This window comes from Rutidosis leptorrhynchoides, chromosome 3 (assembly GCF_046630445.1).
Source record: "Rutidosis leptorrhynchoides isolate AG116_Rl617_1_P2 chromosome 3, CSIRO_AGI_Rlap_v1, whole genome shotgun sequence".
NCBI classification, from domain to species: Eukaryota; Viridiplantae; Streptophyta; class Magnoliopsida; order Asterales; family Asteraceae; genus Rutidosis; species Rutidosis leptorrhynchoides.
Window position 1 is genome coordinate 500,391,156 of NC_092335.1, and position 72,089 is coordinate 500,463,244.

The window sequence follows — 72,089 nt, forward strand, 5'->3', positions numbered from 1 at the left end:
GTTTTTGGCATACTTTAATTCAATGAGATTAAAAATAATGATAATAAAAGTTCTCGTCCCTCTCTCGGGTAAAGCAATTTCGGTTCAAAGACCTAGTCTTCAACTTACGACGAATTTTAAAAATCATATTTTTAACTTAATGAGATAAAGTAAATTTTTGCTTTTAAATTCACACAACTTAAATATAAAATTCAAAATTTATATTAAAAATTCACACCAAACTTAATTTAAAAATTTATAAATTCATACCAAACTTATATTAATTTTTCAAATATTTACAATTTTAAATATATTGTTTTTACAAAGTTTACAATATTAATTTAAGATTTAAATATTAATTTTAAAAACGTGGTAAAAATAAAATTAAAAATCTTTTTGGCTTTTTATCCAACTTTAGTCAATCAAATATTATCAAAAATATGCGCCCCTCTTTTCGGTAAAGTAATTTCGGTTCCAAGACCTAATTTAACTCATGACGAATTTTTGAAATATTTTGGGTTGATTGTTTAAAGATATTTATACCTTAAGAATAAACGTTAAATTTCGCAGTGATGTAATAAATTTTTGAATGATATCAATAATTTCGGTCGCCAAACCTAATTTTATTCAATACCAATTTAATACTTTTTAGCGAACAAATTAGCGTTTATTATCAAAAGGTTAAAAATAAAAATAAAAACTGTACAGACATACATGTGAAATAGATTTCTTAGTTATATGATCTATCCCATTCATAAGATAGTCGGTTTAATTGGTTTTCCATAGCTACATAGGCGTAACCTCGAGCATTCAGTGTCTTTTCTTCTAAACATATGAACGGTTCGTCTCTGCATAAAGTAACAAATTCGGTATTTGAATAGGTTTGATTATTTGAACATTTACCTCCATGTGACCATTTTCCGCATTTGTGACATCGTTCTAGGTGTCGTGCTCTTCTTTTCGCTGCGGATTTTGATTTTCCTTTACCAAATTGTAACTTATTATCTTCGCATCTGGATTCTTTTCTAACTCCGTCCATTCTTTCTCTGATTACTGATACTAATTCACTCGGTAGTATGTCATTATTACGTTTAGTGATCAAAGCGTGTAGCATTAGACCATGGTTTAGTTCACAGGCAGTCTTCATTTCGTAAAAACCTAAAAAAAATAAAAATTCAGAATGGGGGGAGAAGACTAGTTCTTTAGGGTCTGCTAGGGAAAGACCATTCGGGTTCCATTTTCGAGAACTACACGAAAACAGACAATCTAACTCTAATAGAAATACATATTATCCTTTAAAGACTTGATTCTCCCCACACTTAGTTAGCTGTGGTGTCGAAATTGTGATTAACTTCGTTGTCTACTTCCATCGGACCATGTATGTAATGTTTAACTCTGTGACCATTAACTTTAAATTCAATCCCATTTGAATTTATTAATTCTATCATTCCGTATGGGAAAACTCTTTTGACTATGAATGGTCCAGACCATCTTGATTTCAATTTTCCAGGAAATAGCTTGAATCGTGAATTGAAAAGAAGAACTCTGTCTCCTTCTTTAAATTCTTTTGAACTTCTGATTCTTTTATCATGCCATTTCTTCGTTCTTTCTTTATAGATTAACGAATTTTCGTATGCTTCATGTCTTAATTCTTCTAATTCGTTTAGTTGACTTAATCGTAGACGTCCAGCTTCATGTAAATCAAGATTACATGTTTTCAAAGCCCAAAATGCTTTGTGTTCAATTTCTACTGGAAGATGACATGCTTTTCCATAAACAAGTCTAAAAGGTGTGGTTCAAATTGGAGTTTTGTAGGCTGTTCTAAAAGCCCAGAGTGCATCCTCCAATTTAATGGACCATTCCTTCGGATTTGATCCTACGGTTTTCTCTAGAATACGTTTTAAAGCTCGGTTGGTATTTTCAACTTGTCCACTTGTTTGTGGATGATATGCGGTGGAGATTTTATGAGTTACTCCATATCTTTTAAAAACTTTCTCAAGTTGATTATTACAGAAATGAGTACCCCGATCACTTATTAAAGCTTTCGGTGTTCCAAACCTTGCAAAAAGACGTTTTAAAAAGTTGACTACAACTCGTGCATCGTTAGTTGGGAGAGCTTGTGCTTCCGTCCATTTAGATACATAATCAATGGCTACGAGTATATATAGATTATTATGAGATTTTGGAAATGGACCCATAAAGTCAATACCCCAAATGTCAAATACTTCACATACTTGGATGACATTTTGTGGCATTTCATCACGTTGACTTATTTTTCCGGCCCTTTGACATGCATCACAGGATTTGCAAAGAAGGTGTGCGTCTTTGTAAATTGTAGGCTAATAGAATCCAGCTTCATAAACTTTTCTTGCTGTTAGTTGAGGCCCATAATGCCCTCCTGTTGGTCCTGTGTGACAATGGTTTAAAATTTTACTAGCTTCATCTCCAAATACACATCGGCGTATTATTCCATCGGGACAACTTTTAAACAGATGTGGATCTTCCCAGAAATAGTGTTTTATATCACTGAAGAATTTCTTTCGTTTTTGGTACGATAATCCTTTTTCAAGGAATCCACAAACTAAGTAGTTTGCATAGTCTGCAAACCATGGGATTTCTTTATAATCTATCTTCAATAGATATTCATCAGGAAAGTTGTCTTGTATGGCCGATTCATTTAGAACTTCTAATTCGGGATTTTCAAGACGAGAAAGAAGATCAGCGGCGAGATTTTCTGCTCCTCTTTTATCTCTGATTTCAATATCAAACTCTTGTAAGAGTAAGATCCAACAGATTAATCTTGGTTTAGCATCTTGTTTTGAAAATAGGTATCTAAGAGCAGAATGGTCGGTATAGACCACCGTTTTTGCTAAAACGAGATATGATCGAAATTTGTCAAAAGCAAAGACAATAGCAAGGAGTTCTTTTTCAGTAGTTGTATAGTTTATTTGTGCTCCTTGTAATGTCTTACTAGCATAATATATAGGTTGAAATCGTTTTTCAATCCTTTGTCCTAAAACGGCTCCCATTGCAAAATCACTTGCATCGCACATTAGTTCAAATGGTAGATTCCAATTTGGTGTTATCATGATTGGTGCATTAGTGAGTTTTTCTTTAAGAATATTAAAAGATTTGATACACTCATCTGAAAAGATGAATGGCGCATCCTTTTCTAGGAGTTTATTCATAGGAGTGGCAATTTTAGAAAAATCTTTTATGAAACGTCGGTAAAAACCGGCATGCCCTAGAAAACTCCTAACTCCTCTAACATTTGTGGGATGTGGAAGTTTAGCAATTACATCTACTTTAGCTCTATCCACTTCAATCCCTTCTTTTGAAATTTTATGTCCAAGAACGATGCCTTCTTTAACCATGAAATGGCATTTCTCCCAATTAAGTACTAGATTTGATTGTTCGCATCTAATTAGCATTCGTTCCAGATTAACTAGACATGATTTAAATGTATCACCGAAGACTGAAAAGTCATCCATGAATACTTCCATGCATTCTTCTATCATGTCATGAAAAATCGCCATCATACACCTTTGAAAGGTTGCAGGGGCGTTACAAAGTCCAAATGGCATTCGTTTGTAAGCAAAAGTACCATAAGGGCACGTGAATGTGGTTTTCTCTTGGTCCTCGGGTGCTATTGGAATTTGAAAATATCCGGAAAATCCATCTAGAAAACAATAGTAACTATTTCCGGCTAATCTTTCCAACATTTGATCTATGAAAGGTAAGGGAAAGTGATCTTTTCTGGTGGCGTCATTTAATTTTCTATAATCAATACACACACGCCATCCTGTTACAGTTCTAGTAGGAATAAGCTCATTTTTCTCATTTGTAATGACAGTCATGCCACCCTTCTTAGGCACGCATTGAACTGGGCTTACCCATGGACTATCAGAGATTGGATAAATTAGACCGGCATCTAGCAGTTTAATAATCTCTTTCTTAACTACATCTTGCATATTAGGATTTAGTCTTCGTTGGCGTTGCACATACGTTTTATGACCTTCTTCCATAAGGATTTTATGTGTGCAATACGAAGGACTTATTCCTTTAATATCATGAATCTTCCATGCAATGGCTGGTTTATGAGCTTTCAACACAGAAATGAGTTGTGATTTCTCATTTTCAGTAAGAGAAGACGATATTATTACAGGTAATTCAGATTCACCATGTAAATAAGCGTATTCCAAATGGTTTGGAAGTGGCTTTAACTCTAATTTCGGAGGTTCTTCTATCGATGATTTATATCGATATCTGTCTTCTTCTTTTAGCATTTGAATTTCTTCTGTTGTTGGTTCATATCCATTAGCTATAAGTGTAGCTAACATTTCAGCTTCATCAATTGGTTCATTACCTTCTCCTAAAGAACATTCTCCTGTTCCTTGTAATTCTGGAAATTCTTCTAATAATTCTGCATGTGCATCTATAGTTTGAATATAATAACATGTATCATCTGCAGATTGTGGTTGTTGCATTGCTCTATCAACTGAAAAGGTAACACTCTCATCCTCTATACTTAGGGTCAATTTCTTACCGAACACGTCTATCATTGCTTTAGCCGTGTTTAAGAATGGTCTTCCTAATATGAGAGGAACTTGAGAATCTTCTTCCATGTCCAGAACAACAAAATCTACTGGAAATACTAAAGTACCAACTTTAACTAGCATGTTCTCCATTATCCCTCTAGAATATTTTATTGATCTATCGGCTAGTTGTATGCTTATTCTGGTTGGTTTCAATTCTTCAAGGTCTAGTTTAGCGTATAGTAAATACGGCATTAGATTTATACTAGCACCTAAGTCTGCCAATGCTTCTATTGAACTAAGACTACCCAGAAAACATGGAATTGTGAAACTTCCTGGATCAGATAGTTTTTCTGGTATCTTATTCAACAGCACTGCTGAACAATTAGCATTCATAGTAACAGCCGAGAGTTCTTCCATTTTCTTTCTATTTGAGATTAGATCTTTCAAGAATTTAGCATATCTAGGCATTCCTGAAATCACATCAATGAAAGGAAGATTTACATTTATCTGTTTAAACATATCCAAGAATTTGGATTGCTCGGCTTCAAGTTTCTCTTTCTTCATTTTACTCGGGTAAGGAAGTGGTGGTTGGTATGGTTTAACATAAGGTTTAGCCTTAACTGTGTTATCTTCATTAACCTTTTCAACTACCGGTTCTTTTTCCTTATCTTGATCAGGTTGTGGTTCTTGTGGAGTAGGAATAGCTTCATCAGAAGTTACAGGTATTTCAGGTGGTTTAAGTGTTGTACCACTTCTTGTGGTAATAGCTTTAGCTGTTTCATTCCGGGGGTTAGCATTTGTATCACTAGGTAGACTTCCTGTTTTTCTTTCACCTATTAACCTTGCTAGGTTACTCACTTCTTGTTCCAGATTTTGAATAGAAGCTTGTTGATTTCTAAATGCTTGAGCATTTTGTTCATTGGTTTGTTTCTGAGATGTGAAAAACTGCGTTTGAGTTTCAACTAGCTTTGTCATCATATCTTCTAAATTCGGCTTTTTATCATCGGTTTGTTGTGGTGGTTTGTTTTGAAAATTTGGTCTTTGCTGATTGTAATTATTATTATTAGATACTTGTTGATTGCTAGGACCTTGTTGGTTGTTGTATGGAATATTTCGGTTATAATTCTGGTTTTGATTGTAAATCGGTCTTGGCGGTTGATAATTATTCTGATAATTATTTCCAGGCCTTTGGTTTATGTATGAAATATTCTCTCTTTGTTCCATTGTTAATTCAATACTGAGACAATCTTTTGTCAAATGTAGTCCTCCACACTGCTCACAACTAATTCGTATTGAGTGAATATCTTTAGTCATCTTTTCCATTCGTCTCTCCACAGCATCTATCTTTGCGGAAATGGAATCTAAGTCATGGCTAGAATCGGCTCTAGCTGCTTTAGATGATCTAACGATGTCTTTTTCTTGGTGCCACTCATGTGAGTGGGAAGCAGTGTTATCAATAATTTTGTAAGCATCAGTTTCGGTTTTCTTCATAATAGAACCACCAGCTGCTATATCTATGTCTTTTCTTGTAGTGATGTCGCATCCTTGGTAGAATATTTGTACTATTTGACAGGTGTCTAAACCATGTTGCGGACATCCTCTTAACAACTTTCCATATCTTGTCCATGCCTCATATAGAGTTTCATTCGGTTTTTGTGTGAACGTAACAATTTCTGCTTGAAGTCTTACGGCTTTAGATGCAGGAAAGAATTGTTTAAGAAATTTGTCAACTAAAACATCCCATGTATCAATCGCCCCTTCAGGTAACGATTCTAACCAATCATTGGCTTCTCCCTTTAAAGCCCAGGGAAATAACATGAGATATATCTGTTCATCCTCCACTTCTCGGATTTTAAATAGTGTGCAGATCCTATTAAAGGTACGTAGATGTTCATTTGGATCTTCCTTCGGCGCACCACTAAATTGGCATTGATTAGTCACCATGTGTAGAATTTGTCCTTTGATTTCATAATCTGGCGCATTAATGTCTGGATGAGTAATTGCGTGACCTTGGCCAGTGCGTTTAGCTCTCATTCGGTCTTCCATACTTAAAGGTTCCAGATTTTCCATAATAGAATTTGTTGAATCGGAATCACTAGAGGATTCTGATTTAATGACTCGTTCCTCAACAATCTCTGTTTGAATGATTGGTGGTTCCGGAGGAAAGTTTAATGGTTCAGGATCTACGAACCGTTCCTGAATATTCTCCGGATTCTCAATTGTGAGGTTGGGTTCAAAAAATGGATTATCGGAAATTTGAACTGAAGTACTTGGTTGACTGGATGACGATTCTAAAGAAAAATCAACGGCGGTTATATTTGCTAAATGTCTTGATCTAGTTACAGGTGGTGAACGTACAAAAGGTGGTGAACGTCTTGCTCGGTGCATTCACTGAATATCCTATTAGTTTTTAAAAGGAAAGAAAAATTATAATAAGTTATCCAACCAATAGACTTTTCTGATTTTGCCCACGTTTCGAATAGCCAAAAGATGCAGCAGAGGGGCAGGATTCGTTTGGTCTCAATATAATTGAGGACTGTTTGGCTCCAATAACCCGGTCCACGTACAAATTCAACTATTACTACGAACCAGAAAATTTTGATGTCTATTAATTTAACCACTTAAAATAAATTTTTCGTAATTTTAAGAAATTTAGATAAGAAGTAGAATAAAAATCTATGTCCTAAAACTAGAATAGCGAGAAATAAGAAAGAAAAAGAGTTCGTCGGAAAAAGGTTGAAAAAGAAAAATGGTTGAAAAATAAAAGGTGACGGAAAAATAAAAGAAACTTATAAAAACTTAAAAATACTTGACTAACCTAACCTTATTACTACAACTAACTTAAAATTATAATCGCAAATTGAGATTACTAATTGGAATGATAATTGATACATAGGTAAAAGTCGTCTAAAAATATTAAAGCTTACAAGAAAAACTAAATCCCAAATGGAATTAACTTAAAAAGAAACTAAAACTTAAAAAGGCGTCGCAAAATTCTAAAGTACCTAAATCTTAGTCTAAAGAAAAAGCACTTAAGGAATTCTACGGCAAAGCCTAAAAATCTAGAAGTAAAAATAACTATGGCAAAATCTAAGTTTAAAACTAAATATGAGCTAAAAATACAAATATTACGCTAAAACAATTAAAAAGGGACAAAATATAAAAATATACAAAAAGTTGTAAAAAGTACAATTTTTATAAAAATATTATTTTTATATTATTTATTTATTAAAACTACTAATTTTATAATTTAATTAAACTAATTAAACTAAATAATACAAATTAATTAAAACTTAAATTAACTACTAAATTAATTAATTATTTAACCCTAATACAATTTAATTAATAATAATTAATAATACTCCGTAATAAATGCAGGATTAGGGCTTCTGTCGTGTGTCAGGTCCCCTCCGCGAGTCGCGGTATTTAAAGCATCAAACCCCGCGAGTCGCGGGGTTCAGAAATTCAGATGACAGCTTACTTTAAATTCGACGCGTTTTTCTTTATTTATATTTTTTTTTTAATTTTCTGTTTTAATAAAAGTATTTATATAATAAAAACTTATATCTAAATAGAAATATTTTATAATTTTATAAATAAAAATCTTAAAACTAGAATTATATATATATATATATATATATATTTTTATGTTTTTAAATAAAAACAAAATACTTAAATAAAACTTATGTTTTTATAAAATAAAAACAAAGAAACTTTATAAAACTTAAATATTTATCAAACTCCTAAAAATATTTATATTTTTGTTTTTCTTTTTATATTTCGAATATTTAAAACGTTTTTTTACAAAAACAAATTTTAATAAAAGTAAACTAAAAATCTTTTTTATTTTTTTTTATTTTATATATTAGCGTTGCGCTTCCGGCGTTTAGAAAGTTCCCCGGCAGCGACGCCAAAAATACTTGATGTCAAAGCTAAGGGGTATAAAATACTATTAAATTTTTGCAGGAAATACTATTAAATACGATACAATTTTACACAAGATATTTATTTATTTATAGAATGGATATACTTAAACCTTGCTACAACACTTATAGGCAGTGTACCTAATCGTACAGTAGTGTAGTTTTTAGTAAGTCCGGTTCGTTCCACAGGGAATCTTTTTTAAACAAAGCTCAACGCTATATTAGTTTACTTTTATAAAAATACAAACATATATATAAGTAATATTATTATTATAAAGAGGGGTTTTTACCGTTTAATGATCGGTTTGTCGATTTTAAAACTTTAGTCGCAGTTAAAACCAAATGTAAAATAATAAATAAATACAAGACTTAATTTTAAGCGTAAAATAAATAACGATAATGAAATTGCGAATAATAAAAGTGCGATAAAATAAACTTGCGATAATTAAAAAGTGCGATAATTAGAAGTGCAATTAAATATAAAATAAAGGAAATTAAATATGAAATAAAAGAATTATGCTTATTTAAACTTCCGTAATCATGATGTTTGACGTGTTGATTTTAGTTTTATGCCTATGGGTTAATTGTCCTTTGTCCTGGATTATTTAATATGTCCGTCTGGTTTTTGTCCATAACAGTCCATCAGTCATAAATATAAAGTGCGAGTGTCCTCGTCAAATTATTCTTATACCCGAAGTTAAATATTCCAACTAATTGGGGATTTAAACTGTAACAAGATTTTAATACTTTGTTTAATAATTACACCAGGTTGTCGACTGAGTGTAACCCAAAGTTTTAATATTTTGTTATCAATTATACCAAGTGTCCTTTGTACATAATTTCACCCCTGTTTTAATTATTCTAGTGGCTATTAATCCATTCCCGTGTCCGGTTAAATGAACGATTATTCGTACATATAAATACCCCGCTCATCGTGTCCGATTGAGTGTATATGGTAATTTATAGGGACGCCCAATTGTAAATCTTTATATTAACATTAACAAACTATCATTTAGTTAAACAAATATAAAGCCCATTAATAGCTCATAGTCTAATTTCCACAAGTGTCGTTCTTTTGTCCAAACCCCAATTATGGTACAAAGCCCAATTACCCAATTTTAGTAATTAGCCCAACATCATGATTACTTCGTTTTAAATAAGCATAATAATAACTTAGCTACGAGACATTAATGTAAAAAGGTTGAACATAACTTACAATGATTAAAAATAGCGTAGCGTTACACGGACAGAATTTCGACTTACACCCTTACAACATTCGCTAACATACCCTTATTATTAGAATTATAATTAAAATTAAAATATAAATTATAAATATATATATATATATATATTTTACGTATGAGGAGAAGAAGAAAAAGATGATTTTTGCGATCAGAATTCTGTTGCTTTTATAGGGATTTTTGAAACTTGGGGCTCCGCGACTCGCGGCCTTTTTGGCCTTCAAACTCCGCGAGTCGCGGAGTTTGCAATTTCAGTTCACTCTGGTTTGGAGTCTTTCTTGCCGACGGTTTTTATTATTTATTATAATATATAAATAATTATAAGAATTATTTAAATATTATATTATATTTATGTGCATAGTTGACTTGTAATTTTTAGTCCGTTGCGTCGAGCGTTGAGAGTTGACTCTGGTCCCGGTTCCGGATTTTCGAACGTCCTTGCGTACAATTTTATATTTTGTACTTTGCGTTTTGAATCTTGTACTCTTGTAATTTCGAGACGTTTCTTATCAATAATTGGAACCTCTTTGATTGTCTTTTGTACTTTTGAGCTTTTTGGTCGTTTGCGTCTTCAATTCGTCGAATCTGTCTTTTGTCTTCACCTTTTATTATTTAAACGAATATCACTTGTAAATAGAACAATTGCAACTAAAAGCTTGTCTTTCTTGAGGAATAATGCTATGAAATATATGTTCGTTTTTAGCATTATCAATAATCGTATTCGATGTTTAAAAAAATTCAAATTACATTGATTTTGGTAAAAGGTCTTATATTAATTCACCTTAACCATTCAACTAATAAATTTCAATGTCAATAATCCAACATTGTTTCTAAAATCCAAGATATTTCATTCACACCATCATGTGTAAGAAACCAACAGGCTTGTGGATGTTTGAACACGAATTCCATGTTTGAACAAATTTTAAATCTCTATCTCCGTGAATATATAATTTGTCAATTACGAAGTTACTTCATTCGTCTCCAAATTTCATGTTATATCAAATAGGCACCATTTAAAATGGTACCGTAATGTCGGTCCATGGAGTAACCGACACCAAACATATAACATGAGTGTAAGACCATTTTTAACCCTGCCTGTGACGTCACAGGCAGATTGTTCAGTTTTTGGCCAAAAAGTGCAATCTGCCTCTGACGTGGCAGTGTCACCCTCTGACACCAAAATAACCCTGACGCCCCTCCAGTGTCAAATAAGTCCCACCAGTTTTATTTTTTCTTTTTCTTTTTTATTTTATTATGCATACAAATTATATTACATATAATTAAAAAACATATAAAAATTAACCATTACATAAAAATTAACCATTACATAAAAATTAACCATTACATAAATTTAACCATTCATGGTGCGGAATGCGGACGGAAGGTTCTAAATATGCTCAACTAGATCATCGGTTAGTTGGTCGTGCACCGTCCTATCTCTTATTTCTCAGATGATAACGTCTTGATCCCGTCCTCTATTCGGTATCCGTTCCGGACGATTCTCCATATCTTCGGTAATGAACTCTTCCTCCCAATCACTTAACGCAAATCCTTGATCCTCCAAAATCATATTATGTAATATGATACAACAGTCCATAACTCTCCGCATCTTGTTTACCGACATAGTGCGTGCTGCTAATCTTAAAATATGAAATCGACCTTGAAGAACCCCAAATGCCCTCTCTACATCCTTTCGGGCACTAGCTTGAAACCTAGTAAACTTAATCCTTGGATCATCTGTCGGACTCGCAAAACCTTTGACTAGAGTAGCCCAGTCAGGATATATACCGTCAGCTAAGTAATAGCCTTTTGTGTACTGATTACCGTTTACCTCAAATGGTGCTAGTGGAGATGTTCCCTTTTTAAGTTTATCAAAAACATAGGATTGATTCAAAACATTTATATCATTGTTGGAACCCGCCATTCCAAAAAATGCATGTCAAATCCACAAGTCATACGAAGCAACTGCTTCAAGCATAATGGTAGGTTTCTTGTGGTCACCCCTAGTGTATTGTCCCTTCAAAGCAACGGGACAATTCTTCCACTCCCAATGCATACAATCAATACTCCCGAGCATACCCTTAAAACCATGTTTCTCTTCATGCTTACTATATAAACGTTGAACATCGTATGCATTGGGAGATCTCATGTAATGTTCTTTGTATGATGTAATAATACATTTACAAAAGTTATCTAAACAAAGTATTGATGTTTGCTCACTCATTTTTAAATATTCATCAAACATATCGGCGGCAGTTCCATACGCCAATTGGCGTAGAGCCGAAATCATTTTTTGCAATATTGTAAAAGTCGGCCGACCGATAGCATCAAAACGTTCCCTAAAAAATCTAAAATGCTCGGCAGTATCATGAGAATCGAAATTAGAAATACCTTGCGATATTCGGAGAAATAGTTCAATCCGCATACGAAAACGCCTTTTAAATTTAAATGGCGGAAACACGGGTGTGTCACTAAAATAATCCTTCCATAAGTTTTCTGCAGCTTCTTCACGATTTCTTGGAATATAAATTCGTGATCTTGGAACACGATCGGATTCGACTTCGTCATCATCATCTTCTAAATGTTGAATTGGTGCAATAATACGCTCGTCTTCCGAATCGGAATCGAAACTAAGTAAATACGATGCCATGAAAGAAAAATAATTGATGATGAGAGAAAATTGTATGATTTAATTGATAGAATTCAAAGACAAATAAAGAGAAATTGTGTGTTAAAAGTGTAGAATGGATGAGTTTATATAGATAAAAATAAATAGAATTTAAAAAAAAATGAAAAAAAATCAAATATAGCCGTTACCCAACGGCTTAAATTTCCAGCCATTCAGAAGCCGCCACGTCCTCCTGACGCTGCCTCACCCACGCGTGAAAAACTTCACTGACGCCCCTCCCGCGTCAGCCGTAACGCCCCACTCACCCACTGAAAGCGCGTCTGACGGGACCTCTCTGACGCCGCTTTAAAAATGGTCTAACCGTCACATATTACCTTATTATACTAATAGACCAACAAATTTTGGCCGTCCGCTCAAACCCAAACGACGCCAAAAAATATTACATATTCACCCCCTCAAAACCTATCCAACATACAACTATTTCCCCAAAATAGGGATAAGAATGGTAACACTACTATTTTTTTAAACGACACCAAAAAATATTACATATTCACCCCCTCAAAACCTATCCAACATACAACTCTTTCCCCAAAATAGGGATAAGAATGGTAACACTACTATTTTTTTTTTTTTTAAAAAATTAAACAAACTCCCCCCAAATTTTTAACCAGTCGTATCTTTTCGTTCGCCACGACTTAAATTTTTTCGACTATCCAACATACAACTCTTTCCCCAAAATAGGGATAAGAATGGTAACACTACTATTTTTAAAAAAAAAAAATTAAACAAACTCCCCCCAAATTTTTAACTAGCCGTATCCCAAACGACGCCAAAAAATATTACATATTCACCCCCTCAAAACCTATCCAACATACAACTATTTCCCCAAAATAGGGATAAGAATGGTAACACTACTATTTTTTTAAACGACACCAAAAAATATTACATATTCACCCCCTCAAAACCTATCCAACATACAACTCTTTCCCCAAAATAGGGATAAGAATGGTAACACTACTATTTTTTTTTTTTTTTAAAAATTAAACAAACTCCCCCCAAATTTTTAACCAGTCGTATCTTTTCGTTCGCCACGACTTAAATTTTTTCGACTATCCAACATACAACTCTTTCCCCAAAATAGGGATAAGAATGGTAACGCTACTATTTTTATAAAAAAAAAAATTAAACAAACTCCCCCCAAATTTTTAACTAGCCGTATCTTTTCGTTCGCCACGACTTAAATTTTTTCGACGTCACCATTCAACTCGAAATAATTCTACAAACACAATGCAACTAACTATACGCGAAACTGACGCTTTTTAAAAAATGCTAAATACTTCGGGCTAAAATTTTAACGAGCCGTATCTTCCCGCGCGGCTCGAGTTAAACTTTTTCAGCGCCACCGTTCAACTCGAAATAATTTTACGAACACAATGCAACTAATTATACGCGAAACGGACGCTTTTTAAAAAAACGCTAAATATTTCAGGATAACATTCATGCATATGTACACATATAATAAACAACTAAAAATAACTATATCATATCGATGGTTCCGTCCCTTTTTTACACGATTTTCTCGGCGTTAAAAATGCGCAGGCCATTAGGTATACTATGTTCTAACCACGTGTATCCAAACACATCCGCATCAACGCGTTTGTGATTCTTTAAATAAATAACGCTACATTAAACATGAGTATCCAACCCGAAAGGCCCCGCAGCAACGCGCGGGCCGAATTTTTTTCTAGTTACTTCCAATTAATGACATATTTCCTAAAATAAGAATTAGTTAAAATGAGTATCATTTTATACATCATAACACGTCGATTGAGTTCATGGTGTCATACACCATTCTATTGAAACAAGACGTCGATTGAATTCATGTCAATCATGGCATAAAATTGAAACAAGATAGAATAGAAAATTGCGTACTCGTATATCAATTGTTCCAGCATTTGTATCTTAAGGAATCCACACAAACTTATCCCCACCCCACTGATTTTTGAACCAAACCATATGCTATGCCAAATGATCACCTATGAGGCCATCACCCATTAATCTGTCCTTTTGTTATATTCTTTGGGCAAGTGATAGTAATCAATAGCATATATTTGTTATCTTTCAATATAACCGAACTATTACAATCATCTCCCCTTGACTATTGAATTCTCCTCATCTATTTGTATTATATTCTTTGTTGACGGCGTTTTTTATTGAAAAATTTTTATACGAGTTTTCGTTTTTTCGTCAAAAAAAAAAAAAAAAAAAAAAAAAAAATCTACCTTTGACTATTGGGCCACCTCTGAATCATAATATAGGATTTTGGCAAATTATCACATTTGTCTCTTATGCAAAAAGTATATAAGTGTAGGTTTCCATCCCATTCAATCAACGTACTAGGGATATCTCTTGACTTCGACTAAAATCTCATATCTTCAACATAAAAGAAGTTTCATGATTATTTTCACCAATGTTGCCCATATCTTTTCAACGTGAAACATTTATCTAACACGAAATACTTTACTGCTTTATTAGAAAAACGGATTGTAATTTGATAATCCTGGGTAAACCCCGGCCCTTTTATACATTATTAAACACTTTCGCAATAAAATATTTCGATTCTATACATTGTCGTATCTTTGCATGAAATCTTTTAATTGTACAAGACATAGACAACAACTCCAATATAAGATAATTAATATTTGAAGTTAAGAACAAAGAATTTTGTATTTATGAATTATCTATTGTTTCATCATCTAGAGATTGAAACAAAGAGAATGAAAAGTTATACCTTTGGGTGAAAAAGTTTTCATGATGGTCACACATTTTGACTAAAAGATAGCTACATTACACACCATTTCATGAAAAGTGACACATTTTCATGAAAAGTGATACCATTTCATGAAGAGTTGTGTCTTTTGATCAATAAGACACCAACTGATAAACATAACCCTTTCAATTAATTAACTATAGTTATCTTAAACAAGCGTGCACTCTACACTTTCATAACTTGTAATAAAGTTTAACTAGAAATCCACTTGTCTCCACTAAATCATCATCACACAAAATGACCGATGACACTAGAACTACCAACATTTATCATATTATTTAGGTTTTCTGGTATATAAGTGCGATTGAGTCGAGTTACTCGTGAACTACTCAAGCCCGATTCGATAATTACTTGATTCGAGCCCTTAAAAAATATTTTGAATATTATTTACTAAACGAACCTTTTAATTCGTTAATATATACACACTTATAAGTTTGTTTTCACCACCACCACCACCACGACGACGACGACGACGACGACAACAACTGTTATATATATTTGTCAAAGTCGAGTCGAGTGAGCTCAATTTAAGCTTAATATATTAAGCTAGATACGAGTCGAACTCAAGCTCAAACTCTTAAAATTTTAAAAAAGCCAAAATCAACCAATGTGATCTCAAAATCACTTGGTCTAGCTTGTCGTGTAATTGTCGAGTGGGTTGCAATCTTTGCTCCCTAGTTTGCTTGTTCTGTTGTAAATTTCGTGTTTGCTCGGTTGTTTCTTGGCCGAGTCGTTGTTTGGTTGCGTTCGTTCATTAATAAAATTGCTTGCTTTTCGAAAAAATAATAATAATGCTTATTTAGAACAAAAAAAAGAAGTTAAAAGTTGAAATACTTATTTAATTCTCTGAAACATATAGGTAACAGTTTGAATGACAACAAGTGTGTCCAATTAATAGAGTTCATGAGGAGGTACACAAGTAGTTGTAGAGAATCTTATTGAAGTTCTTGGCTTGTTCAATCTGGGGTATATGTGATGCATTTTTCATCACCTCCAATGATGCATTATTTCCTAACATCCTAAATCAAAAACGACAGATACCAATCTTCAGAATCAACACATACAAAGCATAAGTGATAAATCGGACCGACATAGTTTTCATACAATATATTTTCACTTACTAATATATTTATAAACATGACAAGTGTATCATCATTATCTCAATCGGATCATAACCAGTGGTTTAATTAGATCATCGACTTTTCGTAACTATATCATAGTAAGTAACGAAACAAAATACACGCTTAAACGAGGTCGTTTTCCAAAGGAAAACACCCTCAACATAGAATACAAATAAACGGGAGTAAACGCGGGAGCTCGCACCTAGAAATCAACTCACTAAACGAGAACTATCTATAAGCAAGTCTCCCCTAACAACCCGATAAACCTAAAACAAAATAACCAAAAAAAAAATATGTTATCCCCTAACAACTCACACGCTTATGCTCATACATTGAAGAGATGAACATGTTAAATCGGCCTAAAATGTAGTTATGTAAACAGAAATCATGATATAAAGGAAGAGAAGGAAATAGAGGCATACTCTTTAAGTTCTTTAGCCATATCCAATAAAAATATGTTATCCTGATCACCCCATATGATTAACACTTCCTACATATATTTGACAAAAAGAAGAAAGAATTCAATTCAAATTCAAATTGCTAGCTAGAAGAACGTATTGATCAATCCATTCTTCCTCACGCACATACTCCGACTACATGGTTCAAATTTTTGCCTAAAAAGCTTAATGTTTTTCTATGGCGTTTTAAATTGGATTCGCTTCCTCTTCGTTGGAATCTATCTGCGAAAGGTTTAGAGATTAACTCGATCGTTTGCCCGGTTTGTAATAATGGTATTGAGATGAGTGCACACTTGTTTTTTGATTGCTCTTTGGTCTCGGATATCTGGAATCACATTCGGGTTTGGTCTAGGTGTAACATGCCTCGCTTTACTTCTTGAAACGATGTGGCTAATTGGATCGATGCATTACAGGTTTCGAACACAAAAAGAGATCGGATCGTGGCGATAGTGGCTACCCTTTTATGGATTATATGGCGCTTCAGGAACGGAGTAGTGTTTAACGAACCTTTTTTTTTTAATTGTAATAGTCTTTTTGATGTTACTAGGCTATTTTCGTTTCGTTGGTTAAAATCTAGAGGCCATTTGATTTTCGATTGGAACACATGGCTCTCTACACCGTTGTAATACTTTTGTTTTTTCTCCTTTAGCACCTTGCTAGGGAGTTTTTTATAATATAAATTTTTTAGTCTGTTAAAAAAAAAAAAAGAAAGTAACTTAAAGTGACTCTTTCTCTCTCTCTCTCTATCTATATATATATAAATGGGCAGAATCAATGGGGAAGTAACCAATCGGGGGGAAGCGGGGGCAAGCAAAAAAAAAAAATTCGTTATTTTTGAAAAAAAAAATTTCCGGCATCAAGATCACACGAAAGTATGAACATTTAGAAAAGACACTTCGTGATGAATGTTATTATTTAGGCGGGAAAACGAACGACAAAAATAACATTCAAGATAATATTGAAGAATGTGAACGTTTTTTTTTCTTCTTCATGTTTTGTGAAGTAAAATTTAGCCCGGTTTAGGGTTTAGGGTTTGGTGTTTTGGGTTTATGAACCCTAAACTCTAAACCGTTCGTGTTAAAAACTCAATCTAAATCCTAAATCTAAACCCTAAATCTAAACCCTAATATCTAAACCCTATAAACCCTAATATCTAAAACCTCAACATACGCTTGAAAAACACGATAATTGTTATATATTACTTCTTCGAGCGTTTTCCCGCCAAAATAAAAACATTTATCACAAAATGTCTTTATTAAATGTTCATATTTTCATCCAATCTATAATGTTCGTGAACAAAGTTTTTTCAATTTTGCTTCCCCCTGCTTCCCCTCGATTTGTTACTTCCCCCTTGATCCTACCACTATATATATATATATATAGTGGTAGGATCAAGAGGAAAGTAACCAATCGGGGGAAGCAAAATTTATTTTATTTTTTTCGTTTTTTGAAAAAACTTTATTCACGAACATTATAGATTGGATGAAAATATGAACATTTAATAAAGACACTTTGTGATAAATGTTTTTATTTTGGCGGGAAAACGCTCGAAGAAAAATAATATATAACAATTATCCTGTTTTTTGAGCGTATGTTGAGGTTTTAGATATTAGGGTTTAGATATTAAGGTTTATAGGGTTTAGATATTAGGGTTTAGAAATTTAGGGTTTAGATTTAGGGTTTAGATTTAGGATTTAGATTGAGTTTTTAACACAAACGGTTTAGAGTTTAGGGTTTTGGGCTTTGGGTTTAGGGTTTGTGTTTTGAGTTTATGGAATAAACCCAAAACACCAAACCCTAAACCGGGCTAAATTTTACTTCACAAAACATGAAGAAGAAAAAAAACGTTTACATTCTTCACGAACAATATTATCTTGAATGTTATTTTTGTCGATCGTTTTCCCGCCTACATAATAACATTCATCACGAAGTGTCTTTTCTAAATGTTCATATTTTCGTGTGATCTTGATGCCGGAAAAAAACTCCAAAAAAACGAAAAAAAAAAAAAAAATTGCTTCCCCCGCTTCCCCCCGATTGGTTTTATATATATATATATATATATATATATATATATATATATATATATATATATATATATATATTTGTTACATCGAAGTTTTAGGCTGCAATTCATTTTTGTGTGCATAATAATTGGCACAATGAGAAAATAACCTGTTGAAGAGGGGAAATTTTTGGCTTGTCATGTTGGCCAAGTGCCAGCCCTTTTAGCAACTCCAATTTCTCTTTCCTGTTTTCAGCGTATAATTTCTGCAACCAAAATTACACAGTTATTCATGTTAGTTTCAAAGGAGAATTTACATATATAATTGGGAATTTAATTTACATAATTATTATATATACAAACGTAACAAAATTATATTATATATAACTATTAGAGTAAATTACTTTTAGCGTTAACCTTTAAAATTTAATCATCTCCGTGTTTTATATACCTTTTTATTGTTGTCTTTGAACATTTGATAAACCATTATTAACTCTACTAGAGTAAGGAACTTTAATAAATATAACCAGTCTACTCTTAATATATATACTTTCGTTTTCCGAGTTCATTTTTCCTAAGCATTTAATAATGAAATCAACCTTTTATTTCTTTTTATTTAAAAGAACATGATGTCGGATTAGTTTGTCTATATGAGGAATATTCATTTGAGTCCATAAATTAAGTTGAGATTCAAGGTACCAATGAGAGCGCGACATATGTCGCGAAAATCACATGTGATTGAAAAAAAAATTCAAAAAATTTTTTTCAAAAAAAAATTTTTAAAATTTTTTTTTTTTGAAATTTTGTTTTCGAAATTTTTTAAAATTTTTTTTTTACAATCACATGTGATTTACCTGCACAATCACATGTAATTAAATTGTACAATCACATGTGATTGGATTTGCCATGCATAATCACATGTGATTGGGTTTACAATCACATGTGATTTACATGCATAATCACATATGATTTAAAAAAAATCGAAAAAAAAAATTTTGAAAAAAAATTTCGAAAAAAAAAATTTCAAAAAAAAAATTTTCGAATTTTTTTTATCAATCACATGTGATTTTCGCGTCACATGTTGCGTTCTCATTGGTCCATTTGTTTTCAAGCAAATTTATGGATGCAAGTGATTACAACTCTTGTCTTCTAAGTATATATACTATATTAGCTAGGCATATAAGTAGGCCAACATTATTTTTAGTAAATGTCTCGGTACTTTACTCTATAAATTTATTGCGATTGCGAACACATATATAATGCCATAATGGTGACATGCTATACTTGCTGTTCCAAATGAGAAGATTGCATAATACATCGCAAATATAACTATGGTTACGACAAATATATTTTTCTAATACAGGATTTTTTTTATTTTTTATTTTTATTTTTTTTTATTTTTTTTTACATTTTATTATAGTAAATAGTAAATTATATAAATGGTCATGTAATTTACATCTATACAAATTTACAAAAATGGTGTCTAAATTGTTTTCACATACATTTGTCTCATAGATAGTGCATCCTCCTCCTAACTCACCAAGTTCTGTGTGTGTGTGTGTGAATTTGTTGTAAAAAAGGTTTATGAACAATTTCTGTTAATATGTGCAAATCACACTGGCATTCATGAAATTTACTTCACTCTATTCTTGCATCCTTTCCATCGTAAGATCAAAACTCAAAATGATTTATGAGGTTAAAAACCATAGAATATAATAAGTGACCTTAATAATAATATATTTATTAGTTCTTAACTCATAAGTTTGTGTGTTGAACGTAAACCATTTAACAATTTCGTTTCGTGTGGTCTTTCATTTAGATATACATTGTATTATGGACTACCCCATATTTAATCTTCACCATATGTAGTAGTATTATCAAGTATAAAGTATTAACTATTTTATCTTCACCATATGTAGTGCTGTTGACAAACTGTTAAACTATCTAATTACTCTGCATTATTGCTGAAATTATAAGTAACTGATAATTGAATTTGAAAAATGAAGATTCGTGACTGAGAATAAAAAACCATAATAGTTACCCCGTATAAAATAGTAGTCCATATGTTCCAATTCTATGGTCTCCAAAATTTCATGATCATATCAAACTATATTTTCTATTTACTTTATTATTTTATACTTTATTTTTAAACCTTTTTTTGTTTTGTTTTACATGCACTTTTTAAGGGTATAAATAAACTTTATATCCTTATTTTTATCCATTTTTGAAGCTGGACAATAAATGAAACATACGAAAAAAATGAATAATTGACGACCAATACGGACAAATGGAGTAACTTTTTACTGATACTCTAGATTTGAAATAAGCGCCATTTACTAAATTTAAGATAAGCATAAAAAATGTCAATTTGACTTTATATTCAGGATATAATAATTGTAGTTTTGACTGAACTGATTTAAGTAATAGAGAGTAAATGATTTAGAGTAATAAAAGAATATAAATTAGGTAATTTAATAATATTTAGTAGTTATATTTTACAAGTAAACAATTATTTAGAATAGATAGATATAAACTATTATTTGGAGTATAATTTTTTATATAGTAAGATGTAAATTTTTATATAGTAAGATGTAAATTAGGTACCCCTACTTTGTAATATTATGAAGTATCTTACGTAAATGTTTTACAAAAGTAGAAACCTATAGGCTATATGGCTACGTAGAAACTTTTTATCAGAAATGCTGTACCATAAGTAAATTACATTAGACTATGATGTTTTAGGTAATATAATAGTTACATTTTATAACCAGTTTCATTTTATATTACTTCTTTTGAGACCGACGTTGATATACAACTATATTCAAATGTGTAGTAGTGCCATTGATAACGATTGAGAAAGACAAAAAATACTTTAAAATTGAACAGAAAACAAACTTACGTCAATAAAATCGTTGAGAACAAAATCCGGAACGTAAACACGACTGATATTGACTGCTGCCAAACGCATCAACGTCCGTAACTGCCCGGCCGTTACGGGCAGCATCAACTCTTCAATTTTTTCAACATTTGCTCTTTTTAGCAACTCTTCATTATCAGACGGTCTCATGTTCAATCCCGAACTCGCGATCACTACTTTTTCGACCCGCTCTGGCCACATCTCCGCCAATCTGTACGCCACGAAACCGCCGTAACTTGTTCCGACTACCGTGTACTTATTCACTCCTAGCTTCTCCATTAGTTTCGCAATTGCATTTGCTTGAAATATCTCTGATCGTTCTGATGATTTCGTTGTTGATTCGCCGAAGAATACTAGATCGGGGATGTATAAGTCGAAATGAGGCGCCAAAAATGATACCTATCAATATTTTAACAATTTTGTCACAAAAATCGTACAGTTTAATCTAATTAATCAAATAAGAACGATCATGAGATAAACATAAACAACACGATTATAATAAAATCATTAAAAATAATACAGTAATAATAATAATAATAATAATAATAATAATAATAATAATAATAATAATAATAATAATAATAATAAGCGATTTAGTGAACAGATAATAAATCGAACTGCGGTCGTATCAATTTTGTACGGAACAGTGAGGGGAAAATAGAAAAGTAGTAGTAAGAATTTCAATTTGTTGCTAACAAGTACTGACCTGCTGACGCCACTGCCAAACGCCGTGAGGACCGAATCCGTGAATTAAAAGAAGCGGCGGTTTACGGTGATCAGAATTTGCCGACGGAGAATTGGCGGGAGATGAGGAGGGTTTAGGTCCCCAAAAGTGGATGGTAGTGTAGGAATCGACATCGATGAATTGAGAGGAGAGGCCGGAGGAGGTGACGGAACGGCGGAGGAAGGAGCCGTACAAGTAGATGAAGCTAAAGCAAGAAGTTACCATTGTTGCAGTAAGATGAATATTTACACTCTGGTCGAGTGCATTATATAGGAAGAAAGTAAAGGGGGGGGGGGGGGGGGGGGGGGGGGGGAGGGGGGGAATGATGAGCAAATTTTTTAAGAGCTTAATGAGAGTTTAAGGTTCTGTTTGGATTAAATTAGCGGAAGCTGAAATTTATAGTAGAGTTGAAGTTGGATCTTGAGATTTTAAGTTGAAGTTTATTACTTATAAGCTACTTTCAAGAACTTATTTTTTTCTAGAACTTGATTTTTTATAAGTTTTATTTTTTGTTGTATGTGACACGAAACTTATTATTAGGGGTTTATTAAAATCATAAATACAATTTCTCATAAGTTTTCATAAGCTTGTCAGTCATCATAAGCTTGTTAGTCAGACACACCCTAAATTTATTTGTTTTCATATTCAAGTGATTATGAAAAAAATAAGTTATGGAATATTAAGTTATTTGAAGTAGCTTAAGAATATAAACTATGGATTTATGAAAACATAATAGGAGCTTATAGAAAGTTCATAAATCATTATACATCATTTTTTTTCTTCTTCCTTATATGTTATTTTACATACATAAGTTCCATCTAGTTATTATAGAGTTGACATCGTAACGGATATGGATCGGGTGATATCATATTTGCATCCATATTCATTTACTATTCATTCATATCCGTTTAATTTTTTTTCAATCTATCAATATCCATATCCAATGGATTAAGCATGTTAATAGATATACATTGGATATTCAACAGAATATTATTCTAACGACGATTTGAAAAATTAAATATAGACTATAACAAATGTAAATGTATAATTTTTATGTTATCTGTGATGACCCAGAAATTTCTGACCAAATTTAAACTTAATCTTTGTATGATTAACATTTCCGACACGATAAGCAAAGTCTGTAAAACTGAATCTCAAAGTTTTTGAACTACTTTCATATATTCAAATACCTTTCGGTTATTCTTGACGATTCGCGAACAATTATATGTATATAGATACATATATATATACTATAACTTGAAAACGTAACAATGTATTAATTGTTTGATACCGTACATTAAACTTATTGGTTTAAATATTTATTTAAATATATATGAAAAGTTGAAATATTAATTGTATGAATAACTTGCGACGTATACTTAAAACGTGTTTATGAATGTTGAAAATATATATTAACTTGGTCATAAAACGATTTGTTATTATATATATTAACAAATAGCGAGACAATGATTTATAGAAGTAAATGACCAAAACACTCGAAAGTTTAAGATACACTTAGAATGATATAGTTTATTGATAATTTAAGACTATATTTTGACAAAGGTACGAGTCACAAAACGTAAATTGCGAGTTTTCTAAGCGTACGAAAATGCGTTCGAGAAACTGGAACCGGGACATAAGTCGAGTGACAACGTACGAGTCATCGGAACGAAAATTACAAGTCAACTATGCACATGAATTTAATATAATATATAATTAATTATTTAAATTATATATATTATATATATTATATTTAATTATGTCGACAAACATGAAAATAAAAAATATGTGAGCTGGATCTGACGGCCATGCGATCGCATGAGAAATAGGCATAAAACCCATGCGATCGCATGGGCATCAGATTTCAAAAAGTTGCCTATAAAAGTCCAGTTTCTGCTCGAATTCTTTTACACATATATTACTCTGTAAGTATTTAATTATTATAATTATAATAATAATAATAATAATAATTATTATTATTATTATTATTATTATTATTATTATTATTATTATTATTATTATTATTAATCTTAATATTTTTAGTAATATTATACATAAAATATTACGACGAGGACATGAGCGTGTGACTTTCAAAACAAGCTTCAAACGGGATAGAACTAAGGAAATTATGGGTTATAGCTATGGAGGTTATGGGTAATGTTCATGGGTATTGTTCGCAAGTCAAACCTAGTATTTATCATCTCTGTTGCGTCTACGTACTTTCCTGCAATATTGAATCTCAATATTGATACGTGAGCATTCATATCTTATCTTTTATATATTAATAGTGTATACATGTCTAGTGCTCGAGTATATATTTATACATGCTTGTATGCTAAATTTCGTCGTTAAACAGTTTATAATGAATCACGAATTAAATACATATATTACTGGTAAAAGGTATATGATATACATGTTTTCGGAAAGCTGGTGAAAAATCAATAACTTTTCATTTAGAAATCGCGTAATTTCGATGAACGAATCAAAAGATATGGTCAACTGAATTATAATTGACGTTAATTGGAATTGCTTTTAAATCTGCAATTAATATTTAAACAACCTGTTTATGAGATTGATAAAATACTACTAGCCAAGTAAATGAATCCTTATATAAGGCACGTCTCGTTTTGTTGAACAATTGTCAAAATTGACTTTTTGAAATTACTTTTGATAACTTTTGTATGTCGATCTCGAGCATTAGGATTGTGATACACTATATTCCAACCTAGTTTATTAGACATGTATTGACCAACATATGTTCTCTAGGTTGAGATCTACGGTTAATCTTGCATTCCGAGTTACGGTCACTTTTTGATGAATGACCTTATGTGCTGCTAAGGTGAGTTTTATTGCTCCCCTTTTAATTGCTTTTGCAATCTATATTTTTGGGCTGAGAATACATGCACTTTATTTTAAACACAATGGATACAAGTACATACTAAATTCTACACTGAGTTTGAACCGAAAATCCCTTAGCTTTGGTAACTAGTAACTGCCGGTTATAAGAACTGGTGGGCGCGAGTAGTAGTATATGGATCCATAGGGCTTGATATCCCCGTCTGAGCTAGAGCGCTAGCCTTTTAACGGACGTATGCTATTTGAGAAGCGTACACGTTGGTTTGCGTGTATTATTAAGATGATTATACAAAGGGTATAAAATATATATACGTTAAGTTTAGTTACCAGGGTGCTCAATTTCGTAGAATATTTTGATAAACGTTTCTGGATGAAACAACTGAAAAATTGTGATTCACTTTTATATACAGATTATGCGAAACACTAAAACTATGAACTCACCAACCTTTGTGTTGACACTTTTAAGCATGTTTATTCTCAGGTTTCTAGAAGTCTTCCGCTGTTTGCTTATATGTGATTAAAACTATGTGCATGGAGTCATACATGCTTTATTCAAGAAAACTTTGCATTTACAAAATCATCACCGTGTATCTTATTTTAACTTCATTGTCAACGGATGTATTATGGTAAACTATTATTTATGGTGATTGTCTATATGTAGAAATCAGCAAACGTTGAAAACTTTAGAAATTGATATTCATTTATTTTGTACCTTTTGAAAAGAATGCAATGTTTACAAAACGTATCATATAGAGGTCAAATACCTCGCAATGAAATCAATGAATGACGTGTTCGTCCATATGGATTTGGTGCGATCGTCACAGTTGGTATCAGAGCGTTGGTTCTAGTGAACCAGGTCTCGCATAAGTGTGTCTAACTGATAGTTGTTAGGATGCATTAGTAAGTCTGGACTTCGACTGTGTCTGCATGTCAAAAGTTTTGCTTATCATTTCTTGTCAGAAATTACCTGTCTATCATCTTAAGTCTAAACGCGTCTTATTGCATTGATTGCATAGATAGTGTATAGACAAAATTCATATCTTGGCATATCTATTACAGTAAACTTTGACTACCATCTTCCGAAAATTTCTCCGTAATTTACGGGATTTTGGTATTATATATACATATGTAAATTATGTATTGAAGAGTACCAATCTAAATTCTATAATCTATTTCATATCAAAAATCATCCCTCTAATTATACAAGATGGATCACGTATCTAGTTCAAATTCCTTAAATTCCGACAGCTATTACGATATGGATATTCACCTGAACTCTGAAGAAAGTGTAACAGGAATGAATCAACCAATCAGCCATCACCTATTCTGGATGAATTGGGGATGGGTTCGTAGCCTACTTAATCATTGGAGACAAGAAGAAGGTGATCCCTTCCATCCACCACATTCACCTCTTGGCGAAGAACCTGAAGCACTTACCGGCGAACCTATTCGTAATACTATTTTCTCTCTCATTTCCAAAGTATCTCATCATGATTATATAATATCCCATATTATAAATCTTATTTATCCGATCGTCCAAACCATCGATCATCCCGGTATAATAGAAGAAGTCAACGAGCTTCGTGCTTGGGTAGTGGCTTTGGAGAATATGGTGCAAGGGTTACGAACACCAGCAGCAGCACCCGCAGCATAACCGGTACCACCATCAGCAACACCAACAGTACCATCACCACCACCAACAACAACATCCGCATTCTATACCTCAACATCACAATCTGTACTTCGAACATCAATGTCATACGCACCATAGATACCAAGGAATACCAACAACAACAAACGATGAAGTATTGATTCATAACTTCATCGAAGAAATATTTTGCAGAGAATATGTAATTTCTAAAAGTTTTAGAGATTATATATTCTAGTCCTAGTCGAAAACCAGATGAGATTAATATTATGTTAACTCATTTAAATCATGATTACATCTAAAGAAAATATATATGTAGGTGTATTTTCATAAAGAATGTAATTAAGAAAACTCTTTTGTACAAACTGTTAATGGTGAGAATATTTTAACGGGTAGGTAATACTCGGGAAATATATAAGTTCACAATTAATATGTTATACTGTACATTCTTCAACTTTGATTCAAAAATTATTAACTATGCTCACAGCGATATACAATCGTTTCCATACAAATTCAATTACATATTCTGATTTTGAAAAATCAGAATCCAAGCCATGATTTAACAGAAAACATCACTCTTAGATTCTTACATCTTTCAACTGCTATACTTTGACTTCAAAACTGTGCTAGAACATCACTTCTATTCATAAATCCAGAAGAAAAAAAAAATTGTATCGTTCAAAATTCTAGAACATCATATGTATCTTGACAATTACAATCTTCATGCAAACCCTTCAAACTTTTGAAAACACCTCGGACTGATAACCAACGATTCAGTTGTGATAACTTTGAATGCTGATGAAGCAGCAAAAACTGTAAACGACCTTAACAGCCAAAAATTTGATGATAAAGGATAGTGTGCTGGCAAAGCTCAGAAAAAGTGAAAGTTTGGAACTGGAAAACGGATTGAGCAAAGTATGAAAGAGGCTGTGGATAAATCACAAGTACGAAACCTGACTTCAAAGAATCCAAATGATTCAGTATCTGCTGAAGACATTAACGAATACCTTGCTTCCTAATCTAAACCCTTGCGGACAATATTCTTCATCATCCTCTGATATTAGAAATTCTAAGATATCATCGTATCTTTCATTATAAATATCCTCCATATTTCTGGAGGTAATTCCATAATCATTCTTATCGGAAATCAATTTTCTCCTTGCGATATCTGTGTAACATCATAAAAAAAAACTATTTTAGTTTCTAAATTCTGAAACCTTCGAGTTTAAAATATGAATATTTTTGAAGAGGTGTTGGGAACTGAAGCATGAGTTAGTATAATATAATGACACTTGATCAACGTGATTATATTACAGTAAGTCATGCTGAGTTTCTAATGGAACGTGATAAAAGTTCACAGATCATACCCTCATTATAAACCATGTTACATAACTCTTTCATTTTATTTAACCTCTAAACTATCAAGAAAATATTTTCTGTCTTTTTCGAGGTATTCTGGTAATTTGACAAGTCAGATTGTGCTATTACCGTTTCTTTTTAGAACATTAATTATGTTCATTCCGAAATTCATACCTACGAATTCTGGACCATTATTCGCTTGATTTAAAGTCGGGAAGATAAAACAAAAGCATGAAGCTTCAAAATATCAATGGGAGTATATATAAATCACAGTAAATTGGAGAGAGTATTAACTGTGGATGTCAATGATTATGGAAAGACAGAAGCAGAGACATCAAAATATAAGGGAAGATATAAAACCCAACAACCACCCAGAAATTACAAACCGTGTATATCAATGCGTATAGCAATATAAAGACACGGGAGAATAAAAAACACTATAACCCCAAGGTAATGGTAGAAGAAAATAACTTCCTCCGGTGGTAGATGAAAAAGAAGAATGACAGATATGAAAGTTAGGAGTATATCAAGAATCAGAACTGGATGAAGCATTTTTCACAATCTTTTGAAAATAGGAAATGAGGAAGAAGATGTAAGAGTGATGAAAATAATGAAACGGAAGAGGTCAATTTATAGCGAAATATCAAACATAGCAATCGATGCAGATTACGCATTTAATTAAAGAAGATCTTAATCTCCTTAATTTCCAAAGAATCAATTCTTATTTAGATTATGAAGATTTTCTATTCCTTAAATTACGGAAATCAATCGTTAATATGTCAAGAGTTAAGACGAATCTCTATTGTTCATTTCACTCTTTTACGATAACATCTCTCATACGCTTCGAATAATCAGATTGTTTTATCCATATTATTCAACGGTGATAAAACTCTATTTATCAACACATATACGTCATGAAAACATTTTTATTGTTAGTCATGACGACCTCACTCAAATTTCGGGACGAAATTTCTTTAACGGGTAGGTACTGTGATGACCCAGAAATTTCTGACCAAATTTAAACTTAATCTTTGTATGATTAACATTTCCGACACGATAAGCAAAGTCTGTAAAACTGAATCTCAAAGTTTTTGAACTACTTTCATATATTCAAATACCTTTCGGTTATTCTTGACGATTCGCGAACAATTATATGTATATAGATACATATATATATACTATAACTTGAAAACGTAACAATGTATTAATTGTTTGATACCGTACATTAAACTTATTGGTTTAAATATTTATTTAAATATATATGAAAAGTTGGAATATTAATTGTATGAATAACTTGCGACGTATACTTAAAACGTGTTTATGAATGTTGAAAATATATATTAACTTGGTCATAAAACGATTTGTTATTATATATATTAACAAATAGCGAGACAATGATTTATAGAAGTAAATGACCAAAACACTCGAAAGTTTAAGATACACTTAGAATGATATAGTTTATTGATAATTTAAGACTATATTTTGACAAAGGTACGAGTCACAAAACGTAAATTGCGAGTTTTCTAAGCGTACGAAAATGCGTTCGAGAAACCGGAACCGGGACATAAGTCGAGTGACAACGTACGAGTCATCGGAACGAAAATTACAAGTCAACTATGCACATGAATTTAATATAATATATAATTAATTATTTAAATTATATATATTATATTTAATTATGTCGACAAACAAGAAAATAAAAAATATGTGAGCTGGATCTGACGGCCATGCGATCGCATGAGAAATAGGCATAAAACCCATGCGATCGCATGGGCATCAGATTTCAAAAAGTTGCCTATAAAAGTCCAGTTTCTGCTCGAATTCTTTTACACATATATTACTCTGTAAGTATTTAATTATTATAATTATAATTATTATTATTATTATTATTATTATTATTATTATTATTATTATTATTATTATTATTATATTATTAAGATTATTATTATTATTAATCTTAATATTTTTAGTAATATTATACATAAAATATTACGACAAGGACATGAGCGTGTGACTTTCAAAACAAGCTTCAAACGAGATAGAACTAAGGAAATTATGGGTTATAGCTATGGAGGTTATGGGTAATGTTCATGGGTATTGTTCGCAAGTCAAACCTAGTATTTATCATCTCTGTTGCGTCTACGTACTTTCCTGCAATATTGAATCTCAATATTGATACGTGAGCATTCATATCTTATCTTTTATATATTAATAGTGTATACATGTATAGTGCTCGAGTATATATTTATACATGCTTGTATGCTAAATTTCGTCGTTAAACAGTTTATAATGAATCACGAATTAAATACATATATTACTGGTAAAAGGTATATGATATACATGTTTTCGGAAAGCTGGTGAAAAATCAATAACTTTTCATTTAGAAATCGCGTAATTTCGATGAATGAATCAAAAGATATGGTCAACTGAATTATAATTGACGTTAATTGGAATTGCTTTTAAATCTGCAATTAATATTTAAACAACCTGTTTATGAGATTGATAAAATACTACTAGCCAAGTAAATGAATCCTTATATAAGGCACGTCTCGTTTTGTTGAACAATTGTCAAAATTGACTTTTTGAAATTACTTTTGATAACTTTTGTATGTTGATCTCGAGCATTAGGATTGTGATACACTATATTCCAACCTAGTTTATTAGACATGTATTGACCAACATATGTTCTCTAGGTTGAGATCTACGGTTAATCTTGCATTTCGAGTTACGGTCACTTTTTGATGAATGACCTTATGTGCTGCTAAGGTGAGTTTCATTGCTCCCCTTTTAATTGCTTTTGCAATCTATATTTTTGGGCTGAGAATACATGCACTTTATTTTAAACACAATGGATACAAGTACATACTAAATTCTACACTGAGTTTGAACCGAAAAACCCTTAGCTTTGGTAACTAGTAACTGCCGGTTATAAGAACTGGTGGGCGCGAGTAGTAGTATATGGATCCATAGGGCTTGATATCCCCGTCTGAGCTAGAGCGCTAGCCTTTTAACGGACGTATGCTATTTGAGAAGCGTACACGTTGGTTTGCGTGTATTATTAAGATGATTATACAAAGGGTATAAAATATATATACGTTAAGTTTAGTTACCAGGGTGCTTAATTTCGTAGAATATTTTGATAAACGTTTCTGGATGAAACAACTGAAAAATTGTGATTCACTTTTATATACAGATTATGCGAAACACTAAAACTATGAACTCACCAACTTTTATGTTGACACTTTTAAGCATGTTTATTCTCAGGTTTCTAGAAGTCTTCCGCTGTTTGCTTATATGTGATACAAACTATGTGCATGGAGTCATACATGCTTTATTCAAGAAAACTTTGCATTTACAAAATCATCACCGTGTATCTTATTTTGACTTTATTGTCAACGGATGTATTATGGTAAACTATTATTTATGGTGATTGTCTATATGTAGAAATCAGCAAACGTTGAAAACTTTAGAAATTGATATTCATTTATTTTGTACCTTTTGAAAAGAATGCAATGTTTACAAAACGTATCATATAGAGGTCAAATACCTCGCAATGAAATCAATGAATGACGTGTTCGTCCATATGGATTTGGTGCGATCGTCACAGTTGGTATCAGAGCGTTGGTTCTAGTGAACCAGGTCTTGCATAAGTGTGTCTAACTGATAGTTGTTAGGATGCATTAGTAAGTCTGGACTTCGACTGTGTCTGCATGTCAAAAGTTTTGCTTATCATTTCTTGTCAGAAATTACCTGTCTATCATCTTAAGTCTAAACGCATCTTATTGCATTGATTGCATAGATAGTGTATAGACAAAATTCATATCTTGGCATATCTATTACAGTAAACTTTGACTACCATCTTCCGAAAATTTCTCCGTAATTTACGGGATTTTGGTATTATATATACATATGTAAATTATGTATTGAAGAGTACCAATCTAAATTCTATAATCTATTTCATATCAAAAATCATCCCTCTAATTATACAAGATGGATCACGTATCTAGTTCAAATTCCTTAAATTCTGACAGCTATTCCGATATGGATATTCACCTGAACTCTGAAGAAAGTGTAACAGGAATGGATCAACCAATCAGCCATCACCTATTCTGGATGAATTGGGGATGGGTTCGTAGCCTACTTAATCATTGGAGACAAGAAGAAGGTGATCCCTTCCATCCACCACATTCACCTCTTGGCGAAGAACCTGAAGCACTTACCGGCGAACCTATTCGTAATACTATTTTCTCTCTCATTTCCAGAGTATCTCATCATGATTATATACTATCCCATATTATAAATCTTATTTATCCGATCATCCAAACCATCGATCATCCCGGTATAATAGAAGAAGTCAACGAGCTTCGTGCTCGGGTAGTGGCTTTGGAGAATATGGTGCAAGGGTTACGAACACCAGCAGCAGCACCCGCAGCATAACCGGTACCACCATCAGCAACACCAACAGTACCATCACCACCACCAACAACAACATCCGCATTCTACACCTCAACATCACAATCTGTACTTCGAACATCAATGTCATACGCACCATAGATACCAAGGAATACCAACAACAACAAACGATGAAGTATTGATTCATAACTTCATCGAAGAAATATTTTGCAGAGAATATGTAATTTCTAAAAGTTTTAGAGATTATATATTCTAGTCCTAGTCGAAAACCAGATGAGATTAATATTATGTTAACTCATTTAAATCTTGATTACATCTAAAGAAAATATATATGTAGGTGTATTTTCATAAAGAATGTAATTAAGAAAACTCTTTTGTACAAACTGTTAATGGTGAGAATATTTTAACGGGTAGGTAATACTCGGGAAATATATAAGTTCACAATTAATATGTTATACTGTACATTCTTCAACTTTGATTCAAAAATTATTAACTATGCTCACAGCGATATACAATCGTTTCCATACAAATTCAATTACATATTCTGATTTTGAAAAATCAGAATCCAAGCCATGATTTAACAGAAAACATCACTCTTAGATTCTTACATCTTTCAAGTGCTATACTTTGACTTCAAAACTGTGCTAGAACATCACTTCTATTCATAAATCCAGAAGAAAAAAAAAATTGTATCGTTCAAAATTCTAGAACATCATATGTATCTTGACAATTACAATCTTCATGCAAACCCTTCAAACTTTTGAAAACACCTCGGACTGATAACCAACGATTCGGTTGTGATAACTTTGAATGCTGATGAAGCAGCAAAAACTGTAAACGACCTTAACAGCCAAAAGTTTGATGATAAAGGATAGTGTGCTGGCAAAGCTCAGAAAAAGAGAAAGTTTGGAACTGGAAAACGGATTGAGCAAAGTATGAAAGAGGCTGTGGATAAATCACAAGTACGAAACCTGACTTCAAAGAATCCAAATGATTCAGTATCTGCTGAAGACATTAACGAATACCTTGCTTCCTAATCTAAACCCTTGCGGACAATATTCTTTATCATCCTCTGATATTAGAAATTCTAAGATATCATCGTATCTTTCATTATAAATATCCTCCATATTTCTGGAGGTAATTCCATAATCATTCTTATCGGAAATCAATTTTCTCCTTGCGATATCTGTGTAACATCATAAAAAAAAACTATTTTAGTTTCTAAATTCTGAAACCTTCGAGTTTAAAATATGAATATTTTTGAAGAGGTGTTGGGAACTGAAGCATGAGTTAGTATAATATAATGACACTTGATCAACGTGATTATATTACAGTAAGTCATGCTGAGTTTCTAATGGAACGTGATAAAAGTTCACAGATCATACCCTCATTATAAACCATGTTACATAACTCTTTCATTTTATTTAACCTCTAAACTATCAAGAAAATATTTTCTGTCTTTTTCGAGGTATTCTGGTAATTTGACAAGTCAGATTGTGCTATTACCGTTTCTTTTTAGAACATTAATTATGTTCATTCCGAAATTCATACCTACGAATTCTGGACCATTATTCGCTTGATTTAAAGTCGGGAAGATAAAACAAAAGCATGAAGCTTCAAAATATCAATGGGAGTATATATAAATCACAGTAAATTGGAGAGAGTATTAACTGTGGATGTCAATGATTATGGAAAGACAGAAGCAGAGACATCAAAATATAAGGGAAGATATAAAACCCAACAACCACCCAGAAATTACAAACCGTGTATATCAATGCGTATAGCAATATAAAGACACAGGAGAATAAAAAACACTATAACCCCAAGGTAATGGTAGAAGAAAATAACTTCCTCCGGTGGTAGATGAAAAAGAAGAATGACAGATATGAAAGTTAGGAGTATATCAAGAATCAGAACTGGATGAAGCATTTTTCACAATCTTTTGAAAATAGGAAATGAGGAAGAAGATGTAAGAGTGATGAAAATAATGAAACGGAAGAGGTCAATTTATAGCGAAATATCAAACATAGCAATCGATGCAGATTACGCATTTAATTAAAGAAGATCTTAATCTCCTTAATTTCCAAAGAATCAATTCTTATTTAGATTATGAAGATTTTCTATTCCTTAAATTACGGAAATCAATCGTTAATATGTCAAGAGTTAAGACGAATCTCTATTGTTCATTTCACTCTTTTACGATAACATCTCTCATACGCTTCGAATAATCGGATTGTTTTATCCATATTATTCAACGGTGATAAAACTCTATTTATCAACACATATACGTCATGAAAACATTTTTATTGTTAGTCATGACGACCTCACTCAAATTTCGGGACGAAATTTCTTTAACGGGTAGGTACTGTGATGACCCAGAAATTTCTGACCAAATTTAAACTTAATCTTTGTATGATTAACATTTCCGACACGATAAGCAAAGTCTGTAAAACTGAATCTCAAAGTTTTTGAACTACTTTCATATATTCAAATACCTTTCGGTTATTCTTGACGATTCGCGAACAATTATATGTATATAGATACATATATATATACTATAACTTGAAAACGTAACAATGTATTAATTGTTTGATACCGTACATTAAACTTATTGGTTTAAATATTTATTTAAATATATATGAAAAGTTGGAATATTAATTGTATGAATAACTTGCGACGTATACTTAAAACGTGTTTATGAATGTTGAAAATATATATTAACTTGGTCATAAAACGATTTGTTATTATATATATTAACAAATAGCGAGACAATGATTTATAGAAGTAAATGACCAAAACACTCGAAAGTTTAAGATACACTTAGAATGATATAGTTTATTGATAATTTAAGACTATATTTTGACAAAGGTACGAGTCACAAAACGTAAATTGCGAGTTTTCTAAGTGTACGAAAATGCGTTCGAGAAATCGGAACCGGGACATAAGTCGAGTGACAACGTACGAGTCATCGGAACGAAAATTACAAGTCAACTATGCACATGAATTTAATATAATATATAATTAATTATTTAAATTATATATATTATATATATTATATTTAATTATGTCGACAAACAAGAAAATAAAAAATATGTGAGCTGTATCTGACGGCCATGCGATCGCATGAGAAATAGGCATAAAACCCATGCGATCGCATGGGCATCAGATTTCAAAAAGTTGCCTATAAAAGTCCAGTTTCTGCTCGAATTCTTTTACACATATATTACTCTGTAAGTATTTAATTATTATAATTATAATTATAATTATTATTATTATTATTATTATTATTATTATTATTATTATTATTATTATTATTATTATTATTATTATTATTATTATTATTATTATTATTATTATTATTATATTATTAAGATTATTATTATTATTAATCTTAATATTTTTAGTAATATTATACATAAAATATTACGACGAGGACATGAGCGTGTGACTTTCAAAACAAGCTTCAAACGAGATAGAACTAAGGAAATTATGGGTTATAGCTATGGAGGTTATGGGTAATGTTCATGGGTATTGTTCGCAAGTCAAACCTAGTATTTATCATCTCTGTTGCGTCTACGTACTTTCCTGTAATATTGAATCTCAATATTGATACGTGAGCATTCATATCTTATCTTTTATATATTAATAGTGTATACATGTCTAGTGCTCGAGTATATATCTATACATGCTTGTATGCTAAATTTCGTCGTTAAACAGTTTATAATGAATCACGAATTAAATACATATATTACTGGTAAAAGGTATATGATATACATGTTTTCGGAAAGCTGGTGAAAAATCAATAACTTTTCATTTAGAAATCGCGTAATTTCGATGAACGAATCAAAAGATATGGTCAACTGAATTATAATTGACGTTAATTGGAATTGCTTTTAAATATGCAATTAATATTTAAACAACCTGTTTATGAGATTGATAAAATACTACTAGCCAAGTAAATGAATTCTTATATAAGGCACGTCTCGTTTTGTTGAACAATTGTCAAAATTGACTTTTTGAAATTACTTTTGATAACTTTTGTATGTCGATCTCGAGCATTAGGATTGTGATACACTATATTCCAACCTAGTTTATTAGACATGTATTGACCAACATATGTTCTCTAGGTTGAGATCTACGGTTAATCTTGCATTTCGAGTTACGGTCACTTTTTGATGAATGACCTTATGTGCTGCTAAGGTGAGTTTCATTGCTCCCCTTTTAATTGCTTTTGCAATCTATATTTTTGGGCTGAGAATACGTGCACTTTATTTTAAACACAATGGATACAAGTACATACTAAATTCTACACTGAGTTTGAACCGAAAATCCCTTAGCTTTGGTAACTAGTAACTGCCGGTTATAAGAACTGGTGGGCGCGAGTAGTAGTATATGGATCCATAGGGCTTGATATCCCCGTCTGAGCTAGAGCGCTAGCCTTTTAACGGACGTATGCTATTTGAGAAGCGTACACGTTGGTTTGCGTGTATTATTAAGATGATTATACAAAGGGTATAAAATATATATACGTTAAGTTTAGTTACCAGGGTGCTCAATTTCGTAGAATATTTTGATAAACGTTTCTGGATGAAACAACTGAAAAATTGTGATTCACTTTTATATACAGATTATGCGAAACACTAAAACTATGAACTCACCAACCTTTGTGTTGACACTTTTAAGCATGTTTATTCTCAGGTTTCTAGAAGTCTTCCGCTGTTTGCTTATATGTGATACAAACTATGTGCATGGAGTCATACATGCTTTATTCAAGAAAACTTTGCATTTACAAAATCATCACCGTGTATCTTATTTTGACTTCATTGTCAACGGATGTATTATGGTAAACTATTATTTATGGTGATTGTCTATATGTAGAAATCAGCAAACGTTGAAAACTTTAGAAATTGATATTCATTTATTTTGTACCTTTTGAAAAGAATGCAATGTTTACAAAACGTATCATATAGAGGTCAAATACCTCGCAATGAAATCAATGAATGACGTGTTCGTTCATATGGATTTGGAGCGATCGTCACATTATCAGTTTATTAAACATGTTTTGATTGTGATTTGTCGCCGAATGTGAATTTAATTGAGCAAAATACGTTATAATATAAATAAATATATGTTTAAACCAATTTAAAAGTGTAACGTGTAATATTATCAACAACAATTTAATAATTGTAACGTTTATAACTCTTATTTTTGTTAATAACTTTATTTTTTTTAGGTTAGATGTATATGTATATGTAGATGTATATGCATATATTTTAGTACGTATATATGTATGTATATATATGTATTTCAGATGATAATTAATATAACAATGAATAATAAATTGTCATCCATATCCGATCTATAAAATATTTAGATCGTACATATTCATATCAATTATTCGTCCATATTTTTTTTTGAAAAGCCAGCAAAGAATTTTATTAAAATAAAGAATTTACATTCGATTGCCTCAAAGGCTGAGATAAGCAAACACGACAATTCACAAAGAACTATACACTTTAAATATATGCTTCAGAACACGAAAATTAATTCGAAAAATAAATCAAACAGGAAAATACTCATGGATTCTACAATTATCATAGATAATTAATATTCATTATAAATGATGCGCATCGAATGAGTATTAATGGTTGAAACATTCATTGCCATTCTGAGTTTATCAAACACTTGCAATACATAAACTCTAGTTTTTAGCTTAAGTAATAAGCTCCAACTAAAAACTAGTTTCATTCAAACACATCTATAGATTCTATTAAATTACTATTTGGATGATTTCATAAAAAACCCATTTCCCTTCCTTAAAAAAATCAAAAAAAAAGGAAAAAAAATTAGGCCATGTAGATGATGTTATCAAGAATAATACTACGTAGATAATAATAAATTAAATAATTTAAAAGAGAAAAAAATACATAAAAAGAAACGAAGTAGGTTAAATCTTTATAGGAGATACACTTTAGCAGCCTTTTATTGAGACACACAAATTATTTGCAGACTTACCGTAATCACGTTTGCCCTCACTTTTGAAACCACCGCCCAAATTAATCTGCTTATCCTTCTCTTCTTTTTCTTCATCAATAAATATGCTTATTCTTGCTTCGTCAACAGCTTCATCTACAAGTTAAAATCTTTTAACTTTCTTTCTATCACAACTTGATTTTTAGTGTTAGGGTTTGAATTCCATCTTCTACATAGACAATAACAGGATTTCCTCATGCTTTTTCAGTTTTATGAAGTTTTGGACAGATTCTAAATCGATTTCCATTTAAAATCAGGTTTGATGTAGCTTTCGAATACTATTTTTTTTTGTATTATTAGTTTTTGTGCTTTGTTAGTTTGATTTGGTACTTTTAGATTTTTATTTGTTAGGTATAGATTTTTATTTAGTATGTTTACTTGGTGTTTGTTGCAGATTATGATGGTAGTTTTGTTGGTAAAATTCAAAGATGGAAGATGAATGAAAACCCCAATAAAGATATGTATGTTCAATTTAATCTATTCAAAACATTGTATTGTTAATTCAACAAATAAGGTATGTATTTCTTGCACACAAGGTGCTCGATGAAATGACATGAAAAAAATTTACCACTTCAGTTCTTACTAATTTTTTGTACCTGAATATTCACTCATATGTATGTATGAATGTTCTTTAATTATCAAAGAAGTTTTATGTCATTTTGGTAGTGTGAGTTCTGGAGCTTCTAAAGGCAAAGTATATACATGCTTCTCAATGAGGTAACTCCGTGTACTCGAAATTTAATCACGATTTTTGGTGTTCTTATACGTTTAAATCAGAGCTGCAGTTCTTTCAATCGGTTATTCGTGATTGTTGGATTCAAGTGTAGAACCGTTTAATGAATTTTCGGTTAGACATGCTCTTTTTTATCTCTATAATTAAAATGTTCAACTTTTTTTTCTTTGATACTTTTAGGTGTTTGGTTAAATTTTTAAGATATATAATTTGGGTTGGTTCTTATGTGGTGGATTTTCATTAATTGAATATAAAGAACTCAACAAAGAAGATAAGCATAATAATATATGAACAGGGTTTCGAAAGATAGGGTGATACCAGCTGTATTAGAGGGTGATACCAGTATTAGAGAAGATAGGGTGATAATTTAAATAGAAACTAATTACAAAAATTGAATAAGTATTATTGATTCAGTGATCAAATGCTCAAGTGTAAAAGCAGGTCATTCATCAAGAACGTTTTTTTGCTATGTAGGTCAATATGATCTCTTACCTCTTTTTTTCCGGTAACATCTTTAGGATAATATCAATATCAATATCTATATATAAGAAATAAGAAAGGAAAGGGTTTTGTAGCTCCAATTAAGAATCAGTAAGACTTCTTGCTATTGTTGTTGATGATTTTATTTTAATATTGGTGTAGGATCAAGATTGGATCATAGAAATCAGATAAAGAAGCAAGTCTATGTAAGGTATGTAAATGTATCAAATGTATTATTTGTCATAAGTTATTAATTCCTGCTCATATTTTTCTAAATAATTCTCATATATTGTTGATGTGTATTTGCTGTTGCTACTTCAATTTCTTTAGTAAGTAGGGATTTAAGATTTAAATGAATTGATGATCAATACTTCCATTTTTTAAAATTATGAATTTACCCATTTGAGTTGATACAACCTAAATTAAAGCATTCTTAATTATATGATTACAAATTGCTACCCATACTCGAACCCCGAAACATGTTACATTTGTGTACATAACAGTTTTCAATTACACTTTATAATGAATGATATAATGGTATGATGATCTTCTGCAAGGTGACAAAATGGGCACGTCTTTACCATATTATTAGTGGCAATCACGTGTTATGTATTTATCGTAGGTGACGAAATAAGCGGGTTTAGGTAAACGGGTCATAATGGGTGCAATTGTATTGTCTTATTTGTTATAACTAGCGTTCGAACCCTCGCTTCGCGCCGGGAGTTCGGTTTTCAATGTATTTTATTGCGTTTAGTTTGTAAAATTATTTCGTGGCGAATGATGATGTCGTTGAAACGCAACTCGAGTTGAACTAAAAGGTATAACCCGTGGAAAATTTAAATGTTATTTTAAATTAACAATATATGTGCATCTCCTCGTTTCGCTATGAAATTGTCGATTTTTAAAAATATAACGCAAAATAAACGTGTATGAAAAGTACCTCAAATATTTAGCGTTTTTTAAAAAGCGTCCGTTTTGCGTATAGCTAGTGACATTGTGTTGCTAAAATTATTTCGAGTTTAACGATGGTGTCAGAAAAATTTGACTCGATGCAAGCGAGAAGATATGACACGTTGAATATCTGGGTGGAGTTTATTTAAGTTTTTTTATTCGGAAAAATTTGACTCGATGCAAGCGAGAAGATATGGCTCGTTGAATATTTTGGTGGAGTTTATTTAAGATTTTTTATGAAAATGATAATTTGACACTTTACCTCCCTGTATGGTATGGGGGGTCGATTTGATTTTTTGAGAAAAGTGTTGGGCGCTTTGTTGTGCAAATTAAAAAAAAATTGAAAAAGCCAAAGTGCCCTTACTATTCATTTACAATATCTCTTTTAGAATATAGATATAATATAATATAATATAATATAATATAATATAATAATCTGGACTGACATGATGTGTTTAATGTAGGTTCACACAACGAAATTAGTAGGTTTAACATGGTGTGACATTAATGGCTCATTAACCCGGCATGCTTCGTTGAGTCATGCAATGCTAGAGTTGGCGTGGGTTGATTTTCTTTATGTTTTCTTGCCTATGTATTGATGTGTTGTTGATGAACCCAATTGGGCATATAGTGCCCACTAGAAATATGTTATGATGGTGTTATTAATTATTATCAACCCCTATATACTCGGTGACTTTTATGGTCGTTTTGGTCACCCCACTTTATTAAACCACATCAACCCCCAACTTTCAAAATCACCCCTCAACTAAGTTTGGATGTGCAACTTTTACAGGGGTGAAAAACGTAAATTCATTTTTTAAATTTGAATCAAAAACCAACATCCACCATAAAATTCAACGGGCCGTATCGATATGCTCGCCGCGTTTTAATTTCTATCTGTACCACCAACAAACTTGAAATAATTTTACGAACAAAACGTGACTAACTACATTCGAAACGGATACTTTTTTAAAAACGCCAAACGCATCGACATCTAAATCAGGTCTTTACACATGGGTCATTTTCGCCTCTGTACATACATATTGCTACGTTAAATATGAATATGGAGACCGAAAGCTCCGCCGCATCGCACGGGCCAATCGGGACTAGTTATACCTAAAATCTAAGTAGATATTAACATTTAAATAATTTATATTACTCCTTAAGATAGTTCTTTTTATACAAAATTCTTATATATTTCATTTAAACATATCCGTGAATTTACGAGTCTTTTCGTGAGTTGGAAAGGAAGAGAAAAGAAATTAATTTTACAACTTACATAACAGACAAATAACTTATTATTTTTGCCTTGGTGCACATAACTGATAACTTGAAATCTTGAATCGAAAATAACCAATCAATAACTAGCTATAACTTAACTAAATTTAACTAAAGTTCAAACAACATAACCTAACATCAAGTCATTATAATTTAACAACCAGACAATAATTTAAAAAGAACACACTAGAAATAATTGAAAGTCAAAAGTTCTATGGACAATAATGTAATACTCTTCATTGTCAGAATTACAAAGCTGGTTAGCAACAATCTACAGTATATATATATATATATATATATATATATATATATTCCAGGGATCAAATGAGAATTAATTTTGCATTGAGAACCTTGAGAACTAAAAAGGGAAGAAAAAAAAAGAAATTCGAGAAAAAAAAAAAAAAAGGAAGGGCGAACATTTTTTGTATTAGAACAAAAAAGTTTGAATTAGAACAAAAAAAAAAGGGCGAGCAATTTTTGAGCTATTAGAACAATTCTACAATTTTAGATGCATTTGCTTTGTTTCTACAATTTTTGTAGAACGACATGTTCTACACTCGTTTCTACATCGATTTTCTTCAAATTAAGTTTAGGGTTTAGATTTTAGATTTTAGGGTTTAGGGTTTATAATTTAGGGTTTAGATTTTAGGGTTTAGAATTTAGGGTTTAGATTTTAGGGTTTAGAATTTAGGGTTTAGATTTAGGGTTTAGATTGAGTTTTTTACACGAACGATTTAGAGTTTAGGGTTTAAGGTTTAGGGTTGAGGGTTTACGGAGTAAACCCGAAAACCCTAAACCCTAAACTCTAAAATCGGGCTAAATTTTTTAAAAAAAAGTTGATTTTGATGTAGAACATGTGTAATTCGAACAAATTTGGAGAAATTCGAACATGTTCTACATTTTTCTGTTCTACAAATTCGGTTCTACAATTTCCGTTCTACATTTTCAGCAGCTCCCATTTTTGCTCGAATTTCACCATTTTTGTTCCCTCGCCATTTTTTTTGCTCGAATTTCACCAAAATTGCTCGAATTTCTTGATTTTTGCTCCTGCCAATTTTTTTTGCTCGAATTTCACCAAAATTGCTCAAATTTCACTAAAATTGCTCAAATTTCACCAAAAATTGCTCAAATTTTACCAAAATTGTTCTAATTGGAGTTCTCAGGTTCTCACACATGCTGAGTTCTCACTGGATCCTCTCCCTATATATATATATATATATATATATATATATATATATATATATATATATATATATATATATAGGGGCATGATCAATGGGGAAGTAACCAATCGGGGGGAAGCAAAAAAAAAAAATTCTCGTTTTTTTTGGAATTTTTTTTCGACATCAAGATCACACGAAAATATGAACATTTAGAAGAGACACTTCGTGATGAATTTATTATTTAGGCGGGAAAACGATCGACAAAAATAACATTCAAGATAATATTGTTCGTGAAGAATATGAACGTTTTTTTTCCATGTTTTGTGAAGTAAAATTTAGCCCGATTTAGAGTTTAGGGTTTAGGGTTTAGGGTAACCCAAAACACCAAACCCTAAACCCTAAACCCTAAACTCTAAACCGTTCGTGTTAAAAACTCAATCTAAATCCTAAATCTAAACCCTAAACCCTAAATTTCTAAACCCTAATATCTAAACCCTATAAACCCTAATATCTAAACTCTAATAGCTAAAACCTCAACATACGCTTGAAAAACACGATAATTGTTATATATTACTTCTTCGAGAGTTTTCCCGCCAAAATAAAAATATTTATCACAAAGTGTCTCTACTAAATGTTCATATTTTCATCTCATCTATAATGTTCGTGAACAAAATTTTTTCAAAAAACGAAAAAAAAAAGTTTTTGCTTCCTCCGCTTCCCCCCGATTGGTTACTTCCCTCTTGATCCTACCGCTATATATATATATATATATATATATATATATATATATATATATATATAGTTGTACGTCAATACGTGGGATGGGTTGTATATATATAGGAAAAAAATAGTAGGTAAATTTGGTGAAGGTTATGTTGGGTAAACTCATATCCTTAAAAAAAACACGGTATATTCTAAACCTCCCAAATCATCCCATCTATCTATCTATTTATCTATCTATTTTTAAAGCGTGTGATGATAATCTTACGTGTCAACTCTTGATTAATTCCTGTCACGTGTAACTCCACCTTTATTCATATCACGTGTCACTTTATCAATTATTTTCATATATCAATCAAATTATTAGATTTCTTAATTCAATTGATATACGAATTTCATTACCTAAACTATTATATATATATATATATATATATATATATTATATTACCATATAATATTATATATTATATTATCATTATTATTATAAAATTGTTTTAAATAAGAATAAATAATATTGTTTGAAACGATATATTGATTTAATATAAATATTTATGATATTTATTTATATAATGGTCATATATTGAAAACCATTTACAATGTTTGTTATTATAATAAAAATAATAAAATATATATTTTTTTATTAAAGTTATAAAAGTTACGTTAATATAATATTTGTATAATGTATATAAATGCATGGGCTCATGTTGTCAATTAAAGTTAAAATGGTTATTTGAAATATATATATATATATATATATATATATATATATATATATATATATATATATATATATATATATATATATATATATATATATATATATATATATATATCTGTGTGTGTGTGTGTGAAGAGTTTAGATGTACCCAATGTGGCGATTGTGTGTGAAGAGTTTCCTCCCAACGCGTGTGTGGATGACAGATGAGCGTATGCAATGTTGAAATATTCGTTAAAAAAATGAAGAAAAAATGAATTTTTAATCGATTTTGCATATTTAACGCGTTGTCATCGGTTTGGTCATATCTTCTCATACAGACTATGATCAAGTTGATTTAAAATCTCAAAGCTTATAGCTTAAAGGGCTACAAATTTCATTTGTTAGTCGAGGGACCACGACCCCTCCCTGACCCTATAAATCTTCGTCAATGATTTTATGTGAGGGAAGATGATTGATACGTGTTCGTTTTTAATTTTTTAAATGATTTTGTTAACGGTGGTCTTTATGCGTGTCGTTAAGATGATTTATGTGAAGGACCATGACCTTTACCTGACCCTAACTGCTATGTTATTGTATCCAATGGTTCATATAGACATCATGAAATTACTCGTCCATATTACTATAAACGTGGTACGTTATTCATTGGTCACATAGCGAGGTATTTGACCTCTATATGATACGTTTTAGAAAATATTGCATTCGTTTCATAAAAAGGACATTATTATTATACATAATGCATGTTTTAAAGAAGTGGGAGATTATTTAAGAAATAATCCCCATAATACATCGGTTTCCAAATACTACACACGTGACATAACAGTCGAATATAATACATGACAAAGGTTTTATTGAATGCAACACTTCATTTAAACAAAAGCATGAGACTCCATGCACAGCTTGCTCAGATAATGCAACAGCGGAAGACTTTCTTAAGGACCTGAGAATAAACATGTTTAAACAGTCAACACAAAGGTTGGTGAGATATATAGGTTTAAAGCTAGCATCGATATAAATATAGATCACAAGATTTCATAGTTACAAACATTTCAATAAAGATATTCTATAAGTTGTTGAGCACTTCGGTAACCATACTTAACCATTAATGTGGCATATTCCCTTTATTATGAAATCTCCCTACATTGTACCAAGTGTAGTAAAAACGAAGTACTATGCAACCGTTTACGATACTAGAGCGACTAGCCCGGTTGGGGTTGTCAAACCCGATAGATCTATCAATAGGATTCGCGCTTACATGTTCTTACAACATGTAAATATTAGTTACCAAACTATTAGGGAAGATATGCAAGGTGGTACAACTCAACGTAGAATATATTTTAAGTACTTGTGTCCATGGCGTAAAACATAAAATGCATGTATTCTCATCCCAAAATATTTTTAGAGTTTAAAAATGGGACTATATACTCACGGTAGTAAAAGTATATTAATAATAAGTTTTCAGCTTATTAAAAATATGGTCGTCGTCCTTGGATTCACGAACCTATAACAATAATAATGATTCAGATAATAATACGACATGTGATTAAAATAAAACAAGTTCATAGAATACTTATATATTAATTTTTAACATTTTTATGTTAGTAGTCCAAAATAGTCCGAAATGTCCAACAGTCTAATAATCGTTATATATATAATCTTAGAATTACCCCATGACGTATTGTATACGTATTGTTTTTGCATCAACCCAGAGACGTATTGTATATGTATTGTCTTAGAATTTATCAAAACGTATTGTATAATTATTGTCTTAGGATTTATCAAAACGTATTGTATACTTATTGTCATGGAATATACCAAGATTATTATATTATATATATATATATATATATATATATATATATATATATATATATATATATATATATATATATATATATATATATATAATCTCGAAATTAACTAAGATTATAATATTTTGTTATACTAATGATAACATGTCCAAATATATATAGGATATAGGAAAAGTTAGCAAGGATATGGTTAATATAGTTTTTACAATATAAATTTCGTCCATACAACGTTAATTTTAACAGATTTTGTTTTGCTCGCCAAATATTCATTACAACTCCGTTTAAAGTGAATCAAATTGCTATGGATTCCTTAAGAAGTTAGTTTTTCAAAAACAATTCGAAAAGTTCAGCCCATGTATTAATATTCAGAGTTTTACCCTCTTTTTGTGCCGGTGGACAGATTTGGAAGAATTCCGGCACCCACCCAATATATGATTTTTGATAAAATACTTTCACTTTGTATAAAATCATGAAAAAAATACTGGAAGTCTTATTTACATATATTAACATATTTCCAAAGTCTTAGCCTCGAACTCAAAGTCTAAGATAGGTTTTTAATTCCCAACCCGAAATAGCCCGCTTTTTACCGAATGGAGATTAAACGATATATGTTAAGTTTCAAGATGTTCTTCATATGTACAATTTATAAGTTCTTATATTAACTTAATATAACATCATAATACATATAAATAAGTGTTATTAGAGTTAAGTTAGAAAGATTAGATTAGTTCTTCAAACAAGTTTATAATCAACTAAACTATGTTCTAGTTTATAAACTCTTATATAGATAGCTAGAAACATATGAATTGAACAATAGTTGAAGTAGAGTTTTTACCTCAAGTTTAGAATGTAAAGTTGCTGGAAAGAAGTAGTAGAACAAAACTTGAGAGAGTTCTTGCAAGTGTGTGTGAAAATTGGAAGAAAAATTTGGAAAATGAAAGTGTAAAAATGAGTTAGAAATGGTGCTTATTTATAGGCTTGAAAATTTGGTTTTTAGTGAAAATATTTAAGATAAGTTAAAATGTATTAAGTCATGGATGACATATTAAATTGATTAGGTCATGGATGACATATTACACAAATAATTGCAGATTTCTATTGGTATATACCAATAGTAAATACTTCTAGAAGCTGTGTATAATACGGGTAAAAATACCGTATGAATGCGAGTAGAATTCTTGAGAAAATTGAACGAAAATACGAGTATAGCTATCCTTTATATGTATTGGTATATTATAAAGTGTATTTAATACTTGTAAGGATGTATTTACACTCGTAATACTTTATATGTAAATACATTTTAACATAAATTAATTACGTCGTTTAAATAGTAACATATATATTGTTCAAAAACTCTTTAAATTAGTAGTATGAATATATATATATATATATATATATATATATATATATATATATATATATATATATAATACTTTGTTAATATACTTAATGAGATATTTAATTATCATATTTTCAAGTTAAATCTATATATATATATATATATACACACACACACACACACACATATATATATATATATATAATTAATACAAGTTATGACGTTCGTGAATCGTAAGAATAAAAGGGTGGTCAACTGCTCATGTAAAATTCTTTCCGGAGGTTCAAGACTTATTAAAATTCATTGCTTATCAAGTCAAAATTATTAAATCATGTAAATAGTATAATCAAGTAGTCGGAAAAATTCGGGTCATCAAAGTACCTACCCGTTAAAGAAATTTTGTCCCGAAATTTGAAGTAGTACCTATTCAATGGGCGGTGTTTGTAAACAGATGTGGATACTTCTGTTTCATCTGGTCCTCTCTTTCCCAAGTGAATTCATGACCTCTTCGAGCATTCCAACGAACTCTATACGTATGTTGCTTTGCTTGAGCTGTTTGACTTCACGGTCCATGATTTCGACAGGCTCTTCTATAAAATGCAGTTTCTCGTCGATTTGGATTTCTTCAAGAGGAACAGTGAGGTCTTCTTTTGCAAGGCATTTCCTTAGGTTCGAGACGTGAAAGGTATTGTGTACTCCAGCAAGTTGTTGTGGTAGCTTCAGTCGATAAGCCACCGGTCCAATACGTTCGACGATCTTGAATGGTCCTACGTATCTTGGGTTCAATTTACCCCTCTTACCAAAGCGTATCACACCTTTCCAAGGTGACACCTTTAACATAACCATGTCATCAACCTGAAATTCTAACGGCTTCCTTCGAACATCAGCATAGCTCTTTTGACGACTTTGGACGGTCTTCAATCTCTCCTTGATTTGCACAATATTTTCAGTAGTCTCCTGTATGATCTCGGGACCAGTTAGTTGTCGGTCTCCTACTTCATTCCAACAGATAGGGGATCTACACTTCCTTCCGTAAAGTGCTTCAAATGGTGTAGCGTTAATACTCGTATGGTAACTATTGTTATATGAGAATTCTGCTAATGGTAGATATTTATCCCATCTATTTCCGAAATCGATCACACATGCTCTAAGCATGTCTTCAAGAGTCTGAATGGTCCTTTCACTTTGCCCATCGGTCTGAGGATGATATGCAGTGCTCATATCCAGACGATGTAGTGACCCGAACTTTTCCATGTTTATATATATTAATTGAGATTGATATTTACATGATTAAATGTTTCCAACATGTTAAGCAATCAAACTTGTTAAGACTTGATTAATTGAAATATGTTTCATATAGACAATTGACCACCCAAGTTGACCGGTGATTCACGAACGTTAAAACTTGTAAAAACTATATGATGATATATATATGGATATATATATATATATATATATATATATATATATATATATATATATATAGTTAATATGATACTATGATAAGTAAACATATCATTAAGTATATTAACAATGAACTACATATGTAAAAACAAGACTACTAACTTAATGATTTTTAAACGAGACATATATGTAACGATTATCGTTGTAAAGACATTTAATGTATATATATATCATATTAAGAGATATTCATACATGATAATATCATGATAATATAATAATTTAAAATCTCATTTGATATTATAAACATTGGGTTAACAACATTTAACAAGATCGTTAACCTAAAGGTTTCAAAACAACACTTACATGTAACGACTAACGATGACTTAACGACTCAGTTAAAATGTATATACATGTAGTGTTTTAATATGTATTTATACACTTTTGAAAGACTTCAATACACTTATCAAAATACTTCTACTTAACAAAAATGCTTACAATTACATCCTCGTTCAGTTTCATCAACAATTCTACTCGTATGCACCCGTATTCGTACTCGTACAATACACAGCTTTTAGATGTATGTACTATTGGTATATACACTCCAATGATCAGCTCTTAGCAGCCCATGTGAGTCACCTAACACATGTGGGAACCATCATTTGGCAACTAGCATGAAATATCTCATAAAATTACAAAAATATGAGTAATCATTCATGACTTATTTACATGAAAACAAAATTACATATCCTTTATATCTAATCCATACACCAACGACCAAAAACACCTACAAACACTTTCATTCTTCAATTTTCTTCATCTAATTGATCTCTCTCAAGTTCTATCTTCAAGTTCTAAGTGTTCTTCATAAATTCTACAAGTTCTAGTTTCATAAAATCAAGAATACTTTCAAGTTTGCTAGCTCACTTCCAATCTTGTAAGGTGATCATCCAACCTCAAGAAATCTTTGTTTCTTACAGTAGGTTATCATTCTAATACAAGGTAATAATCATATTCAAACTTTGGTTCAATTTCTATAACTATAACAATCTTATTTCAAGTGATGATCTTACTTGAACTTGTTTTCGTGTCATGATTCTGCTTCAAGAACTTCGAGCCACCCAAGGATCCGTTGAAGCTAGATCCATTTTTCTCTTTTTCAGTAGGTTTATCCAAGGAACTTAAGGTAGTAATGATGTTCATAACATCATTCGATTCATACATATAAAGCTATCTTATTCGAAGGTTTAAACTTGTAATCACTAGAACATAGTTTAGTTAATTCTAAACTTGTTCGCAAACAAAAGTTAATCCTTCTAACTTGACCTTTAAAATCAACTAAACACATGTTCTATATCTATATGATATGCTAACTTAATGATTTAAAATCTGGAAACACGAAAAACACCGTAAAACCGGATTTACGCCGTCGTAGTAACACCGCGGGCTGTTTTGGGTTAGTTAATTAAAAACTATGATAAACTTTGATTTAAAAGTTGTTATTCTGAGAAAATGATTTTTATTATGAACATGAAACTATATCCAAAAATTATGGTTAAACTCAAAGTGGAAGTATGTTTTCTAAAATGGTCATCTAGACGTCGTTCTTTCGACTGAAATGACTACCTTTACAAAAACGACTTGTAACTTATTTTTCTGACTATAAACCTATACTTTTTCTGTTTATATTCATAAAATAGAGTTCAATATGAAACCATAGCAATTTGATTCACTCAAAACGGATTTAAAATGAAGAAGTTATGGGTAAAACAAGATTGGATAATTTTTCTCATTTTAGCTACGTGAAAATTGGTAACAAATCTATTCCAACCATAACTTAATCAACTTGTATTGTATATTATGTAATCTTGAGATACCATAGACACGTATACAATGTTTCGACCTATCATGTCGACACATCTATATATATTTCGGAACAACCATAGACACTCTATATGTGAATGTTGGAGTTAGCTATACAGGGTTGAGGTTGATTCCAAAATATATATAGTTTGAGTTGTGATCAATACTGAGATACGTATACACTGGGTCGTGGATTGATTCAAGATAATATTTATCGATTTATTTCTGTACATCTAACTGTGGACAACTAGTTGTAGGTTACTAACGAGGACAGCTGACTTAATAAACTTAAAACATCAAAATATATTAAAAGTGTTGTAAATATATTTTGAACATACTTTGATATATATGTATATATTGTTATAGGTTCGTGAATCAACCAGTGGCCAAGTCTTACTTCCCGACGAAGTAAAAATCTGTGAAAGTGAGTTATAGTCCCACTTTTAAAATCTAATATTTTTGGGATGAGAATACATGCAGGTTTTATAAATGATTTACAAAATAGACACAAGTATGTGAAACTACATTCTATGGTTGAATTATCGAAATCGAATATGCCCCTTTTTATTAAGTCTGGTAATCTAAGAATTAGGGAACAGACACCCTAATTGACGCGAATCCTAAAGATAGATCTATTGGGCCTAACAAACCCCATCCAAAGTACCGGATGCTTTAGTACTTCGAAATTTATATCATATCCGAAGGGTGTCCCGGAATGATGGGGATATTCTTATATATGCATCTTATTAATGTCGGTTACCAGGTGTTCACCATATGAATGATTTTTATCTCTATGTATGGGATGTGTATTGAAATATGAAATCTTGTGGTCTATTATTATGATTTGATATATATAGGTTAAACCTATAACTCACCAACATTTTTGTTGACGTTTTAAGCATGTTTATTCTCAGGTGATTATTAAGAGCTTCCGCTGTTGCATACTTAAATAAGGACGAGATTTGGAGTCCATGCTTGTATGATATTGTGTAAAAACTGCATTCAAGAAAGTTATTTTGTTGTAACATATTTGTATTGTAAACCATTATGTAATGGTCGTGTGTAAACATGATATTTTAGATTATCATTATTTGATAATCTACGTAAAACTTTTTAAACCTTTATTGATGAAATAAAGGTTATGGTTTGTTTTAAAATGAATGCAGTCTTTGAAAAACGTCTCATATAGAGGTCAAAACCTCGCAACGAAATCAATTAATATGGAACGTTTTTAATCAATAAGAACGGGACATTTCAGACGAGTCCCTAGAGCTTCATGTAGTGATTGCCAAAACTTTGACGTAAACCTACTGTCGCGATCGGATATAATGGAGATAGGTACTCCATGTCTTGAAACAACTTCCTTCATGTATAATCGTACCAATTTCTCCATCTTATCCATTTCCTTCATAGGTAGGAAATGTGCAGATTTGGTGAGATGATCGACAATTACCCAAATGGTGTCGTAACCCCATGCAGTCTTTGGTAGCTTCGTGATGAAATCCATGGTAATACATTCCCATTTCCATTCTGAGATTTCTGGTTGTTGAAGCAGAACTGACGGTTTCTGATGTTCTGCCTTGACTTTGGAGCAAGTCAAACATTCTCCGATGTACGTTGCAATATCAGCTTTCAAATTTGGCCACCAAAAGTGTGCCTTAATATCTTGATACATCTTTCCAGCTCCGGGATGTATCGAGTATCTCGTCTTATGTGCCTCATCCAAAACTAATTTTCTTAACCCTTTAAACTTCGGTACCCAAATGCATCCATTAAAATACCGGGTTCCGTCTTCTCGTATCTCAAGTTGCTTGTCTAAACCCTTGAGCATCTCATTTCTAAAGTTTTCTTCAGTAAGAGCTCCTTGTTGAGCCTCCTTAATTTGGGTAGTGAGGTTCGTACGAATCTTCATATTCATTGCTCGTACCCGAATCGGCTCTCTTTCCTTCCTGCTTAAAGCATCTGCTACTACATTTGCTTTCCCGGGATGATAGCGAATTTCACAATCATAGTCGTTTATCAGCTCGACCCACCTACGTTGCCTCATGTTCAGTTGTTTTTGGTTGAAGATATGTTGAAGGCTTTTATGATCGGTATACACAGTACATTTAACGCCGTACAAGTAGTGTCTTCAAATCTTTAATGCAAACACCACTGCTCCCAATTCTAGATCATGAGTCGTATAATTTTGTTCATGAATCTTCAGTTGTCGGGATGCATATGCAATAACCTTCTTTCGTTGCATGAGGACACAACCAAAACCTTGTCGCGAAGCGTCACAATAAATTACAAAATCATCGTTTCCTTCAGGTAACGATAGAATAGGCGATGTAGTCAACTTCTTCTTCAATAATTGAAATGCGGCTTCCTACTCAGAAGTCCATTCGTGCTTCTTCCCTTTGTGTGTTAATACCGTCAATGATTTGGCTATCCGGGAAAAATCTTGAATAAACCTTCTATAATAGGCAGCAAGACCCAAAAATTGGCGTATTTGTGTTGGAGTCTTTGGGGTCTCCCACTTTTCAATGGCTTCAATCTTGACTGGGTCAACCTGAATTCCTTCACTGCTGACAATGTGACCAAGGAACTGTACTTCCTTCAGCCAAAAGGCGCACTTGGAAAACTTTGCGTATAACTGTTCTTTCTTTAACAGTTCCAGCACCAATCTTAAATGTTGTTCATGTTCTTGTTCATTTTGAAATAAATAAGAATATCATCAATAAAAACGATAACAAACTTATCCAAATATGGACTGCATACCCGATTCACGAGGTCCATGAATACAGCTGGTGCGTTTGTCAGCCCGAACGGCATGACTAAAAATTCATAATGACCATAGCGTGTCTGAAATGCGGTTTTCAGAATATCTTCTTCTTTTACTCGTAGCTGATGGTAACCCGATCTTAGATCGATCTTAGAGTAAACACGTGATCCTTGCAGCTGATCAAACAAGTCGTCAATTCTCGGTAATGGGTACCGATTCTTGATAGTTAACTTGTTTAACTCCCGGTTCGGAAGGATCCATCTTTCTTCTTGAAGAATAAAATTGGAGCTTCCCACGGTGAAGTATTCGGTCGAATAAATTCACGGTCCAGTAATTCTTGTAACTGGCTTTGTAACTCTTTCATCTCAGACGGTGCAAGTCCGTATGGAGCACGAGCCACTGGTGCAGCTCCGGGTACTAGATCTATTTGAAATTCTACAGATCTAAATGGAGGTAATCCCGGCAACTCTTCCGGAAAGACTTCAGGAAAATCTCTTGCCACAGGCACGTGGTTGATGCTCTTCTCTTTTTACTTCGTTTCGACTTTATTAACATGTGCTAGGATAGCATAGCACCGTTTCTTCAAGCACTTTTGGACTTTCAAGCAGCTAATGAGTTTTAGCTTTGAGTTACCCTTCTCTCCATATATCATTATTGCCGTTTTATCCTTACGAGGAATGCGAATTGCCTTCTTGGCACACACAACCTCAGCTCTTATTTTGGACATCCAGTCCATGCCGACTATTACATCAAAACTTCCTAATTCTACGGCTATCAAATCAATTTTAAATGTTTCTCCGGCTAACTTTATTTTAAAATCACGGCAAATTTTATCGGCTTTAATTAGTTTACCATTAGCTAACTCAATCATGGACTTAGCATCTAGAGGTAATGATGAACAATTCAATTTAGTGTAAAAGTCTCTACACATGTAACTTCTATCGGCACCAGTATCAAATATAATAGATGCTGATAAGTCATTAATGGTAAACGTACCCGTAACAAGCCCCGGGTCTTCACACGCCTCTCTAGTATTAATATTAAACGCTCTTTCACATGCAGGTCCGTTGTTCTTCTCTGGATTCAGGCACTGGCTCTTAATATGACCCTTTTTCCCACACCCGTAACAAGTAACAGTAGCCAGGACAGTTCTATTTGCATTGGTGGCAGGAGTCTTGGTACCATTTGTATTTGTAGCGGGAACCCAACAATCTTCAGCAAGATGACCCCTTCGATTAAATTTGCTGCACACCACATTGCAAAAACCAGTATGATGTTTGTGGCATCTGTTACATAAGGTATTTCGTCCTTTGTAGCCTGAACTTGAACCACTACCCGCACCTTGCGTGATTTCCTGTTTCTTGAGAGATTGTTGTTGGTGACCTCGATCACGGTTTCCATCCCACTTTATTTTGTTATCCGATACCTTGGCATTGGTATTTGATGCATTCTTATCCAGGATGATCTGATTCATTAGTTCGTTTGCCATGGTGATAGCTTCATGAATTGTCTTGGGTTTGGATGCTGTAACATTGGCCTTGATATTTTTTGGCAAGCCATCTTTGTACAATTCAATCTTTCGCTCTTCCGTTGGTATCAATTCAGGACATAACAAGGCTAATTCCATGAATCGCCTATTGTAGTTAGTAAGTTACGTGCCAACAACTTTCAGATTTCGTAGCTCGGTTTCCATCTTCCTGACCTCATTTATTGCGCAGTATTTAGTGATTAGCATATGTTTCAACTCCTCCCAAGGAGTATCATATGCTTCATCACCCCTACAGCTTTTACATAGTTTTTCCACCATGTAAGTGCACCATCCTGTAATGTGCATGAAGCATACTTCGTCCTATCCCCTTCCGCACAATAACTAATTTTAAATACGGACTCCAGCTTTTTGAACCATCGGGTTAAACCGACTGGTCCCTCTGTTCCGCTGAATGATGAAGGTTTGCAACCTTGAAATGCTTTATATGAGCATCCAACACGAGGGTTTGTGTTGTTTGTTGCTGCCCTTGCTGCTTCGACCCAAAGCATTCGGTCGTTTATGCGTTGGTTGATAAGCTCCTCAATTTCTTGTTTCGTCATTCGGTTCAATCGAGCCATGTTTCTTCAATAAACATATAAGATAATTAATCACATAGAATATTATAGATGTAGTGAGTAATTAATGGTACATCATGGCATATTAATAATATGAACCAATTATTATAAAAGCCTTTTCTTCTTATTAGCGTTTTATAATTGTAGCTCGGGTAGTACCTACCCGTTAAAGTTCATACTTAATACCTAGTACACAAATTAACTACTACAATCATGATAATATTCTATCATGAAAAATTTAAAGTAAAAACACATAATCATTTCACGCTTATTCATGATATAGCAATACAATACCAGTATTTCACATATGTTTATTTTACATAATACATATGTAGGATAAAATAAAGCACACTAAATAATATTTTACGATGCGTGAAGTGATATCGTGGCGGAAATGGTTTTAAAAACGGCGGGGCCTCTTGTTATCATGTATTGGCATAACGCTTATTTGAGCGGTACATTTATATCTTGGTCCGGGTTCTGAGGTGCTTGATACCTCAATAGAGTTGGTAAGACAAGGATGACTAGGGGTAGAAATGTCATGAGCACTTTGTACAACAGTTGCTTTATTAATTTCCGGATTTGTAAATTCTGGTTTGGTGACTACAGGTTCCTTTCCTTTTTTAAATTCTTTCTCAGTAATATCTTTTACTTCATCCTCCTCGTCAAGATTGTTTTCAGGTTCTTTCACTTCCGGTTCTTCCGGAAATTGTGAATATTCCCAAAATGCATCCGACTCTAGGTAATCATCTTCATCAGTTATATAGATGATTGATACATCTTTCTTCGGGTCATCTTCGTTATCAGATAAGTCGATGATTGGTACTTTTGCCGGAGATTCATCTTCGGAGTCGCTGAATGTGATAATGAGATTGGTGCTAGAAGTAGACATCTATCACACATTAACTACCACATTAGTAATATACCACATAATATAATATTTACATGTTATAATATTTAATTTCCTACCAAAAATGATAAGTAATGATTTTCAAAAACAAGTTCGGTCAAAGTCCAGACTCACTAATGTATCTTAACAAATACCGGTCAGACACACTAATGCAATTTCTGGTTCGCGAAGACCTCTGCTCTGATGCCAACTGAAACTACTTGTCCATATTACTATAAACGTGGTACGTTATTCATTGGTCCCATAGCAAGGTATTTGACCTCTATATGATATGTTTTAGAAAATATTGCATTCGTTTCATAAAAAGGACACTATTATTATACATAATGCATGTTTTAAACAAGTGAGAGATTATTTAAGAAATAATCCCCATAATACATCGGTTTCCAAATACTACACACGTGACATAACAATCGAATATAATACATGACAAAGGTTTTATTGAATGCAACACTTCATTTAAATAAAAGCATGAGACTCCATGCACAGCTGGCTCAGATAATGCAACAGCGGAAGACTTTCTTAAGAACCTGAGAATAAACATGCTTAAACAGTCAACATAAAGGTTGGTGAGATATAAAGGTTTAAAGCTAGCATCGATATAAATATAGACCACAAGATTTCATAGTTACAAACATTTCAATAAAGATATTCTATAAGTTGTTGAGCACTTCGGTAACCATACTTAACCATTAATGTGAAATATTCCCTTTATTATGAAATCTCCCTACACTGTACCAAGTGTAGTAAAAACGAAGTACTATGCAACCGTTTAAAATACTAGAGCGACTAGCCAGGTTGGGGTTGTCAAACCCGATAGATCTATCAATAGGATTCGCGCTTACATGTTCTTACAACATGTAAATATTAGTTACCAAGCTATTAGGGAAGATATGCAAGGTGGTACAACTCAATGTAGAATATATTTTAAGTACTTGTGTCCATGGCGTAAAACATAAAATGCATGTATTCTCATCTCAAAATATTTTTAGAGTTTAAAAATGGGACTATATACTCACGGTAGTAAAGGTATATTAATAATAAGTTTTCAGCGTATTAAAAATATGGCTGTCGTCCTTGTATTCACGAACCTATAACAATAATAATGATTCAGATAATAATACGACATGTGAATAAAATAAAACAAGTTCATAGAATACTTATATATTAATTTTTAACATTTTTATGTTAGTAGTCCTTTGTTAGTAGTCCGAAATGTCTAACAGTCCAATAATCGGTATATATATAATCTTAGAATTACCCCACGACGTATTGTATACATATTGTCTTTGCATCAACCCAGAGACGTATTGTATACGTATTGTCTTAGAATTTATCAAAACGTATTATATACTTATTGTCTTAGGATTTATCAAAACGTATTGTATACTTATTGTCATTGAATGTACCAAGATTATTATATATATATATATATATATGTATATATATATGTATATATATATATATGTAAATATATATGTATATATAAGATTATAATATTTTGTTATACTAATGATAATATGTCCAAATATATATAGGATATAGGAAAAGTTAGCAAGGATATGGTAAATATAGTTTTTACAATATAAATTTCGTCCATACAACGTTAATTTTAACAGATTTTGTTTTGCTCGCCAAATATTCATTACAACTCCGTTTAAAGTGAATCAAATTGCTATGGATTCCTTAAGAAGTTAGTTTTTCAAAAACAATTCAAAAAGTTCAGCCCATGTATTAATATTCAGAGTTTTACCCTCTTTTTGTGCCGGTGGACAGATTTGGAAGAATCCCGGCACCCACCCAATATATGATTTTTGATAAACTACTTCCACTTTGTCTAAAATCATGAAAAAAATACTGGAAGTCTTATTTACATATATTAACATATTTTCAAAGTCTTAGCCTCGAACTCAAAGTCTAAGATAGGTTTTTAATTCCCAACCCAAAACAGCCCGCTTTTTACCGAATGGAGATTAAACGATATATGTTAAGTTTCAAGGTGTTCTTCATATGTACAAGTTATAAGTTCTTATATTAACTTAATATAACATCATAATACATATAAATAAGTGTTATTAGAGTTAAGTTAGAAAGATTAGATTAGTTCTTCAAACATGTTTAGAATCAACTAAACTATGCTATAGTTTATAAACTCTTATATAGATAGCTATAAACATATGAATTGAACAATAGTTGAAGTAGAGTTTTTACCTCAAGTTTAGAATGTAAAGTTGCTGGAAAGAAGTAGTAAAACAAAACTTGAGAGAGTTCTTGCAAGTGTGTGTGAAAATTGGAAGAAAAATTTGGAAAATGAATGTGTAAAAATGAGTTAGAAATGGTGATTATTTATAGGCTTGAAAATTTGATTTTTAGTGAAAATATCTAAGATAAGTTAAAATGTATTAAGTCATGGACGACATATTAAATTGATTAGGTTATGGATGACATATTACACAAATAATTGCAGATTTCTATTGGTATATACCAATAGTAAATACTTCTAGAAGCTGTGTATAATACAGGTAAAAATACCGTATGAATGCGAGTAGAATTCTTGAGGAAATTGAACGAAAATACGAGTATAGATATCCTTAATATGTATTGGTATATTATAAAGTGTATTTAATACTTGTAAGGATGTATCTACACTCGTAATACTTTATATGTAAATACATTTTAACATAAGTTAATTACGTCGTTTAAATAGTAACATATATATTGTTCAAAAACTCTTTAAATTAGTAGTATGAAATATATATATATATATATATATATATATATATATATATATATATATATATATATATATATAATACTTTGTTAATATACTTAATAAGATATTTAATCATCATATTTTCAAGTTAAATCTATATACACACACACACACACACACACACACACACACACACACACACACACACACACATATATATATATAATTAATACAAGTTATGACGTTCGTGAATCGTAAGAATAAAAGGGTGGTCAACTGCTTATGTAAAATTCTTTCCGGAGGTTCAACACTTATTAAAATTCATTGCTTATCAAGTCAAAATTATTAAATCATGTAAATAGTATAATCAAGTAGTCGAAAAAATCCGGGTCATCACACATCAATAGTTTTACAAAAATGTGACTTTTTTATTATATTGACAATTCACATAAATATTTTTTATTCGGTACTAGACGAGTATAGTACCTCTTTATATTGTATCAGAACTGGAACCATACTGTTACCAAACCAATTAAATTGGTACAATATTCGGTACTCAAATAATGGTGAAAAATGAATGCTTACCAACCAGTTCGGTATCGAAATAGCACCAAGCTCATCCAGAGTTACGAGTAAGTTTAATAAACCCAATATTGTAATAGAACATATAAATAAAGAGTCAATTTAATATTCTTTATCAGCCGACACACACACACACACACACACACACACACACACACACACACACACACATATATATATATATATATATATATATATATATAAAATTTATTAATGAACTTTACATAATAAGCGAAGACCAATTCTAACGGAGCGTCAGAAATAGAGTGTTAGTCGAGGTGGCACAAATTGACGCCCCAGACTCCATTAATGGGCATCGGTTGTAATGAAAATGGGACGTTAATCGAGAAACTGACGGAAAAGGTCATTTTTTGTTTGAACCATCAAATTTCAGTAAATTATTTTATATATTATTAATCTATTTATTTTATCCTCAACTTCCAATCCCTTCGGCTCAAGTCGGATTGGAAGATTTCTTAACTGGTTTTTCAGTTATTTTGTACACGAGCTTTTAGTCTAGTGGCTAGATCATTTTTATGTTTTAGCTTGGATGTTTGAGAGGCTATATGATTCTCCTTTAGCCGTTTGTGCTTTATTGTAAACATTCGTTATTCTTTATCAATAAAGATTCGTCAGGTAAAACCTTTTACCCAAAAAAAAAAAAAAAATTAAATAATATTTTACTACATCAATCCCCACAAGTTTAACAATTAAAAAACTGTCTCTCCTTAATTTACTTTTTACCTTCGCTCCATAATTTACACATCACCCAAAAACAGTGACGGTACAATTGAACAATAACACGGAGGATAAGTGGAAATGGTCTATGGGTTCGGATGGTTGTTTTCGTACTAAAACATTAGCTACAGAGATTGATGCGAAAAAACTGCCAAATACAGGTCAATTTACAACTATGCGCAATAAAGGAGTCCCACAAAAGGTCTAAATCTTCGTTTGGAGAGCCGCTCAAAAAAGGATTCCGGTCTGAGTTGAACTCGAAAAACGAGGAATAGACTTGGACTCCCTTCTCTGCCCGATTTGCACAAATGCTTTAGAAACGGTGGACCATGTTTTATCGGAATGTCCTCGTGTTCTAGCTCTTTGGAATCATGTTTTCAAGTGGTGGAACACCTCTCCGGTGTCTAGCATCTCCATATCAGAAACGACCCGGGTCCTTACGTCGCTACAACTAATAAGACTAGTTCTAACCCTTCTTGTGACATCACAGACAGATTTGCACTTTTTGGCCTAAAAAGTGTAAGGTGAATGTGACTGGACAATGTCAAAATTTGACCCCAAATAACCCAAAATGTCAAATGGAGTGTGTCAAATCTAAGTAGGGTCCACTAGTTTATTTATTTTTTATTTTATTTATTTTATTCATTTTATCATATTATATTTAAACATAACATTAATAAAACTAATTTATTTTATTCATAAAATAAAAAAATACAACATTTTATTAAAAAAAACACACCAAAATAAAAGAAAACAGAAAAAACATAAAAATAAAAAGACAAATAATTAAATAAAACTAGTCTTCGTCGGAGTCTTGATTTTGTAGTTGCAGTGGGTTGTCGAGCAAAGGCTTAAAATTATCTAGGTACATTCGCTTTAGCCTTGTGATCGGAGTTTCCAGAACCGTTTCTTGATAAATCGGAGTCATCGGGGATTGAAAATTACGGAGTTGTTGGGCTTCTTCATAGCGACGTTGTTGTTCCAAGAATAGTTGATGTTGTTGTTCGGGTGTCAAGATTTGGAATTGAGGGGCAATCAATGGAACTTGGTGATAGTTGTTCGGGTTTGATGAACCACCACCCGTATAACTACCGTACCAATCGAGAGAAGTATTGGGTCTTTGATTTGGGTGTGACATTTTTTTTTGGAAAAAAAAAAAGTTAGGAAGAATGAAGAAGATAGTAGAAGGTGGAGAAGATGAAGATGAAAGAATGATGAAGATATATATATATATATATATATATATATATATATATATATATATATATATATATATATATATATATATATATATATATATATATACAAGATTTATGAGCCCGTGCGTTGCGCGGGGACTAATCCGTAAGCATTTTTGGTTTTTATACTTATATATGAAATAACGATATTATAGAAAAAATGTCAAAAGTACTTTTGGGGTTCAGTTGGTAAAATATGTATTTGTAAACAATACATATTAGTAAAACTTTGATACTGATAACAGCTTTTGTACATTGATCGAACATATGTCCCCTTTGATACTTAGTCAGTCAGGCCAGCCGACCAAACTTTAGCATCTTTTGTCTTTTCAACTTACACTTTTGTATTTTCAAACTCCATGCACTAAAAGAAACACCTATATACATTTATTATAGGTAAATTTGAAGTGGTTCAAGCAAGTCAAACATATTTTTAAATCACCCAACTCGTATATTCAAAATATATAAAACATCAAAAGTCAAGGTTTTTAATAACACCTCTCATAAGTCTTGTTATTTCATATTCGAACTCACTGATATAAATGAAGTCTTTTAATCACATCACATATCTTATACAACCAATAAAGTGGGTGTGGTCAAGACAACACATAGTGACAAGTAACAAAAGTTACTCATTACCCAACTTATTTGACCTGCCCATGTTTTTTAAGAAATAAAAATACTTCGACACACTTAAATAAACTAAAAAAATTACATATTTACATTAGGCAAACCTAATGGGGAGATTATTGGACATTCAAGTCCTTACAAATTACAATTCTTACTAAATCCACTACAAGATATAAAATAATACATCCAAAATTTGAATGCAACTCATTACAAAAAAGAAAGTCAGAGAGATTGATGTAGTTCATTCCTTTACCTTGGTCAATGTCTTTTAGGGCAAATCAATTAATTTCATTCCTTTACCTTGGGCAATGTCTTTTGGAATTGTGCACTGCAAATAAAAAACATAGAAGGCTATTATATTCATCGACATCAAGTATATATATACTTGTATAAAGAACACATGGAGGTACCAAATTTCAGATAATCAAGGTTTAAAAGTTTACAACAATGAACAGACACATGAATTTATTTCAGAGGTGGCAAGACTAATCCAAACTACAAAACAGAGATCGAAAGCCATATTGAACTGATGCTCATCAATTAATTTGGCACACACTAAATCATGCTAATTGAGTATTAAGCAATTCGGGACAAACACCAGACTTAGGCTTTTCTTATTTTGCCCATCTCTACTAAAACTTGCTACTTAATCTCACAAAACTAAAAAGCTAAAAATCATCTATTCATGTAGCTAAAAATAATAATAATAGTAATGTACTTAACTGGTATCCAAATCAAACATATCTAATTACAAATTAAGCAATGGCTATATTTAATTGAGTATTTTTATTCGAAGTAGACACAAATGTCATGTTTTACTTACCATATATGTGTAAAAAAAAAAAATTCAGCCTGTGCGTTTTACTGAGTAATTGCTAAGCGTGTTTGAAATAGGAAGACAAGAATTACAGCCGTAAATACAAAAAGAATGTATAATAAATCATTCAACACTTTTGAGTTTTCAAACAAAGATTCTTCTACTAAAGGTGGTAATTTTTACCCATTTACAAATGAACAGATTATTTAGGTTGTATTTTATCTCTAATGAACATATTGGACAAGCGAGTGTTATGGGATAATGTGTTCATACCAAAAAGTACCCCTTATGACATGTTATTTAACCCAAATGACCCGCCCATTTTGCAACCTCTAAACTATGCGTTTTCATATCTGTTAGTAATTACTTACCAGATCATTTTGAAGCTGAGGGAAGAATATCCAACGCAACCTCCTTGAGGGTTGGCATCTCATCTTGTTGATGCACACAAACATATCTACTTCCCAATCTTCTAATTACCTTCCATGACCCGGGTAACACCTAACTGGATTGTACAAATTAGGAAGGTTAGAATTAAATAACAAATCATCATTATTAATACGCTATTAGTAAAATGAAGGAAAAAAGACAACATTTAGGAAAAACAATCTATGAATTGTATGTGCAGATGAAGTGCAAAAAGTAACATATATATAGATATGGGTCGATGGTTATATGTTTGATCCCACACTGGTCGAATAAAAAATATAGATAAGATTGCAATGGGTAAAATTTGCTTGAAAGGCGACCAGAGTGTATTTATAATGCATAAAATCCACGCACGCACACACGCACGCACGCACATATATTGTTTTTGTAACAATTTATTTTTGATAATCATATACTCTGTATAACTCACTGATTTTTAGTAAATGTATTAAAGCTTGGATTGAAGGTGTTTATTGGTCAACCTGAGTTGACCCTTTGATAAAATTACCTGCATTAATCTCAATGCTTCTGACCTAATGCCCAAGCTGACCATTTTAATTTTCTTGATGTATATCTTTATAATAAAATATATAGTTTTTTTCGTTTGATATATATGTTTCTTATTCTAGAAAATGAAGGTATTAATTGCTCTCATTGTTGATGTATGGCAGTACATGTCTTCCTACGACCCAGATGAGGGCCCTTTAATTACTGGTTAAGGAGTTCAACCTGATACTGACCATTGATTGAAAACAAAATCAACAATTCACGTAATCATTGGTAAATTAAATTTATAAAAAACTTATATACTCATAATTATATTTCATTTATAAAACTAATATAGATATAGATTAACAAAATACATTGAATTTCATATATGGAAATCGATAATTAAAAAAGCCCTTTTCCATGCGTTTACACTAAATTTTATAACCATAGCTAACACACAAACCATTTTTAGAAAAATACTTTTCCAAAGTACTTATATTTTTGGTAACACGACTGGGTATTAGGGTCTAGCAAAAGTTACCCGATTTGAAACGCACAGCTTCAACTTGGCATGAAGATAATCTACATCATAAGTATAAGAATAAACTTCATAACAATCACTACGATTAGAAGATGTAGTTGACACTTTGACCTCAATTAAAATCATACTACCATATGAGAAGTAGGCACACTGTATTAAAAAAATCTATAATGGGTCAAGATTAACCACCTATGATGTTTACCATGTCAAAGACAGATTATGACAATCCAGCATGGAATTATAAGTTAAAACAACACCAAATAAGGGCATGTTGATAGTGCTCCAAATAAATATATATTTTGTAGAAATATCCTCCCAATATGTAAATTATTTAGTTGTAATTGTCCTATTTTAAGTTGTAATCGTTTATATTAAATAAGTGCGAAGACAAAAGGCGAAAACGACGATTTGAAGACGCAAATGACCAAAAAGCTCAAATGTACAAGATACAATCCAAGTGGTTCAATTTATTGATGAAAAACGTCTAAAAATGATAAGAGTACAAGTTACAAAACGCAAAGTACAAGATATTAAATTGTACGCAAGGACGTTCGAAATCCGGAACCGGGACATGAGTCAACTCTCAACGCGCGACACAACGGTGCAAAAATTACAAGTCTACTATGCACAAGAATATAATATAATATATAAATAATTATATTAATTATTTATATTTTATATTTATATATTTATTATGTTGACAAGCTAGGAGCCAAAAGTTTGTGAGCTGGATTTTCAAACTCCACGACTCGCGGAGTTTGAAGGATTAAAACTCCACGACTCGCGGAGCTGTCAGAAATCAAAATGCCTATAAAAGGCCACGAATTCTGCAAGTTTAAATAACATAATAATAATACTCCGTAGTATAATATAAATAAATAAATATAATATATATATATATATATATATATATATATATATATATATATATATATATATATATATAGTATAGATTAGTGTTATATTAGATTAGTTTGGGTTATGTAAAAGTTATTTTTATGGGTTTTAATGTCGGAGCTCTGTCCGTGTACTACTACGCGATAAATAATCAATGTAAGCTATGTTCTCCTTTTTAAATTAATGTCTCGTACTTAAGTTATTATTATGCTTATTTGAGCCGAAGTAATCATGATGTTGAGCTAAATATTAAAGACGGGGTAATTGGGTTTTGTACCATAATTGGGGTTTGGACAAAAGAACGACACTTGTGGAAATTAGACTATGGGCTATTAAAGGGATTTATATTAAATTAACGATACCTCGTTAATTTAATATAAAGGTTATGATTTGACGTATCTATATATAACCACATACGCTTAATCGGACACGATAGGCGGGATATTTATAAGTACGAATTATTGTTCATTTGACCGGACACGGGGATGGATTAATAGTCAATGGACTCATTAAAACACGGGTGGATTACATTCAAGGGTAATTGGTGTAATTGTTAACAAAGTATTAAAACCTTGGTTTACATACAGTCGATAACCTGGTGTATTCATTAAGCAAAGTATTAAGACCTTGTTACAGTTCGAATCCCCAGTTAGTTGGAATATTTGACTTCGGGTATAAGGTTAAATTTGCCGAGCAGTTTATAATTATGACCGATGAACTATTATGGACAATAACCAGATAGGTTTCAAATACATCCAGGACAAAGGACAATTAACCCAGGACAATAGATTAAAATTAAAACGTCAAACATCATGGTTACGGAAGTTTAAATAAGCATAATATATTTTATTTCATATTTCCTCGTACTTTTATTTATTGTCATTTTAATTATTGTTATTTATTTTATATTGTTATTTAAATATCGTCATTTACTATACGCTTCGCTTAAAATATAAATCGACAAACCGGTCATTAAACGGTAAACCCCCTTTTATATATTATTATATATAATTATATATATTTTTATAACAACCCTCATATTTCCATACCTGAATTGAATAATTTGACTATAGGGTTGTTATCCATACGTAATATATAATTAAATTCGACGTTGATCAAATATTTATTTTTAGTTGACACGTTCTGTTAACTAAAGTTTACACTAATTATATATAATAACTTTAGTTAATATTAATGCGTATTATATTTAAAACTATATGTAACATAATTATTAATTAAATGATAAGTTATTTTAATCATTATATATATTTTAAGCTTATAAAAAAAATAAAAATAAAAATAAATAAGATTTTTTTTTAATAAATTAAATAATGAGCCCATGAATTTTGACTAAATATTTTCAAAAACAAAAACTTATTAAAAACATTTTTAACATGTTTTTATTATTTTGTCAAAATTGACACCTTTATTTTATTATTTTTTTTCTTTTTACCAACCATTTTTTACCTATAAATACATGGCTCCTCATTCATTTTTTCTTGCCAAACACAAAAACTTAAGTTATTCTCTCAAAACCTTGAAGAAAATTTGAGGTACTTTCTATTTTTATTAATTTTTTTCAATATTGTCATTTATATTTATATTTATTGTATATTCTTTGTAAAATTCGAAATTAATTATGTTTATATGTTATAATTAGTATTATAAGTGTTATGATGCATAAAAATAATTTTGATAATTTATGGAATATTATTTATAATTAAATACGAATTATGTAGTGTTTAAACTTAAAAATAATGTAAAATTCGTAATAAATACTTTTAACCAAAAATAAAATATATATATTTTTTTTCGAGTTTTTAAAACTTATATAGATCTGAAAAAAATTATAAAAATAATTACTTGGGTCGAATTGGTATTTATTATATAATTAAACTCTATTATTATGTAATTCGAAGGTAAATTAAGAATAAATATAAAATAATAAAAAAATATTTTTTAAATATTTTTCTACAAGTTATTAGACTGATAGAAACTTATAAAAATTATAAAAATAATTATTTGGGTTTATTTAATAATTATGTAGAATTAAAATTATTTTGTGAATACATTAAGGGTAAAAACAAAAATAAATACAAAAATATAATAAAAACGTTTTATTAAATTTTTCTACTAATCTATATGATTAACTAAGACTATAAAAATTATGTATGTAATTTTTAGATATTTAATTTATTATTTAGACATTTTTGAATAATGTTCGATTAATAAAACACTATTATTTTTGAAGTAATTTAGGTATTTATTTAAAGGTAATTATATTTAATATATAAGACATACTAAGGTATAATAACCAAATATTAAATAAAACTTAGGTTATATTATCACATATATAATTATTAAGTACATTAATAATTCGTTGTGTGTATACACCTAAAGTGAAGGTTAATCAAAGATAATGTATAATTCATGTGAACTTCATCGCTACTCACGGTCGTAAGTGAATGATGTCTAGGTTGCTATTTATGGGTAAGCTTGTGGATCTCGAATGCCATGACTTAGATTCTGGTCAAGAATCCTGGGCCCCCGGTTACATCTGGTCATTCCTGACTTATTTGATAGCAACGAAGTTTGAGTAAAGTTATACAACGTCTTGCTAAAGATTAACCCGAACTTTCTAAAATTGGAAAATTACTATAAGTGGAAACTTTCCATAAATAGTAACCTTCCGAAAATGGAAATTCTTTAGTGAACCATTACTATCAATATAGTACTATATATTATTGTCTGTTAGGCAATGTCTGATCATACGTTCTATCTCTAGGTTGAGATCTCGGTCACGTCCTTCCGTTCAATTCTTTCGTGTGCTACTAAGGTGAACTTCATAGCCCCACTTTTAACTGTTTCATAACTGTTTTATAACTTTTGGGGTGAGACACATGCTTGCTTTATAACTGTTTTACGCTTAGACACAAGTACTAAATTGTTAACTATGCTGTCATGCTTTGATTCATGCTAAATCCCTACCGTAATATCGTTAATTGCTACGTTTAAATGCAAACTTAATTATTGTGAGTAGGCCTATTGAGAGTAACGTCTCTAACCATTTGACCGTTGGTCTTTGGTTACATAATAATGATTCCACGGCACTGACAGTACAAGGTGTCATAGGGTAAACTTGTTTAGTAGCGATATTACAAAATGCAGCAACACTTTTAGATTGATATTTCTATATCAATCAACTTTAAACTAAATCTTGTGGTCTAAAACTTTGGATATTATTTATAAACCTATGAATTTCACTCAACCTTTTTGGTTGACACTTTAAGCGTGTTTTGTCTCAGGTGATGATTGAGCTAGCTGTTACTTGCTACTAGATGATTGATGTATGCTTTGCTGCTTGCATGGAGTCCATCATTCATATTTATCATTTTGTTTAAGACATTTTCCATTTACTGTACTCTTATGATGTAAAACTTTGAATAATGCTTCTGCTGTTTATTTAATAAATAAAACGTCTCATTTAAAGTCGTTCTCGCTTATACAACTGTGTTATGATATGATTGGTCACAATTACCCCTGGTCCATTTTGGGGGTGTGACAGATTGGTATCAGAGCAGGTTGTTGTAGAGAACCAGGATTGCATCTTATGTGTGCCTTATACAATTAGGTACCTTAGCAATGTAGGACTACAACTTCCTTTGACTATAGTGCCTTTAATTGTTGCCTTTAACTGTTAAATGCTACACTATACTTTAGAAACTTTACTTATCTTAGAATGCCGAGCCAATCTAAGAACTCTGCTCATTCTCCTAAGTACTATTCAATTCCGCCACTACATTTAAATGCGACGCCGTTCTCGACATTCCTATGTCATTTATCATGGTTTTGTGTATTACATATGTAATATTATCCATGAATTTTTGAAACTCCTATATTTGTTACTATTCATACTCAAACGTATATAACTCCCTGTTATATCACGTACCTATATGCTTTATGCCTTTATGCATCAGTTTGCGAACCGAAAAATGTCATTGAGTTATCGAGAATCTCAAAGACATTATAATGTCATCACTACTCATATTCATTACTTTTTTACCTTTTTCTCGTTATTGAATTTTCTTGACGGATGGCGTCTACAAAACTCTAGAATGGAAGGGTTTGGATTACCGATTTAAAGGATCATATAGCTCAAGCCCCTAGACCTGAATAGGCCATTACGAATTGAAAGTCTTTAATCGAAAGATTATCAGATTACATACTTATCATTTTATGATCTCGACACGTCATACTGCTATTATTGGATTATAGACACATCATATCTTATTATATCTTATCATATCTATCTTAATAAACTTTGTCTAACACTTTTCCTAAATTTCCTCCGTAAATTACGGAAATCTTTTTGCTATATATACGTATATCAAGAAGACAAATATATCATTCAATATTCAACACTCATCTCATAACAAAAACCCTTATTCCGATCAGATAATATGGATTTCTCACATGATTCCTCGAACTCCTCGAGCTCCAATGGCAGCGTAACCGGAATGAACCAACCAATTAGTCATCATCTATTTTGGATGAATTGGGGATGGGTTCGTAGTAAACTTAATCAATGGAGACAAGAAGAAGGTGATCCCTTCCGCCAACCGAATTCACCTCTTGGTGAAGAACCTGAAGCACTTACCGGTGAACCCATTCGGAACACTATTTTCACCCTCATTTCCAGGGTATCCAGTCACGAATATATAATATCTAAAATTCTAGATCTTATTCATCCACTTGTCCGAACCGCCAATCACCCCGGAATAATAGAAGAAGTCAATGAGCTTCGCGCTCGAGTGGTGGCTCTGGAGAATATGGTGTGAAACCTACGAGCACCAGCAGCATAACCAGCATCACCACCAGTACCAACAACATCACCACCAACAACATCAGCTTCACCAATAACAAAAACTATAATCTGTACCTCGGATATCAACATCATACGCCCCATAGATACCAAGGAATATTAGTAATAATGAGTTAAGATGTATTGACTCATTCTTCCTGAAAATTATATATGTATACTTTATATATATATATATATATATATATATATATATATATATATATATATATATATATATATATATATATATATATATATATATATATATATATATATATATATATATATGGTTTGGAACAATAATAAATCTTTTCGTATTAAGCTATGACGTGTGAATCTTAAATAGTATGTACTACTTGGTTAATTCATATCACTAATATGCTATGATATACATTCCTCGTTAATCACTGCTTCATCACAATAAACTCCATTTCATAATAAACTAACTGTATTATTCAAATACATGTTTGGTTTTACACTTTCATTTTCGATGACCTCAAAACTCTTTAGAAAACATCATTCGTGCCTTGTGAATTTCACAAGAATTCCACGAGCATCAACATCATATACCGAGGTATATAAATAACAATGAACGATGGAGTATTGATTCATAACTTCATTAAAGAAAGATTCTGCGATGATTATGTAACATCTTAAGTTTTGAAGATTATTTATTCTCGCTTCAACCGCAAATCAAATGATTTTAATAGTATATTAACTCATTAAATCTATATTATACGTGAAGAATACATATATGAATGTATATCTTCATAAAGATTGTAATTAAAAATCCTTTTGTGCAAACTGTTAATTGTGAAAATATTTTAACGGGTAGGTAAAACCCGAGAAATATTTATATCTCACATCAATATCTTACATTGTACATTCTTCAAATTCTGATTCAATAATTAGTAACTATACTACTTACATCCACATATGTATCCGTTCACTAAAGAACAACCATTTTCATACAAATTTAATTACCTATTCTGATTTGGACATATCGGAATCCAAGTAAAGCTTTAGCAAGTGTAATCTTCCTAAAGATCACTACATTCATGAATTATATTCATTCGTATTCTATGATGAATTATCACATCAAACCACCGAAATTATCATTCATTACTTTTGAAATCAACAACGCCTATTCATCAACCATTAGAACCGTTGACGATTACAATCAGCGTTTAATCATCTAAAAATGAAATTTCTTGAAACCATCTCGGATTGATAACCAATGAATCAAATATGG

General features: G+C 31.5%; 2 protein-coding genes and 1 long non-coding RNA gene across 3 annotated transcripts; 1 reads left to right on the plus strand and 2 right to left on the minus strand.

Moving 5' to 3' along the window:
• Positions 1-11,620: 11,620 nt before the first annotated feature.
• Positions 11,621-12,331, minus strand: LOC139901805 (uncharacterized). Its single transcript, XM_071884481.1, has one exon. It carries the CDS (start codon positions 12,329-12,331, stop codon positions 11,621-11,623), a length of 711 nt encoding a protein of 236 aa, XP_071740582.1.
• A 3,677-nt stretch (positions 12,332-16,008) lies between these two features.
• On the minus strand, positions 16,009-22,637 carry LOC139898238 (uncharacterized). Its single transcript, XM_071880972.1, has 5 exons — positions 22,345-22,637; positions 21,621-22,037; positions 18,892-18,987; positions 16,684-16,751; positions 16,009-16,159 (listed from the first exon to the last, which is right to left on the minus strand). Exons 1-5 carry the CDS (start codon positions 22,585-22,587, stop codon positions 16,042-16,044), a joined length of 942 nt encoding a protein of 313 aa, XP_071737073.1. The 5' UTR covers positions 22,588-22,637; the 3' UTR covers positions 16,009-16,041.
• A 15,974-nt stretch (positions 22,638-38,611) lies between these two features.
• LOC139898239 (uncharacterized) lies at positions 38,612-40,217 on the plus strand. The gene is made up of 4 exons (XR_011776925.1): positions 38,612-38,928; positions 39,066-39,132; positions 39,338-39,388; positions 40,047-40,217. It is a non-coding gene; the product is annotated as an uncharacterized lncRNA (long non-coding RNA).
• Positions 40,218-72,089: the final 31,872 nt, after the last annotated feature.

Coding starts and splice junctions, on each gene's coding strand:
- LOC139901805 (XM_071884481.1), bottom strand. CDS start 12,331: ATGGCATCGTATTTACTTAGTTTCGATTCCGATTCGGAAGACGAGCGT.
- LOC139898238 (XM_071880972.1), bottom strand. CDS start 22,587: ATGGTAACTTCTTGCTTTAGCTTCATCTACTTGTACGGCTCCTTCCTC. Junction 18,988..21,620: donor TTCTCAACGATTTTATTGAC/GTAAGTTTGTTT, acceptor TTTTGGTTGCAG/AAATTATACGCTGAAAACAG. Junction 16,160..16,683: donor ATGGCTAAAGAACTTAAAGA/GTATGCCTCTAT, acceptor TTTTTGATTTAG/GATGTTAGGAAATAATGCAT.